The sequence below is a fragment of the Phodopus roborovskii genome, unplaced genomic scaffold (assembly GCF_943737965.1).
Source record: "Phodopus roborovskii unplaced genomic scaffold, PHOROB, whole genome shotgun sequence".
Classification (NCBI taxonomy): domain Eukaryota; kingdom Metazoa; phylum Chordata; class Mammalia; order Rodentia; family Cricetidae; genus Phodopus; species Phodopus roborovskii.
Genome location: NW_026126517.1, coordinates 33,953,630 through 34,024,199, shown reverse-complemented (window position 1 = coordinate 34,024,199; position 70,570 = coordinate 33,953,630). Strand labels below are relative to the sequence as shown.

Genomic DNA, 70,570 nt, shown 5'->3' with positions numbered 1-70,570 from the left:
TATAGCAGACTCCACCAGCTGTTCCCTTTACATTCCCCTCTATTACCTGAGCACACAGGAACATCACATTTGATTACCACTCATAACAATGACTGGCCTTCCTTCCTTCCTCCCTTCCTTCGTTCCAACGTGATTGCACCTGGAGCTCTGTCACTGAGACTCACGCTTAATCCATAAAATCTTTAATATATGTGTATATTGTGTATATACATACGTACATATCATATATACATATATATGTCATGTGGCATGTGCATCTGTGGAGGTCACAGGGGATTTGTAAGAATCAGTTCCCTATTTAAAATGTTTCAATTCTAGGGATTGAACTCAGGTCATTAGATTTGGTGGCAAGCACTCTTTTACCCACTGAGCTATCTCACAGGTCTGTCATAGTTTTTAACTGAGCATTAGTTAGTTTTTTGTTGTTGTTTTATTTATCTCATTTTATTATTTTTTGAGATAAGCTCCTCTCACTCTGTAGCCCTGGCTGGCCTAAAACTTGCAGTGATCCTCCAGCCTGAGCCTCTAAGGGTAGGGATTGTAGGTGTGTACCACCACACCCAGCTATGTGTTTAGTTTGTATGCATATACATATAAATACATAATCTGCTCCATAGATGGAGAAGTTGAGGTCAAGGGTATTCTGGTACTTGCTCAAGATCAGAATAGAAAGGTATGGTGGCTATTCTTGGTTATCAATGGGACGATGTCAGGAGTTAACAAACATAGAGGGCATACCTGTGATGGATTTTGTTTAATCTGAAGTGGGTAGATCCACTTCTAATCTTTTTCCCCCCCAAGACAGGGTTTCTCTGTGTAACAGTCCTGGATGTAGTGGAATTCTTTTGTAGACCAAGCTGGCCTTGAACTCACAGAGAACCACCTGCCTCTGTCTCCAAAGTGCTGAGTGTGTCACCACTGCCCAGCCAGCCTTCCACTCTAATCTTGGCTCTTTGAGGTGGAAAGACATACCTTTAATCTGAACCACATCTTCTTCTGGAAGCCTATATAAGGCTATGGAAGAAGGAAGCTTTTGCTCTTTGCCTGTGTCAAATTGCTAGCAAATCTGTTTCTTCACTGGCATTAGAGCCTGCTTCTTTGGGATTCCGGCATATATAGAAGACCAGCTGAGACATTTAGCTTTGTGGGATGAACAACTAACTACTGGGTTCTTGGATTTTCCGTTCATAGTCAGCCATTGTTGGATTAGCTGGACCACAGTCTCTAAGTCTTTCTAATAAATCCCTATTCATTCTGTAAGTTCTGTTACTCTAGAGAACCCTAATATAAGAGGGTCTGGTTTAGATTTTGCCTATGAGTTGAATATGTATGAGGTTCCCTACTGAAGAACGTGCTAGAGGAGGCCACTGCTCCTTGATCAGCGGGACTTTATATGCTTGCTGTCCTACTGTGTGCAGTTCACCAACACATACTTGTGTTACTTCCTTCCTGGATGTGTGTGTGTGTGTGTGTGTGTGTGTGTGTGTGTGTGTTCATGTGAGTGCTTCCCTGGAATGCTAAGGTCCCTTTGAACCATGGACTGAGGCTGGGATCACAGTACTAGACATATCTCAGAAGTGTGGAGTAGGGACTGGATTTCTATCAAGAGACTGTGAGGTCTTCATGTTCTTTGTGCTTACTCTGCCTGCAGCTGGCTCAGAGAAATGGAACCCATATCAGTCTGGTCTAGGATGAGTCTGATACAAGAGCCCCTTCCAGATTCCTATGAGGAAGTTAATGTCAGGAGCATCTTGGTCATTCTCTAGAGAATCAACAATTACACATGATTAGTGGGCATGTTTTTGAAGTCAAAAGGCCACTGCTCTGAGTTTGCTGAAAGTGGATCAATATTTGGCTTCTATGCCCAGGAGAAATGTCAACATGGAGAAAACTTGTGCAGCATGTGTGCTCTGTAGACAAGTAAATGAGACAAGTTATATGATGTACATCTGGCCACCAGGTAGGGGTTGGAAAATGTTATTTTTTGTTCTTTGAAAACAAGATACTCTTGGAGAAAAACTTTTTCCAAGAGGAAATTGGTTCCGTACAGATATGAAACGGAAGGGTCGGCAGTAGTGGATGCCCAGAATTACAAAGTGGATGAAACTGGGGTTTGGTTTGGTTTTCAGTTTTTAAAAATTAACTAATTTTGCCTGTGTGTGTTATGTGCCATGACAAATGTGTGAGGAGGTCAGAGGAAAACTTGCAGGAGTCCATTCTCTCCTACCACGTGGGTCACAGGGTTCAAACTCAGGTTGTCAGGTTTGGCACCAAGAGCCTCTTCACCTGTTGAGTTTTTTTATTTTTTTTTATTTTGGGACAAAGCCTCACTACATCATCCTAGTTGGCCTGGAGCTTTCTATGTAGACTACACTGCCCTCTTAACTTTTGATGACCTTGCCTCAACTTCTGAGTGCTGGGATTACTGGGATAGGGTTTATGTTTGCATGTGTGTGTGTTGCTGAGGATCAGATCTAGCATCTCACACACACACATGCTAGGCAAGTAGTCTACAACTGAGCCTCAGCACTACATTAATTGTTTTTTAAGTCTAAACAGGGTTTTCATATGTAGCCCAGCAGTGATCCTTCTGCCTCCATTTCCCAAGTAATGGGATTATATGTTTAAAGGCTGTGTGTCTCTAGACCCTCCAACCCAGAGTTTCTTGCTTGCTAGGCAAATGCTCTACCAGTTAGTTAAATCTCAAGTCCAAGGCTGTTTTTATTTGCGTGCCATGCTTTTGTCAAGTTACAATACCTTGCAAATACTTCCTCAAAGTGGTGATTTCTCTCTGAGAAGGGTGGTTTGTGAGTCCCTTGGCCTTTACTCTTCTCAGAACTCAATGATATCTCTGCTATGGGCAGTAAAGTTGCTCAAGGGGAATGCTGAATGCCATCTTTTCACTTGGGATGACTTGCAGAGTCACTTTCATGGATGTGTAACTAATTCAGCCCTAGACAGTGCCCTGCACTCAGAAGGGTCCTCGGCACATCTAATGGATTGGAATGGATGATCAGTTTGGAATTCTCCATAACTTTATATCTGAATATAAAAGATTTATATTTTGTGTCAAGGGGGTCATGGAGCATGTTTGTGTATGTGTATGTGTGTCCTCTGCTCACAGCAAAGTATTCTGTTTCTTCTACATATCTACTTCCCTGGAGTGTTTTTGGCAGCCTGCTTCTTTGTTCTCTGGGTCCTAGTCTGTCAGTGTCCTGCAGCTCTTGGCTCCCAGGGTTGAATGCCTGTATCCCACAGTGCCAGATTGAGATAGGTGGTACCTGGTCTGCTTAGGTTGGCAGCAGAATGGGATGTTCAGTGAGATTAGCTAGGGAGGGCAAACTTTTCCCCAGTGCCCATCCAGGTACCCAATGCATTTGGCTTGAATGTTGGGAATGCAAACTGCTAAGAAGGGAAGATATCCAACTGTTTTCTGGGGCATCTCTGACAGCTACCTGATGTGGCTAATAGGAAGAAACCTGATAATGGTTGGGCCCCACATCTGTGCTCTCCATCTGTGAGAGCCCACATGACATTCCTGTGTTAGGGACGGTAAGACATTAAGTAGAAGTTTAAAAAGTAAAACAACACCAGCCACCACTCCACTCCCCACCCCCACTGCCCCAAGGCCTGTAATTCCAGCATCTGGGAAGCTGAGGCAAAAGAATTGCCGAGAGTTTGATGCCAGCCTGGGCTGCACAGGGAGTTCCAGGACAGTCTGGACTAAGAGATAAATGCTATCATTAAGCAAAACACTGGGGCTGGAGAGATGGCTCAGCAGTTAAGAGCACTGACTGTTCTTCCAGAGGATCTGGGTTCAATTTCCAGCACCCACATGGCAGCTCACACTGTAATTCCAGCTCCAGGGGATCTGATACCTTCACACCAACACACATAAAATAAAGTTAAATAAATTATTTAAAAAAATAAAGCAATACATCACACCATGAGAGATGTCATGGAATAAAGGAAGAGTCCACTTAAACAAAGGGTCCTGTTATTTCATTTTGTGCAGAGCTTTGTAAATTATACAGCCAATCCCACACACAGAGCTGTGCTGGGGTCAGCCAGCTCTCAGTGGCTCCCAAGTCCACATTCAGTGATGTCATGTTAATAGCTTGAAATGGCCATGCTGATCGTATTAACAACACAGATACAGGGCAAACGCTGTAAATTCCTTTTTAGAGCTGGCTGTTAAACATTTACCAGCCCACCGGTGCACAGAGTATTGGAAACTTTACCTTTGTTGTTGTCCAGTTTTCTGGGTTTGTTTGCTTTGTTTTTGCAACAGTCTCTTGATAGCCCAGGCTGGTCTTCAACACCATGCCATGCTCTGGCCTCAGCCTCTCAAGTGCTGAGATGATGGGTAGGCACCATGGCACCTGACTCCCTTTGATGTTTCATTGGTTAAATTGGGCAGTGGAAGAGAAGTAAAAGGAAAACCAAGGAAGAAAACAGTTTCCTAAGCACAGGCGTGCATCCAACCATTTCATCATCGCAGGGGTGAGCAAGCAAGCTGAGAGGCAATGAGGCTCACCCAAGACCACACGCCCACGCCCACTGAGTTGACATTTGGACTTCAGAGTCCCGGCTCTCTGTCAAGAGGAGGGGTTCTTTAGAGCTGCACATCCCTTGTTCCTTGCTTAAAACCCAGCAGAGGGCCCTGAACTTCCAGGCGCATAAGGAGGGAAGGGAAGCTAGGGAGGACCCACAATCCTAGCCTTGTACCTGGGTCTTCTTTAAGACTCTCTGCAGCATGAAGAAGCCTAGCTGAGCACACAGTAGGACAGGACATTGCAGCAGCCACCAAGTAGATCAGAGGCACAAATATTTACTGAGGTGAGGGACTTCTCAGCCATGCTATCAGGACCAGGGGGATGAGTGTACAAGGCCAAGAAATGCAGGGGAGGGAGAAGCCCCCCTTGTGGAGTTTCCCCTGACCAAAGTCTTTCTCTCACACTGGGATATAAATGAGCATCCATGACTCAAGTAGGAGGAAGCAAATCACAAAGTGCCTTCTTTGCCATAGGCCAGACAGGGAAAGGGAACAAGCTCACAGAGGGAACAACACACTCAAAATCCAAGAGCTTAGAAGAAAATCCAAGAACTAAGAGAAGGAAGGAAAGAAAGGTAAAAAGCCCCAAGGCAAAATGTAGATGAAAAAAAAAAAAAACAGGTTAATTTAAGTTAGAAAAGCTGGCTAGAAACAAGCTAAGCTAGGGCCAGGCATTCATAGTAATAAGTCTCTGTATCTTTATTTGGGGAGTAGGTGGTGGGCCAAAGAAAAAGCCAACTACAGCGCTGGCTGGCCTGGAAGAGGTTGCTGCTCCTTGTCCCTAAACCAGCTGTGACCAGTCTTTCCATAGCTTGGTTCTTCTAGTTCCCAGAGCCATTCTTCAAGAAGAGCCTCAGCCTTTCTCAGCTCCCACCTCAGGAAGCCCGTCTGCCCCTGATAGCTCCAAATAGCATCCCGTTGCTTGCTAGGGCCTAGCCTCTCCTGCATAGCTCTCCACCCCCAACCCACAGGCTCTTGTCCTCTGAGGATGTATGAGGAACTAGGAGCAGGGGGCTGTGAGTTCTAATTGCAGCTGTCACCAGACTTGTGAGTCCACTACTCTCTCTGGGCCTCATCTACACTCAGCTGGGAACTGAAGCTCTATAGGAGAGACCTGGCAGCCGGCACAGCACAGCTGCCAGGGCCCACCAGCATTGTTCAAGCTTGAGATCTGTCTAGACTCGCCATCTAGACACACATTGGCTTCACCTTGCTCTCCCCTGGGTAGACACTTGTGTTCAGCTGCGGTGGGTGCAGTGAGCTCAAACACACCTCTCTTCTCCCACATTGGCAGCAGTTATCCAGGCCTGGGCACTGAAGGTAGGGCACATATTGGGAGATCACCTGGAATGAGCTAGCTCCAAGGCAGTTCTGCCTTCCAACCCTGCAGGAGGTTAACTTTTCCCCACCTACAGTAAACTCCATAACTGCAAAATCAAAGGGTCCCTAGGAAATGCTAGTCCCCCACTCCCAACTACCCATCCAAGGGAAATTTCTGGGCACCCAAAGAAGTGTTCCCTACCATGCCTAGAATCTGTGACTGTCTCAGTGATCTGCTGTGCAGAAACATCGCTCCTTACACACACAAGTAAGCAGACCTAGCATGACGTGGGGTCCATGGGGGACTTGCAACTGCTGCAGTAACCCACTGTGAGGTTTGGACAGAGTGCCTTTGTCTTGGCTGCTGGGGATGGAAGCCTCAGATTTTTACTGTTTGAATGTTACTTTGAACTGTTCTGGGGCTCCCACAGAGAACACAGGGCGGGGGGGGGGCGGTGCTCAGGGACTTTGCCGGGTCCATTTTGACACGGTCATTGCGCTGGGGTCATCAGAGGTTGAAACAGCGCTGACTTATAGCTGTGATCACCTAGCCAGCAGCTGTGGCCTCTGGGATGTGTAAGGGCCCAGAGGGTGGACGGTGGCGGTGACTCCACCCACCCGCACTCAAAGCACTCAGGCACCTGGAGTAAACAGCAGCCTGTTGCGCCTGGGGGCTTCTGCAAGCCTAGCACAGAGTTACATCACCGTTCCCTGGGGCTGCCGCCCTGGCAGCTGGTCCCCGGTGACCCGCACCTGTCTATGTCCGAGGGGTAGGCAGCTGGCAAGGTGCCAGGGTGCGAAGCCTTGCAAGTTTTCTCTTGAGGTTTTCAGAGCACTGTTGAAACCCAAGACAGGAGGAGTGTACCGGTGCTCTCCCGTGGGCACGCAGGGACTATGCCTCAGTTTCTCCATGTGTGAGACTAGGTGGCAGTGGTAGGATGCTGGGCCTCCCAGCCAAGGTATAGAGGAAGCAGCCAGGCGAGGAACTAAGATGGGCTGCGATCAGTACCCAGATTTGCCTTGTCCACCGAGTAGTTTAGAGGAGTTCTTGCAAAAGCCACGTGTCCTAGAACACACACCTGCTCTGTCCCTTCATAAGCTCCTTGGATTGTAGAGCTCATCCACTGCAGAGGAAGCTCAGCCTTGTAATACTTCAGCATCCACCTGTCCTCACTTGCTCTGGGCGTTGACCCTTTAGCTAAACCTGCCAGCCACCCTCACAGAGGTTTTGTGCCAACAGTTGGGAAGGTATTAAGTTGCACATCTTGGAGGGAGCTTTCAGATCCACACCAGCAGCTTCTTCAGGACCAGGCTGCTGAGGAGGTGATGGATAGTAGGAGACTGCTGAGCAAGGCATAACACACTACCCCAGGGGAAGCTTGCAGGGCCTGCAGCTACATCTTCCAATGGGGTGGTCACTACTATCCATGTGTAACCACCAGCACTGACCCACTTGGGACCTTAGAGTCAACATACAAAGATGTTATACTGAAGACATTTCAGATTCAATAGATGGGGGGGGGGCATGCTAGATGCTTCCTTTATCTTAATAAAAGCAATTTATGGGAAACAAATATCATAAATTTCCACTCGTCAGAAGTTTTGATTCCAAAAAGGGTTGGAAAGACCACATACCTACACAAATAGATACCCATGAACTTTCTTATCGTGTGCTCTTACATTCTCATTTGTTTTTCCTAAAGAAGATTATTTGTTTTTCCTATTGGTTGCCCTCCCCCCTTTACTTACTAAGAATACAATCCCTTATTATAATAAGCCCTTAACTTTAACCAATTAAAGTTAGTTTCAGTCAGATACAGTGGCACATGCCTGTATCCTAGCACTCAGAATCTGAGGCAGGAAAATTGACATGAGTTTGAAGCCAGTCTGAGCTACAGAATGAGATGATGCATATTTTCCTGTTACTCTGCTTTGCCTACTGAATTTGCAGGTCCTAAAGTGCATAGGAAGAGGAAAGAGAGTACTTCCCTTTCCTACACTAGCTGCTACACATTGCTATGTGAGTTACCTCTGTGATTCAGCATGGGCCAGAATAATGTAAAATGTGTCCTTCATTATTTTGGTATTTTGTATGATTAAAATAGTAATACTCCGATGAATATTGAAATGATAATTTTTGGGTAAATTAGGTTAAGTATATTACTCAGACCAAGTTCATTTAAAAAAATTTTTTTTAAACATTCTTAGTGTCTGCTAGAAAACCTCAAATAACATATGGGTTCACGTTATGTTTCTATTGGCTAGAACTGCTAAGTGTCAAGTGACCTTGAATCTTTGGGCTTGAGTTTGCCAAGCAACATTAGCATGTCTCTACTAACTGAGTGCCCTGTGTCCTGTTCTGAGTAGCTTGGGCAGCAGAAGGTGAAGGAGGGGGAGGCTCAATGCCAGTCCACAGATTGCTGCTAAGCCCATCTTGGCCACCTGTTCAGACTGGATAGATTGTCCTGCTGTCCTGCCTCCTTTCCCCACAGGACAGTAAGGACGGAAGCCGGGCAGAGAACTGTGGAGTCAGTCTGCTAAGGCTCTGGGAGCTGAAGGAAGAAGGTCCGTGTAGGCCAAAGATTCTGAAGCCAGTGTGGCCAAAGGCCAGAAAACCTGTCTGGTCCTCATAGCCATGTCTACAGACGAACCTTTCAACTGCATAGTCCTAAGGCTCCCTGCCCAGCTCCTCCTGGTTGGCTCTCAGTGGCAGCAAAACCCTGGGCTAACCCTGCCAGCAGCACCAGCTGGTTGTCGAAGCAGTGATGGGCTCCCCAGTTCTCCATCCTCTCTATCACCTTATGTTTCCCAGGCCCTGCTTGAGTAAAAGATATTCTAATAACCATCCAGAGATGCAGGATGAGGCCTAGGAAAGAAAGCTATCTCAGTCTCTAGCAAAATAATTAAGACAGCAGTTTATGTGGCTGGTATTTCTGATTCACAGCCCACACCTGGCTTTTAAGAGAGATGGTCCTGGTTGGTATGACCTAGTTTTAACCCATGCAGTTGATAAGAATGTGACAGCTTTACGGTCCGGTAAAGCTAGCCAGACCTGTGCGTATTTAAACAACCTTATCTAACATTCCTTCTTCCTCCCGTATATAAACTTGCTCATAATAAACAGCCTATACTAGTGTGCTTGTTTTGTACCAGGCACTATGCTAGGAGCTCACATGTGTTAAGTCAACAACTACCCCTTGAGGTGTTCACAGAGGGAAAAAATCAAAACAAAACAAGACAAAAACCTGAAACACAGAGAGGCCAGTGGAACTTGCTCAAGATCACACAGCTAGACTGGTAAAATGTATTGAAACCCAAGCAATCTGGAATTAGTGTTTGAGCTCTTGGAGGAATCAGTGTGTTTCATTCCCCTTAACCGTTCCCTTATTAACCAGCTCATGATAAACCTGGACACGTGTCACAATCCAAAAGGTGTCAGAGATTAACCTAAACATGTAAAAAATTATGAGGTTAAAAAAAAATGATCAAACTCATGAGGGAGGAAGTAAAAAAACAACCACCTGGGAATAAAAAACGTTTGCTGTGTCTCTGCATCTACAAAACTAGCTGGATGGTCATAGGCATGGAGCATAGGCACAGCTAGTTAAAAATGGGCCTCAGCAAAAGGTGGCATTGACAGGCATCCTTCATCTAGCACACCACCTAAGTGGGTGCTGAAAGGGAGTCACACCGGGCTTGCAGAGGGAGGAGGGTGTAGGCTGAATTGCCAGGAGTGAGAATGAAAGAACATGCCCTTCACAGAGGAAAGCAGATAAGTGTCAAGGGACAGAGAGACCCAGGAAGATGTCAGCAAGCTGTGACATGTGTAGGGCGCGGCAGGACAGGAAACAGCTGGTGGGTCTTTACACAGGATGGGGCCATAGTCTGAATATGATTAATCTCTCCAAAACTCACATAGAAATGTGCTCCCCATCATAAAGCAAAAAGATGTGGGACCTTTAAGAGCCTCATGAATGTACCGTTTCATTCTTGTGATTACTAGATAGCTGGGTCATGGATTATCTCAAAAAGGTCTGCAAAAGCTATTTTGCTGAGATCTCCCTCTCTGCCCTGTGCTGCCTCAGGACAAGAAGGTCATCACCTTCTTGTGTTAGAACATGAGTGAAAATAAACTTCTCTCTCTAATTTATCCAGTCTAGATATTGTGTTAGCAGAAAAACAAAAATGGCAGAGACAAATAGCTACCCTTCAGTTGCCCCTGTGCAGCAGTGACTAAACCTCATGGGAAGGAGAAAAAAACCTAAATATAAACATTACTCTGCCGCTCTTTGTAGGTCTATGTGGGTAGACAAGGAAGTACTGCCTAAGAAATGAGTATGCCGGCTGAGGACGAAGCTCAGTTGGTAGAGTTTGCTTAGGAGAAGGTGGCACATGCCTGTAATCCCAGCATTAAGGATTCAGAAGGTAGAGACAGGAGGCTCAGAAATTCAATGCTGGGTTCGGGAGATAGCTCAATGGTTAAAGAGCTTTCTGTCAGAGTTCTGACTCCCTAAACCCACATAAATGCCAGATAGGCATGGCAGCCCACCTGAATTCCAGCCTCAGAAAGTAGAGAAAGGGACCCCCCAGAGTAAGCTAGCTAGCAAAACTAGCCATTCAGCAGGCTGTGGGTTTCATTTAGAGACTTAGAGGCTGTAAATAAGGTGGAGGAGCTATTGAGGCTGGCTCCCAGTATCAAGTTACTCATATACACAAGCACCTCCATACATGTGTACCCACACATATACAAAATGTGCACATACACATACATACACACAACGCACACACAAAAGCAAAAATAAAAATCAAGGTCATCTTTGGCCACATAGCAAGTTGGAGGCCAGTTTAGGATAAATGAGACTGGAGAGAGAGAGAGAGAGAGAGAGAGAGAGAGAGAGGGAGGGAGGGAGGGAGGGAGGGAGGGAGGGAGAGAGAGGAGAGAGAGAGAATATTTCCAGGTGTGGTGGCATATATTTATAATCTCAACACTTGGGAAACAAAAGCAGACTAGCTGGGTCTATATAGTGAGACTCCATATTTTAAAATGCACATATTGGGGCTGGAGAGATGGCTCAGCGGTTAATAGCACTGACTGCGCTTCCAGGGGATCCAGGTTCAATTCCCAACACCCACATGGCAGCTCATAACTGACTATAACTCTAGTCCCAGGCCCTCATCTGGCATGCATATGGTGCACACACATGCATGTAGGCAATATACCCATACACATACAATAAATACCTAAAATTTAAAAAAAATTAAAAAGAAATAAAAGAACAGATGTGGCTTATTCAACTATGACCAAAAGAAAGAGCAGAAGGTAGTGTGTGCTGAACATCCTTCTCTACCTGAGAACCTTTGCACTACACAGGTTTGTATGCTAGTCAGTGACCAGGGGCTGAGGTAGGGGGAGATCCATCTGGAAGGAGCAGGTCTGTTGGCCACGGGCTCAGGGCAGTTGTTGGGTGGGAACACTATTTGCAGAAACAACTGAGATCCTGCCATCCCCAGAGTTACTGGGAGAACATGGGCTTCTGCCAGACACAGTCTGGGCAATGCCCAAGTGTGTCCAGCCACAGTGGCATCTAGTCCCCGAAATGCAGTGCAGGCTCTGCTCCCACACCAGGCACCTGGTGTGGGAATCTGTGCCAAGAGCTCTGTGGGCTGGCACAGATCCCTGGTAGAGTCTACTGACAGCTAAGCCCTGGACTCTCAAACAGAAGCCACCAGGATCCTATGCAATGTGTGGTGCCAGCCCTGACACCCACCCTGGAATCAGGGAAACCCATTCCAGACTCTCAAGGCCTCATCCTGACTCAAGCTCAGCCTCTTCCCCTTGGTAGGGACAGCCATACCCACCCTTTCAGGGCAGCCTGTCTCAGCCTATGTATTTAATCCGTGGGGTTTCAGAGGCAGAGATGAACCCATGGCAGGACAGAGACATTCACTCTCCACACAGAACTTGACTTTCTCAATTGGGTTCATTGGGTTTATTATTTTTTAAATTCTACTTTCTATCTTTGAGTTTTGGAGACAGGATCAAACACTGAAGCCTAAGCTTGCCTGGAAATCAATATGTAGCCCAGGTTGGCCTTGAATTTTCAGCAATCCTTCTGCCTGAGCTTCCCAAGTGTGGGGATTACTATTATCTTTTAAGAGAGTAAGGTTTTGAAATCATTTTTTAAAATTTTATGTGCATTGTTGTTTTGCCTGTCTGTGTGTCTGTGTGAGGGTGTCAGATCCCCTGGAACTGGAGGTCCAGATAGTTGTTAGCTGCCAGTTGTGGTGGTTGTGGGTGCTGGGAATTAAACCAGGGTCCTCTGGAAGAGCAGTCAGTGCTCATAACAGCCGAGCCATCTCTCCAGCTCCTACTATTTTTAAGTATGTGTTGTGTGAGAATGTGCATGGAGTTACAGGTGGCTCTGTTGACTCTCTCTCTGGAATTGGAGTTGCAGGTGGTTGTAAGCCACTAGATGTGGGTGCTGGGAACTGAATTTGGGTCCCTCTTCTCCAGCAGTATGCTCTCCTAACCTCTAAGCCATTACTCCAGCCTTCCTGTATTTTTATCTTTTTAGGTTATAAGACAAAAAAGTGAGGTGCAAGGGGTGGCTAGTGTACAAGTCCTGACAGGACTATACCTCTCTCTAGCTTGGAGCTGGGACAAATACTGCCTGCAAGCGGTGAGGAAAGCAGAAGGGCCTGGGGACTGAGGAGCCACTCAGAGGTGGGGGCTGGAGGGAGAGATGCAGGGGGAGCTCAGAACAATGATGGGAAAGGAAGGAGCCAGGATGCCCTTTAGGCTTTGCAGAAGCTGGGGTCTGAGTTGATGTGTGAGGCCAGGAGGGCAGGTGGCTAGCAGTATTACCCCATAGGGAGGTCCCCACAGAAAATGATTGAACTAGCTGGATGGTGAACTGACTTTCTCTACATTTCCTTCTCCTGTGGGTGAGAGAGAGGGAGACACGCATTCGCCCACCCCTAGGGGCTCTCCAGGGGCAGCTGTCCAGAGGGAGGACCAGGTCTGACAAGCAAGCTGGTAAGTCAGTCTTCCCATCTCCCCTTCTCCTCCCTCTGTCATTGAGAAAGGGTCTCGTGTAATCCAGGTTGACCTAAAACTTTATATAGCCAAGGCTAGCCCTGAACTCTTGCTTCAGCCTGCTGAGGGCTTGGATTACAGGTGTATGCTGCCATGTTCACATGTTAGTTGTTTTTCAAGGTCTTTTCCCTCCATCCCTAATAAGCAAGATGAAATGGCCGGTGAGAAGGCTAGGTGGGTAAAGGTACTTGCTATCCAAGCATGCCGGGGAACTCTCAATGGAAAGGGAAGCCAGCCTCTGAAAGCTAGCCCCATCCCCCAAATAACTAAGTAAAATTTGAGAAAAAGAACTTTTTAAAAAAAAAAAAAAGACAAGAAGGGCAAAATAGCACCATTTTAGAGATGAAACTACGGACAGCTGTATCCAGTACTTTCTGAGGTCACAAAACTGGTTGGGGCGCAGGCAGGATGCAAACTAGACAAACTGGCTATAAATATGACCCCTAAAGCAATGGGTGCCAGGAACAGGCTGGGGGACCACTTCTGGGGGTGGGGGTGGGGGTGGGTAGTGGTGATTGGACAGCCACACCCACCACATCTGCTTATGCTGGGTGAGCAAAGGGCTGGGGCTTTTCTAGGGACTCTCTGTCTTGGGCAACTAACATGTCCTGTAGACAAACTACAGAAGTTTCATACACCTGCCTGAGGGAGACATGGCCCAGGCTATGGTGTGGAGGGGAGAAGAAAGAAAGGACAGAAGTGGGGAGGGGGACGAGGGAGGGAGAAGGGAATAGGGAGAGAATGAAGGAAAGAAGGGCCCGGTTTGAGCCTCTGCCCCTCATTGTGACCTGCAGACTTAATTAAACATGTCCACAGAAATGAGAAGGCGGGGGGGGGGGGGGGTAGCAGGAGGACTGGAAAGGCCACACAGGGGCGAGGCTTTGAGAAGGGCAGGGAATTCCCCCAACAGGCGCTCTTGGTTGTCCTGGATCACCTGGTCCCTAACAAGCACATGTCCAGGAGCAGCACAGGCCAGCTGGGTCCCTTCCCTCCCCTCTAAGTTCACTGGCTTCAGGAAGCACCAACCACAGCTGTGCCCGGCTCTGTGCTTTTCATGTGTTCTCACTCGATCCGTTTAGCCATCCCATGATGTGAGCAATAGGTATCTTATTGATTTATTGATTTTTCTTCATGTATTTTTGAGAGACAGGGTTTTATATTGTAATCCAGGTTGATTGGGAACTCAGTATGTAGCCTGGACTAGGCTTGAACTCACACACCCAGCTCTGCCTCCCAAATTGTAAGGTTACAGGTATGATACACTTTTCATTTATTTGTTTATTTTGTATATTTGTTTGGTTTTGAAGGTCAAACCCAGTCTTTCATACACTGAACACACAGGGAGTTCCCCACCTGCTTCATGCTAAGTTCCATACTTGTGTAAATTGAGCCTCGGAATAGTAAAGTGACTTGCCTGGGCAGCACAAATAGCAAGCAGAAGTGGGATTCGAACCCAGGAAGATAGACATTAATATCAGTTCCCAGCCCCTGAACACAGATTTCAAGTGCCCTGGACTCTGCCTGCCTCTCAGCCCAGGGTGTTTTCAAGTTCAGGGAGAGCCTGCCTGCCTCATGAGTCCTGTCTTGACCCTTTCAGGTATGAGGAAGCACACCCCAGGCCAGAGCTCTGGTGGGAGTCAGTAGCATTCTATCTTTACAACCTGAAGCAGGGGGGCAGACAGCAAGGGATCCTTGGAAGTTCACAGGATGGCTGGTCATCAAGGTTTTGTGGGAGTCATTAAAAGGTATGCAGCCCTGAGCAAGACCCTGCTTGAGGAACAGCATGGACCATGTGCCCAGAAGCCTCTGAGACCTCTTTTGTCCAAACCCTTCTGTATTAATCAGCACTTCCTACCGCTGCCCACAGCCCCGCCGCTTGGCTGACAGCACACACATCTCCCAGATACCTCAAATGTTTCCACGGGCCTTTTGCCCTCAAGAGTTTCACACCTACCCTTTCAGGAAGCTAACTGGGATCACAGGTAGGGTCAGGCTGACCAAAGTCTGACACTTCTGCCCTCCATTTGTTGTGGTTAGTCTCTCAGCACACAGGGTCCTTGCCCGCGGGTCACAGGTCTCCTTGGCTTTCTGGGGGAGGTTCATGTAGAAGATAAAGCATGGGCAAAGAGGATCACGATAAGGGACCCCCGTCTGTGGGGTACCCCTCTGACTGCCTAGTGAAAGCAAAGACCTCAAGGCCTTTTTGTACCTGGTATGATGGCCCTGGCATGTGTCCTGGCCACTGCCTTAGAACTGGGACAGGAATGAAGATAGAAATGGAACCCCAAACTGGGATTAAATGAGTGATGGGAGGATGGTGGGCTGGTACAGCTGGTGTGGGGGCAGAGGCTCTGAAGCAGGGGGGCTAGGATGGCTACCCACTGGCCTTGGCTTTGAGCCTCTGGGGAAAAGGCAAAGGCTGGGACTGTGGTTTTGGCTTCCTAGCATTCATGCTGTGTTCAGAGCTCCTCAGAGAGAGGAAAGCAGACTTCAGTTCTCACCTTCTCTGAGCCCAGCCGCCCCAAGCATGCCAGCAGACAGAAGAGGGACACAGACTCCCTTGATCCCTCACAGCCTGCTCTGTTATTCCAGCGAGTCACAATTCTGATCACTGGTCCCCCTCCACACACTTTCTCATGGTCAAGGCTCCATTAGAACCAGGGATGGTGGCACATGCCTATAATCCCAGCACTCTGAAGACACAGTCAGGGGAAGTGCCACAAGTTCAAGGCCAGTCTGGTCTACATAGTGAGCACTAGGCTATCTGATACTACAACAAATCAACAAGCAGATGTCCTGGATTTAAGGGACAAAAAAGGACCCCTCCAAATTTCACAGCTGAGTGGAGCCTGGTTTAGGCTCAGGAGCCTCATTTGTAGCCAAGCATCCCTGAGAAGTTCCCTGCTTCTTTGCTGGGGACACTGGTGGCTTCCAGCCCTGCAGTCACCCCACACTGGGGCTTCTGGCACAGCTTCTCTCCCAGCTATAGAGTTGCCTGGCTCCTGCTGCTGGGGCTCTAATCTCAAGACTGATAGCTCAGGGTCAGCAAGGGCTCGCTTCTCAGTCTGTGGGCCTCAGTTTGGGGTGAGAATAACTTCCTGTCCAGTTGGGCCCCTTGTACGTTTCACCCTTCTGTTCAGAGTGGTCATCCAGTCCTGGCATGTATCATTCTGAGCCTGAACGATACTTTGTGACTCCCCTATTCCATGTGACTTCTCTGCCTGGGATAACTGCCCTGTGTCTGAGGAAGGAAGGGGTTAAGTGCATCTCTCAGATGCTTACATCCTCCCCTTTAGCAGATACATTTTGTCACCCTCTATAGGGCACAGGGATATTGCTTTACTTTTATTCTTTATTTATATTTATTTTTTGACATTTCTGAGACAGAGTTTCTCCATGTAATCCTGGCTGTCCTAGAACTCACATCGAATTCACAGAGATCCACTTGCCTCTGCCTCCTGAGTGCTGGGATTAAAGGCATGCATCACCACTGTCTGGCTTTTTACTTTTTTTAATTAATTAATTAATTAATTAATTTTTTGAGTCAGGGTCTCATGTAGCTCAGGCCAGCCTTGAATTCACTGTGTAGATGAAGAAGATTTAGAATTTCCTTAGTCCACCTGCCTCCACCTCCCAAGTGCCTGTGTTACCACACCTAATTTGTGTGGTACTCAACATAGAAGCCAGGGCTTTGTTCGTGTTAGAATAAGCACTTTACTAAATGAACTACACCCCCAGTCCAAGGCTGTGACTATTAGTATTCGTTTGTTTAAAATGGGAGCATTGAGCTTAGAAAGAGGACATTTGAACCGGCCCTTTAACCCAGAGCCATGCTCTATGCCTTGGTGCCTACACTACCTCTGGCAGAGTCTTTCTGTCTTGGCAGGCCTGGAACTCTCTACCCATCTGCCATAGCTTCCTAAATATGCTGGGATTGCATGTGTATGTGCACCATGCCTCCCCCAATCCCTTGTGTCTGTTCAGCCTGGCTGTGAGGCTAGGGTGGGGGCACTCAGCCCACTCCCTTCAAGAAACTGTGAGGTGAAAGGCTAATTCAAAGGACTGAGGGGTCATGAAAAAGGTGAATGGAACTAGAAGGTCCAGGGCAGATAGAAATGACTCAAGGGGTGTGCTAAACCAAGTTCTAAACCCGGAGCTGTACACAGCCACCTGGGGGACTTTGGAGAGCATCTGCCTACCACTTGGTGACTTGTCCCCACTGTGTTTGGGCTATTCCCTAGCTCTGCCATGTCCTGACACCCCAACTGCCTAGGGGTCACCAGATAAATAAGCAGCAATGACTGAGGGGGTTGTTAGTGGCTGATTCGGGGTCTGAGAGACTGATTAACTGCTTATCTTGCATGGAGATCTTCTCCCTCAGCCCTGTACCCACTTCCCGAGGGAGTTTTCAGTCCCCCTGTTCTACGCTGAGAGGCACCTCAGGAATTGGGGAATCTTACAAGTCTAGACTTGTAAGACTCTGGGTCCTGAGGTCATGGAGACCTTCTGAAACCCCTTCCCAGGGGGGTTGTTCAGAGGCAGACAGGCCTTGATGAGGTGCTAATCGCTGAGCTAATTGGAGCCAGAGTGAGCTACAGATGGCCTGGATGACAGGAGGTCGGGACTGCGCAGGGAGGCAGGATGGGGCTGCTGCAAATAGAGGAAGGCCAAGCCCTGGGCTGGTGCCAATGAGCAGACTGTTTGTTCAGGGAATATTGATTTATTAGAGATGACCAGTCACTTTGAAATTCATCCTTGTCTCCACACCTCTGTCCTGGACCTGGCTTTCTCTCTGTGAAAATATTTGTGTTCTGAGGCCACTGCTTATTGAGCCAGGTTCATGGAGCATCTGGGGGTGCAGTACTCTGTGGGGCAGGGAAGTGACCAAGGAGAAGGGAAGATTCCAGGCCTAGGTAGACACAATGCTGGGTAGGGATTGCAATCTATTCTATTCTATTCTATTCTATTCTATTCTATTCTATTCTATTCTATTCTATTCTATTCTATTCTGCTTTAGAAGGTGGGAAGTTCAAGCTGGTGCTGGCTACTGCTGGGCACTGGATAAAAGGGTCTTTCTGCTGTAACATATCATAAAGAACAACCCATGGTAACACAGGACTCAGCTTTGAGAGCAGTCACTCTACCAAGAGCCATTTGTCTGTGAGTAAGTCAGTCCACTCATAAGGGCAGAGCCTTCCTGACCCAACCATCTCAAACCCAAAGGTCCTGACCCAGCCTGACAACCTGTTGAACGCACCTGAAAAGGGGAGTGAGGATTGAGAAAGAGACAAAAGACAGAAGAGTGGTGAAGACTCTCAGCGAATACAGCTGTAGTCCCACATTTATTTCTCGTAGCCCTTTTATACCCAATGCAAAAGAGAAGGGCAAAAGACTTCCTTACCATGATACAAGGCACAAACAAGTGCAATTACCCCCATTAATTCTCAAAACATCTAGTAACCATGCCTTTAGTCAAACGTCCTGTTATTTGACCTTGAGGAGCAAGAATAAGTTTGAACCCTCTGACCTCAAGTCAAGATGGACTCCCCCAAGGTCCCATCTCCAAATGCCATTAACATATACATGTGGTGATTAAGCCTTCAACATTTGAAGAGAGAACAGATTCACCCAACATCAGTGAGAACCTGCAGGTGACAGATGACTTCCCCAGAACCGGGATGTTTAGGGGAATGGGGTGGGGAGTGAGGGCTGGGAGTGGGGAGACAAATAAAGGGGAACTTTTTGTTTGTTTTTGTTTTTTATTTTATTATTATTTTTTCTTATTTTACTTATCGATCCCAGTTTCCTCTCCCTCCTATCCTCCCATGCTCCCCATCCCCCCTCCCATCCCATCCCCACCCACTCCAGAGGGAGGGTGAGGCCTTCCAGGAGGGATCATCAAAATCTGTCAAGTCATTTGGAGTAGGGTCTAGGCCCTCCCTCCTGCCTCTAAGCTAAAGGAGTATCCTTCCATGGGGAATGTGCTCCCAAAGTCCTTTTGTGCACCAGGGATACATCCTGGTTCCACTGTCAGAGGTCCTAGACTGCCCCTGCCTTCTAATTGAAACCCATGTTCAGGGGATCTGGGTCAGTCCAATGCTGGTTTTCCAGCTATCAGTTTGGGGTCCATATGAGCTCCCAGAGGGGGGACATTGTTAACCTATGTTAACCTTGGCCTTTTCTGGACCTTGGGCTGGACCTTGTCCCTCTAAGACTGCCAGAGAAAGGACTTGGGGGCCTCAGGCTGGGAGGATTCGGTTGTCTGCTCTCTAGATACAGGTGGGGGACTCTGATCTCATCTTGCTACTGCCAGAAAGGATGTGGTAGTACCCTCTTCCCTCCCCCAGATGTCCCATAGCCCACCATTCTGGCACAAGTAATATAAAGTGCTCTAGGCCTAGGGAGGGATTTGGCTACTTGGGGTAGGCCTCAACTCCCAGCAGGGCCACAGGGGCTGTCATTGGCCATGCCCTGCTCTAGTATCCTTGTTGACTCCCCTTGGTGCCTGACAAGATACTCTCTGCACTCTCTGGCCCTTAGCTGCTTCTCTGTCCCCTAGCCCATTTCTGCTAAATTCTTTCCACAGCAGTTCTATAGGTGTATCAGTCTGTTTGGCTATCTGCTTGAGTTCCCACAGTAACACAACCATACTCTGCCATGCTTGATGGCCACAGAGAAACCTGAGAGACTAACCCCTACCCCCACAGCATGCATGTCAACTCCTTTCTCTTTCCTCTGAGGAGGAACTGAGGGCCAATGAGGGTGTGGGTAGAAAAGGGCTTGGATAGCAATCAAGGTTTAGAAGTAACTGTAATGTTGATTGCTCAAGCTTTATGGGTTCCTGATTCTGAAGCCAGACATCATGCTTTGTACTTTCTATGCAGAATTCTTCCTAGCATTTTCTTATCTCCATTTTTTCAGCAAGGGAACAGAGACTCTGAAAGGACAAGCAATGCATCTCCTGTCACACAGCTCAGAAGAGACAGTCTGGGAACTTCAAAGTCACTACTCACAATGGTGCGGGGAGGGGCGGTTATTATTTTTTTGTCAACCTGTTTTCTTCCTCAGCCCCCTCCCTCCCTGCCTGTTATCATCTGCCTGGTGAGTTTGCATCATTTCTAAGACCCAGGGGTCCAATTAGGGCACTCCTCCAAGGAGGCCGACTGAGGCAATCTCTGCCCCCAGGGGGACTTCCTGAGCTAAAATTTTAATTAGCTGTCACTGCTCTTCCTAAAACTCTGACCTGCCTGTGGTTATACCAACCCAGGCTGCTCATGTCAAGTCCAGGGACATAGCTCAAGTGCCAGGTTAGGAGGGTGTTGTGTCCTACCACCCCAAGATTGCTTCATTTAATCCAGCAAATGGATTAATGAAATAAATGAATTAAGTGACTTAATTCATTAAACAGATTAAATATATGGGTAATATCTTTAAAAAATAATAATAATTCCATGCCCCTAACATAGATAATGTGATATCCTTGTTAAATTAGAAAACAACAAAACAAATCAGCAGGGAAGTGGAGAAGCACAAGGCTGGTCCTGGACATGAAGATGACACATTTTTTGGTCACCTGGCACACAGTAGGCGCATGTGGGCTGTGGATATCTGCAGGGCTTACTCCTCCTCTGCTTACGGTGCTGGGAAGCTTGGTGTTGAGCAATGAACAGGGACAGAGTCAGGCTGTGTAACAGTGCTGCCTTGAGCATTTTACATCCTGAAAATGAGATGGGGCTATCAGCTCATGCAGTAGATGGGCCCATGGAGGCTGAGAGGCAGCCAGCATGTCTACGACCAGTCAGGCAAAATAGTGTGTGCCTGTAATCAAAACACTCAGGCTTCGACAAGGAGAACTGCAAGTTCCAGGCCAGACTGGATTATGTAGTGAGAGCCTGTCTCAGAAAAACCAATCAAACGAAAACATGCCAAAGCCCATACAAATGTTAAAATACAAGGTGGACTTTATAGTCAAAGCTTAAGACCTGTATACTGGGGAATGTGACCCTTTGAGGCCACAGGGTTGTGGTCCAGAAAGAGGAAGCAGTGTCTCCTCAAATGCCATTCAGCCTCCCCTCAATCTCTAGGAAGCCTGAGGGCTCGGAGTGTGATTGGGGTTAAGGGATCAGAGACCCTTTTCTTGGGCCAGGACTGTGAGTTTCTAAGTTGACATCATGACAGGGAGTTTTTGAAACCTCACCCTGAGACTTTCTGACCATGACCCTAGTCAATGGCCTGCTGGCCTCTCCCTCAGCAGCCACTCTCTGCTCTGCAGGTCCAGAGACAAGCCCTTCTTGGATCCGGTTGCTTAGTAACCAGCCCTAAGTGACAGAAACCCCAGCAGGCTGCTAATGAGGGGACAGCCACCAACTAACCACCTGGCTAGAGCTTACAGCACCAGTGAGCCTTAGGAAGATTTCAAAGGCAGGTTGCCTGGCCTGCCCATGGTAGGAGGTGAGGTGCCCTAGCACTGGGGGGAGGGGGGGAGATGTATGCCAAGCTAAGAAGAAACTGGGTTGGCAGCCCCCCTCAAACCTTTGCACTGGGGGCTGGAAGGAAGGTGAATCCCTACTGGAAGGAAAGCTGGACATTGAGGCGCAGGCACTGGTTTCAGCCAGAACTGGGGATCTCTTCCCAAACAAAAATAGCTGTGTCCGTCCTTGCCAGGGACACCTGGGCTTAGGGAGGGAATCCCTGGTGAAAGATTTGGGATAGGGGAGAAAGTGATTAAGGTGGTTTGGGGTGGGGTGGGGCAGGGGACAGGTCCTAAAGAGAGAGTGCTCCCACAACACTAATGGGAAAGGGTATAGCTGTGTCCTCATAGCGAGTGGTACCCTCTTCCTAACACACATTCCAGCTCCCAGCTGGTGGCTTCCTGGAGGGTGCATGAGGCAGGTGGAACTCAGCCAGATGGGCTTATGCAGGAAGATGGAGAGAGAGAGAGAGAGAGAGAGAGAGAGAGAGAGAGAGAGAGAGAGAGAGAGAGGAGAGGGAGCACGAGAGAGCCTGCAGTGTAGACAACCAGGAGATCTGGGTTGTAAACCCTGCCTGATATCCTGGGCACAGATTGGGCCTTTAGTTGCTCTATATTGCAGTAAGGGCAGGAGGCAGGCTACTGTTGGCTTGACGCTGTGTTAATATCTTAGAGGGAACACAGATTTTAAAAAAGTGTGGCCAGGGAGGTTTTTCCTGGAGGGGGCTAGAAGGAACCAACAAAGAAAGACTGACCAGAAGCCAAGGCATACAGGATCAAAGTGAACTTCCCTTGGCTCCCGAGGCTGCCGCACCAGGCAGGCTAGAAAAGGGCAATGGAGGGGACAGGTAGATCAGGAGTGGGAGAGCCATGGGAGACTCAGACTGACAAGAAATTGCATCCCAGCTTCCTGCAGAGGGAAGTCTTGGTTTCCCAGCATGCCCTCGGAAAACAGCTTACCTCGCTCAGATGAGACCCATGGCCCTAACCCTCCCAAGTTATACACTACTAGATTCCCTAAGGTGCTCTGAGCTCAGGCTAATGGCCACCAGCACAACACAACTTCAGGCTGTGTTTGTTTAACTGGCAGAGGGTTCCTGGCCACCAGGTGCATCTGAGCCTTGACTCAGGAGGGTTCCGAGTCATGAAGTAATTCCAAGAGAGGAGATCCCACTCCTCTGTTTATTGGCTATGAAGAACAGTACCCCAACCCTCACCACGCCCAGAGCCAGTGGTTTGGGGCTTACTATGAACTAAGCTATGAAGTCATCAGAGCCCTGTGACATGTCATAATTCTGCCCATTGGGCTGATGTGCAAACCAAAGTTAAGGTTGCTTAAGTCACACAGCTCAGAAGGTCACACTCAGTTCACTTGCCTTTTTTTTTTTTTTTTTTTTTTTTTTTTTTTTTTTTTGAGATAGGGTCTTCCTTGAACCCCTGATCCTGCTATCTTAGCCTCCCAAGTGCTGGGATTATAACCATCTGTCATCATGGACAACCACACCTGGTGAGTTTGCTTGCTCTCAAATTCTTCCTCTGGGACTAAGACCTAAGTGAGACCCTATTTAACTAAGTGGCTGGCATAGAACCAGCTTCATGTAGGAGCACCTTGTCCCTCCACCCTCACCCCTGAAATCTTCCTCTGCTGGCATGGGAAGGCTGAGGAATGACAATGCCAGGCTGGTGCTAATAGTCTGGGTGACCTCCCTGGAGGAGGCAATTTCTATAGCTGGATCTCAGAAGATGGAGGGGAGCATTGCATGTGTTTAGATTTCTCTGGCTTTTTGTTTGTAGGGTAGTTTCCATCACTGCCTCTCCTCTGGGGTGAGACAGCTCCTCTGGGGAAGGAAAGACTTTTGTGAATAGTAGGTATGACCTCATTAGTGGGAGGGACATTTTTATTAATAACCATAACATGATGAGCTGCAGTTCAGGAAGCTGACCTTTAATCTTGCCTTTCTATGGAGTGATCTGTGTCAGTGAGGGGGAAGAAAGGGATGAGGGCATGTACCTGTTTCAAGCTTGTGTAGGGCTGCGGTGTCGGGGAATAGAACTCTCTTTGAACTTTTCTGTTCTACTTTGTGTTGTATTTAATTTTGATTTTTGGACAGATGCTCACACTAAAGCTCAGGCTGGCTTGGAACTCACTATATAACTGAGACCTGCCTTGTACTTAGTAGATTCCCATCTCTCAGCTTTCAAGTGCAAGGCTCCTGCTTTTCTAGCACCCCACCCCCACCCTAGCAGCCCCCACCCTAGCAGCCCCCACCCCATGTTAAACTCTTTACTGTTCTGATTCCCTTGTGACTTCACTTTCCAGACAAAACATCACTATCTCTCCAAAGGCTGAAATGTTAACAAAAGCTCGTGGGGCCACTCAAGCCACTTTGAAAGGGTTACCTTTATCTGCTATTGGCTCTGCACATGATCTGTGGGGCAGAAAGGGAAAGGCCAAGGCCAGAGATTTCAGGAGTTCACAGTTGCCCAGCACAGCACTCCAGTCTTCTGTTTATGAGCAGTTTCTCACGGATGTTGCTGGATGCTGACCCTGTAGTCTTTAAGGCAGGTGGCTACCTGGTTGTTTTGTGCTGAGCAAATTAAGGGCCAGGGAATTGCAAGTGGCTCCCAAGTCCTCCAACCTGTGTCCTTTCTTTGTTAATCCAGAGTGTTAAATTGATGTCAAAAAGGAACAGACAGGCTGAGCGTATATTGGCGCACACCTTTATCCCAGCACTTGGGAGGCAGAGGCGGGCTGATCTCTGTGAGTTTGAGACCAGCCTGGTCTACAGAACGAACGAGTTCCAGGACAGCTAGCACTGTTGCACAGAGAAACCCTGTCTTGAAAAACCAAGCTGATTAGTAGGACATCTGTCTTTGAGAGATGTTTCTGAATTAAGACAAAATTATGGGGCTGAAGTCTTAGGTGGGCCCTAGGGCCAAGGGTGCTGTTTTCCTTCCTCTTAATTAACAGCGGGTCAGGAGTGGGAGTAGATGCTATGTAGTAGGGAAGGATGGCAGAGTTAGTGAGGAGTCAGAGCAGGAAACAATAACTGCTTGAGAGAGGGCTCTCAGATTGGGCCTGACCCAGAGCTTCAGGGTACAGAAGCACCTTCCTGCTGTTAAAGTGTGTAAGATAACAGAAACCAGGCAATCTGGGTTGTTGTTCCAACCTGCAGTGTGACTGGGAAAGCCCCAACCCCCCCAACCCCCTCAGAGTCTCCCCTTCCCAGCAGTTATTTGTAAAATATCTTCCAACTATAATCCAAGAGACACCCTCCTGGTCTCCTTGGGTGACCTCACTTCCTCTTCCTAGTCTTACCTGGAGTCCAGCCCCTCCTCCTCAGCTCTAGCTGCACCCACACGGGTGCTCTGCACCCACAGCCCTGCTTTGCTCTGACTCAGGCAGTCCTGACCTGTGTGGTTCAAGTGGTTTTGATCTGTGCTGTCTGTACCCATTCTCCTCCCTCACTGCCTGACTCCGCCTTGGCCTTTGGGTCATCTTAGAACTACAGACATCAGCTTCCTTCCAAGAAAGGAGTAGTGCTGAGGGGCGAAGCTAGAGTCTGGGGGAACAGAGACTGCTGATCTCCCAGCCCTTTTCTTCACCACATCATTTCTGGCCAGGGATGATTTACCCTATCTGCCTTTCAGGCTGTTCTTGCTCTAGCCAGTTCTGGTAAGGGAGATTTGCAAAAAGGTTCAAGGCCCTACCCACCAAGGCCACTTGGCAATACCTCCAGAGCCTCATTTCTGGGCCATTCCCTTAGCTATGGAACCCTAACAGAAGTTGAGATATATCTGTACTTTGCTTCCTTCTAGCTTCCTAATGTAACCAGTATTGGTCAAGGATGTCAGTATTTTTTACAATTTTTATTGTTAAGAGTTTTGTTAGGAGCAGTGTGTGGTAGCCCGTATATTTAATCTCAGCACTTGGAGGGGGGGGGGAGGTAGAGGTAGGTATATCTCTGTGAGTTCGAGGCCAGCCTGGTCTACAGAGTACAGGTCCCAGACAGTCACAGCCATATAGTGAAACCCTGTCTCAAAGCAAAGCAAAACAAGGAATATTGCTGGGTATCCCAGGCTCAGCTCAAATTCACGGCAATTCCCCTGCCTCAGCCTCCCAATGCTAGGATTTAGTTGTACACTCCAATTTGTGTGCCATAGGTCTTTTCGAAGTCTGCCAGCCCTGACATTTCTATGAGACAATAACACTTTTACCAATGAGGAAACTGAAGCACTTGGAGCTTAAGTGGCAGGTCTAAGGTCACATGGCTAGAAAGTGGCAAGGAATGAATGATCTAACGGAATGACTGAATGAGAGCTTATGACCGCCCTCGGGGCAGACGTTCGAGGAGCTCGGCGAGTGAAGACAGTGCACAAAGCCAGAGGCCGGGTCGCGGGAAAGTTGGTTCCACTCAGGCCTTCAGCACGGGAGGGCCCAAGGGAGCGCAGACTCCCAGAGGCACAGCCGGGTTCTGCCCCCACCCAACGGGCCGCCCCGCCCCCGCTCCGCCCCCGGCCCGCCCCGCCCGGGACCACAGACGGCGCCCGGCGGCGGCGCGAACGGCAGCGCGGAGCGTGGCTCTGGGCTGGGTGCCTGCCGCGACTTCCCGCGCAAGGCCGGTGGACAGGGACCCGCATCCTGAGCGGCGCTGGAGGATGCGGCCGTGGCCCCGGGTGGCAGCCGCCAAAAGCTTGGTGCTCTGAAGGTAGGAGCTCGCCTGCCCGGCGGGCGCGGAAACTTGGGCCGAGTTTGCGGGCGGCGCGTGGGCAATGGGCGGGTGGCCCTGCCCCAGGGCGCCCCTACCGGCCGGCCCCGGGACGCTCGGAGCGCAGGGGCCGGGGCCCAGGTGCAGGGGCTTTGGGCGGTCAGGCTGCGGGGCCCGGTCGTGCTGCTGCCCAGACTTTGCCAGGACTTGGATGCTCCCTGGGCCTGGTAGAGCCTCGGAGCCCCAGCAGTGCCCGGGCGTAGGGCTGGCAAAGAGTCAGGCGGGTCCCTCGGGCCTCTCGCGGGGCCGGGCTCACGCGGATTGCCGGGCGCCGATTCGGGGTGGGGGTGGGGCTTGGGATTGGTGGCGGCGGGCGCTGAGGTGCCGCGGGGCCGTGGACGAGCCCTGTTGGAACAGGACCGCCTGCGGTTTCCTCGCCACCGCTTGACTCACTCTCTGGCTGCAGCCCAGGCTGGCGGGATCGCCCCGAAGGAGGTGGCTGCCCGGGCTCTGCGGCTGGACGGCCCCCCCTCCTTCTGGACCTCGCTGCAGTCTTGGGGCGTCGATCCGTGGGGGCTCCGAGCGCGAACCTCCTGGCTTGCACACGTGTGCCTGAGCTAGGGAAGAACACGGTTGGGCAGTGTGTGTGTGTGGGGGGGCATGCGTGCAGATTCGGGCCATGCACGTACGTACAGGAACGGCTTTGCGTGCGTGGTGGCAGGCTGTGTGTCAGCCTGCTGGGGTGCACGTGCGTCGCAGAGCCGCGGAGAGAGAGAGAGGTCTGGGACACCCGGAAGCCTGGCGTGTCGGTGGGGCGCCAGTTCAATAGCGAAGCCCGCTTGTGGGCCGCAGACACGATGGTCATGGGCGGGGCCGGTAGAGAGAAATTCAGTGGTGGCTCATCTAGAGACCCTTTCTCTTAAACTGGGAAGCGTGGGCTGCCCCGTGTTGGGTGTCTGGAAAGCTCAGAGCCTCAGCTGGTAAAGAGTCTCTTAAAGCTGAGAGAATACTGATGCCGTCCTCAACTCGGTTGGGATCGTGCTCTTCCAGAGGCCCCGAGGATGTGACGTGGAAATAAATGGGAATGGACCCACGGAGTTGTTTATCTCCCCCGAGGGAAAGCGTGGGAGTGTGGTAGGCGCTCGACCCTGGCCTGGTTTCTGGCTGCGGTTAGAACTAATGTAAGAACTAGTAGAACTTGACATCTGCATAGAAGGATCACCTGTGGCCCTACCTTCTCCAAGTGCCCGAGGCCACCTCAGTGTTCAGAAACAAGGCACCTTCATTTTGGATGCTGTCTGAATGGGGTGGGGCCTCCTCTGGGGGAGCTTTCCATCCTACTGGCAGGACATAATGTTACTTCCACACCTTTCAGAGCCTTGGGCTGGCTCTTTGGAGCCTTCAGTCCTACAAAGACTCTCGAGGGTCCCAGGTGTCTGGTTCTCAGGAAGTCTCCAGGGCAAAGGACATAGGTTGGGCTGAGCCCAGGAGAGAGGGGCTCTTGAGACTGGTGGTTAGAGCAGGTCCCAAGGAGCATTGGTGGAGGTAAGACCAGAGTCAGCCCTTAATTAACCCAGAGCTCCCCAAGGGTAGAGTGGGCTTGGTACCCTCTGAACCATCCAAGCTTTGTGATAGTGCACATCTTTAATCTCAGCACCAGGGAAGCAGAGGTGGGTGGATCTCTGTTCAAGGCCAGTTTGGTCTGCAGAGTGAGTTCCGGAGAGCTAGAGATAAACAGTGAGACCTAGTCAGAAAAGAAAAAGAAAAAAAAAAAACTAAACAAAACCAACCATAAAAATTTACAGCAATATAGGATGGGAACTTTCCCCTGGGACACAGGTCTCTGTTATCTAAGGGCCTTTGTGCTGCCATCTGCTGGGATGGGAATGGGCCTAGGTCATACTACTACCCTTTACTTCTTTTTGTCCCCTGGCTGGTCTAACTCTGAGCCCTAATAGTCATTGGCTGCTGTCCAGAAAGGAGGAGAAAGAATAGTCCCTGCTTGCTGGTGACAGAAGCCTGTGACCTACTCATAGGAACATTGATACCACTGACCCTTTTCTAAGCCTTTGGGAGTTTATGGGGGTGGGAGTGCTCACTGGAGAAGGGAGGGTAGTGATAACCCTAACAGACAAGTTTTGGATGGAGCCGCCCATAAATCACGGATGCCCGTTGTATTAAGAGGGTGCCTGTGATCACTGTGGACATTGATCCTCATCCTTCTTGGACTTGGCTTTGTGCTGCATTCTTTTCTTTCAAATAGAACCGAGGGTTAAGGAAAAAGGAGGGAAAGAACAGAGTGGGAAGGAAAAGCTCCAAGGGAAGGGTACCCGGGCATTTATTTTCTAGCACTTAGTTTGTCCATCAGTAAAGGGCAGAGGAAGTAGTTACCAGCTAGAACTCTGGGCCCTTGGGGCCTCCCATCTCCCCAGGCACACCCCCCCCCCATGTGTTATGTGCACTGTGTAACACTGACACTCCTCTGAGCCCAGAACCATCCTGTTGGCACCACAGCACCATCTACTGGTCATCTTTGACCCTCCTGCTGAGCTGACCCAGCTTGGGTAGGACTCCAGAGTTACCCAGACACCTCTCTGAAGGGACTGCCCTATCTGTTCAAGACTAGTTGTCAGTACTGGTTCTGGTTCTGGGGACCTGGTTTTGAGGTTTTGGTTTTGGGCAAGACAAGCAGGTCAGTGAAGTGTTAGAAGAAAGTAGACTGTGTAGGCAGTGCAGGGATTCCATGTCTTGGCTGTAAGAGCATTATGAGACTGCTGTGGCATCTTGGGATAGGAAGTAGTAGAGAAGGGTAGCCCACTTCTTATGACACCCCTTCCATCAGTGACTTTGGGATAGCTAGGTCTTACCTGGGAGGCGGAGAAGGGAGCCAAGGCAACTGACCTTCCAGTACTACCCAGAACCCCAAGGGAAGGTTCCTGGCAGTCACATGAACAGAAAAGTGAGCCACCCCTACAATGGAGTATAGACTTCTGTGTAAGGTCACAGTACACGTGCTTGGTCAGAAACAAAAAGTAGAGTCGGAAACCTACATTGTGGCTTCTCAGTTCAGTATGAGCTGAGTGTCGGTCGCTAAGAGCCAGAGTCTTGGGTGGCAACAAGTCAGAAAGGCCCTCTACTTGTTTCCTTGTAGCCTGTGCTCTAACCACTTTGTCTCTCCTCTTCCCCAGGTCAGCAAGTCAAGTGGCAGGGGTTCAGGAGGGCTTGACACTTTCACAGTAATGGCAGAGAAGAGGCCCCTGGGGCCTCTGGGGCCTGTGATGTATGGCAAGCTGCCCCGTCTGGAACCAGACCCAGGGCCTGGACATGGCCTGCCCCTTTCTGTTGGCAACCAGGACTCCTACAATTATAAGGGTACATACTTCTCCTGCCCCATAGGGGGAACTTCCAAGGCAGGATCTGAGCGGTTGGCATCCTGGACCCCATACCCACCCTTGTACCCCAGTGGTGTGGCAGGATCCCCACTCCGGGCTGACAACCTGTTGACAAACTGCCTGCTCTACCGCCCTCCAACAGAAGGCTCTGAAAAGATACAAGACTCCAGTGAGCTCCTGCCTTTCGGTCCCCAGGCTCATGCATACCCAGGCCCACCCCTGGCAGCGCCCAAGCCTGTCTACCGCAGCCCTTTGTGTTATGGACTCTCCACTTGCCTGGGGGATGGGGGAGCAAAGAGACCATTGGATGACTGGACACTGGTAACTGGGCCCCTGTTGCCCTCTGCTGACCCACCTTGTTCTCTAGCCCCAGCTGCAGGCAAGGGCCAGCCCCTGGATGGGACGTTCTTGCGTGGGCTGCCAACTGGGGGACCTGGCAAAGACTCCTCCCAGACTTTTTCCCCATGCCAGGCAATCCTGGAGAAGTATCGAACCATCCATAGCACAGGCTTTCTGGCTTCTAAATACACGGGTCCTTATTCTGGGGATCCCAAGCAAGCAATATCTGAGGGGCCCTCCAGTCCTTGGACCCAGTTTGCCCAGCCCCTAGGACCACCTTGCCAGGATGCAGTGCCAGGCCACTATCCACTGCCCCCACCTCCACAGGCCTTGCCTTGCCCTCCATCTTGTCGTCACCCAGAGAAGCAGGGAAGCTATGGCTCTCTGCTCCCACTGCCACCTTTGGGAGCACACAAGGGGGCCGGGTACCAAGCTGGTGGGCTGGGCAGCCCCTACCTGAGGCAGCAGCAGGCATCCCAGACCCCCTACTTGCCCTCTGTTGGGATAGATACTTATTCCTACCCCTCTGCGCCCCTCCCAGCACCCTCGCCAGGGCTCAAGCTGGAGCCCCCTCTTGCTCCGAGGTGCCCACTGGACTTTGTCCCCCAAACTTTGGGTTTTCCTTATGCCAGGGATGACCTCTCTCTCTATGGGACATCCCCCGGGCTTGGGGGAACACCACCTTCCCATTCTCAGAACAGTGTGCAACCTGTGCCACAGCCCAGTGCCTTCCAGCGAACATGCCAGCCTTTGCCAGCCAGCCAGCCATGCTCTGAGCCTGCGAGACCTGCAGAGAAACCACCAGAAGCTCAAGAGAAGACGTGGCTGCCCAGCTGCAGGAAGGAGCAACTCCAGCCCAGGCCCGATGAGCACCCTGGGGTTCCTATCGTCATCCGAGACAGTCCAGTTCCCCACAATTCACCAGCACTGCATCCCTGTGCCAAGGAGCGCCAGTCTCTTCCACAGAAAGGTGCTAGGCCTCCCAGCTCTCCACCAATGCCTGTGATTGACAATGTTTTTAGTCTGGCCCCCTACCGTGACTACCTGGATGTGCAGACACCCGAGCCCGCAGCTGAGCAGGACTCCGCTTCAACCACAAATAAGAGCCAAGACAAAGATTGCAAGGGGACCCTGCCTGTCCAGGATGGGACCTCTAGGCCTCACTGCTCTCTTCGTGAGGAGGTGGCTCTGGACTTGAGTGTGAAGAAGTCTATGGCAGAGGCTGTCCCTGTCAAGGTTCCTAGTCCTGAGGTACATGATAAGCCCACTGAGTCTGTGGATAGGCCATGTATGGAAAACACAGTGTCAGGTCTACCAGGCCTAAAAAAGATGGTCACAGAAATATCTGAAGTGGCCACAGAAGCCACACCAAGGACCAACTTCCACAGCTCCGTGGCTTTCATGTTTCGAAAATTCAAGATTCTCCGCCCTGCACCCTTGCCTGCAGCTATTGTCCCCTCCCCACCGACCCCAGCTCCTGCTCCTGCTCAGCCTGCGCCCAACCCCCCATCTGTGCCCATGGGCCTGCAGATTCTCACTCAGCCTTTGCCGGTGGCGTGCTTCAACCTGGCCCTACCAAGCCCACCAGCCATAGCCGTGGCCTCTCCAGCCCCAGCCTCTGCTCCAGCTCCATCACCAGCTCCGGCCCCTGCTCCAGCCTCAGGCCCTGCTCCAGTCACTGTTCAAGTTTCCATCACAGCCCCAGCAGACTCCCTAGAACAGCACTTTACAGGGCTGCACACATCACTCTGTGATGCTATCTCAGGCTCTGTGGCCCACTCTCCACCAGAGAAACTGCGTGAGTGGCTTGAGACAACTGGGCCATGGGGCCAGGCTGCATGGCAGGACTGCCAGGGTGTGCAGGGGCTACTAGGCAAGCTGCTCTCCCAGCTGCAGAGGTTTTTGTGCACACAGCAGTGCCCCTTCCCTCATGTGGTACGAGCCGGTGCCATCTTTGTACCCATCCATCTGGTGAAGGAGCGTCTCTTTCCGAAGTTACCACCTGCCTCTGTGGACCACGTACTGCAGGAGCACCGTGTAGAGCTACGGCCCACCACTCTGTCAGAGGAGCGTGCTCTTCGTGAACGTGCCCTACATGGCTGCACCTCACGCATGCTGAAGCTGCTGGCGCTGCGCCAGCTGCCCGATATCTACCCTGACCTGCTGGGCCTGCAGTGGCATGACTGTGTACGCCGCCAGCTGGGTGAGCATGGGGCAGCCATGTAGCCACTGGAGCTGTATGAGCGAGTGACAGGTGTGTGCTCTGCTTGTATGGCCGATGGGCAAGGGTCTGAATGATTCCAGAAACTGACGCTGGGGTAAGGGATGGGATTCCAGGGGCTCTAGGACTTCCCTTGCCCTCTTGACTGACCATCTAGGTATCAGTGAGCTCTATTTACATGGAAATGTTCTTGGTCCCCTTCTAGATGGCCTACTTCTCTATCTGTACCTTCTGTGTCTTAGGAGGGCATCTGGGACTTTGGTCAGGCCATCTTTTTTCTACCTGAAGTTTTCTTTTTCAGTGTCTTCCATCTGAGCACTAAATAATCCACTGCATTCTTGTTCGCCTTCCATACACAGGATCAGGCAGGGTTCCACATAAGCACATACCTTTGAATGTACGTTTTCTCTGGTCTCCTGGCCCTTGCACACACCCATGTTACCCTGAATTGGAGAATTGTTTGTGGTTCTCTTTTCCTCTACAATGATGCATCGTCCTGGTTCTTCAGTTGCTCTCAGAGTACCCTCAAACTCAAAATGCTCCTGTATCTAGTACCATTGCTCAGCTGTGGAACTTGCTTTTTTCTTTTAATTATTAATGTCCTAGAGGATACATGTGCTACAGTGTTGTGCGTTGGGGACACAAGGTAAGGGTGGCATGGCCTTTTCTTGGTCAGTAGATTGATTTCTAGGTTCCGAAGTTTTCCCTGCCTGCTGTCACACATTGTTGCCTCCTAGTCCTTACCCAGCCAATTTCCTGAGCAGTGTATTCTACTTCCTTAATGAGCTGGGCCTTCCTGACCCAGGACAGCACAGGTCAAGGTGGAGAAGGCCCAAGGCAAAGTACTGCCATGGGACGGGATCCCTAGCTGGTCCACATTCCAGATTGTTGCCCTGTCTGGAGCCAGAGAATCAGGTCCCTTTTCTGGTCTGCCTGCTTATTAGAACTCTGATCCTGTTAAAGCTCAGCTGTCTGCCACTGGTTAGGTTTGAAGACCCTTATTCGATATTTTCCTTCCTGAGCTACAACTACCCCTAAAACTCATGGTTCTTATGGCACCTTGGGGGAGTGTCCAGTGACCCTTTCGTACGGGTTGCATATCCGGTTTGCTTGTCTAGGTTACTGGCTCTCCTGGCAGCCTAAGGAGCCTTCCTCCATCTGAACTGTCTTCACAGCAGCCTGGCCTTTGGCTTCTGCCCTGGGGATTAAGTGGCAGAAAGATGGTGGTTCTCATATAGCATAGCCTTCTCTTTCCACGCTGTAATTTATTCAGCTATGTGGGGAGATGCCCAGCCATTGTTTTCTGACCTGCAAGCCTCCTTTCCACATTTTTGCTCCTAAGCAGCCACTTCTGAGCTGTGTCCTTACCAGTGGAGCTCTGGGATCCTTGGGAAGGAGCATGTCTTTTCAGCAAGCTCCCTCTGGTCTGGTCATTGTGAAGAAGGGCTGCTTGTGATGGCTTTGACACTGGGGGTGACTCTGAGACTGGAGGTGGGACCTTGAAGTTTGAATTTTGCAGTCTGACTATGCTTTCCTTTTGTAGGTGGTTTTAACACTGAGGCCAGAGCTTTATCCCCATCACAACCCACAGTGACCAGAGATGAGCCAGAAAGTCAAGCCCTGGCTCGAAAGTCACCAGCCCCCAAGGTTAAGAAGCCAGGGAAGAAGCCACCAACACCTGGCCCTGAGAAAGCAGAGACAACTACCGGGGAAGGGTCATGTGATCCCTCATCTAGCTCTGGTGCCAGCAGTACCAGCCCCAGCCCACCAGGGCCCACTCTGAGGGCACGCTTCCGTAGCCTGTTGGAAACCGCCTGGCTCAATGGTGTGGCACTGCCTACTTGGGGCCACAAGGCTTCAGGACCAGACCGGCCTTCACCTCACCCCCAGCTCCTGGGCAGCCAGAGCCATCACCTTTAGCATCAGTACCTAATGTTGTTGGGACAATCATCTGGGGACCATCTGGGACCTGTGTTGACATCCAGCTGCCCAAAGCTAATAGTGAATAATAGGTCTGGGCCCACCTAAGTGGGCAGAGACTTTGGACCTTTGAACTTGAGGGTCTGTGTTACAAGGGATTCCTTCCCTTGAGAAAACCTGTGGGCATTGGAGCCAACCTGACCTGACCTTGAATCCTGGCTGCTGTGTTCCTTGTTGCGTGTCCTGGGCAAACACTTCACCTCGCATGAGCCCTTGTTCCCTATTTGTAGAATAAGACAACACAGCCTACCTCACAAGGGTTGTTGTGAGGATCATGTCTGATATACACCTATTATGATTTGGTCTGCTTGCCCAGGACAGGGCTTTGACTTCAGTCAGGCTGTGGGATAACCAGATGGAGTCTGGTAAGTCTCCATGTGTCTTGGAGCTGGTTACCTTAGAGTAGTACGTTGTACAATGTATATAGCTCATACACTTCCCGAGTCCACTGCTGGTGCAGGGACCTGGCCTGGGGCTGGTCTGAAGACCCTAGGTCTGCTTTGATTCTTATCAGCGACCCTCCTGGGCTGCATCTCACACCCTAATAAAGTTGTACCAAGCAGCTTCAGGGACCTGACAAGCGGTATCAGCTCAATGCCAGGAGGTCTCTGAAGATCTGGACTGGGGCCTCCGGTATTTCCCAAGGCCACCTCCCTGTAGTGGGCTGACCTCAGCTGATGGGTTCGCAAGCTGTGGCTCCTGCCTTATTTAAGGGGTTTGATGAGACTGGGCCCTGGGGGCTAGCTATTAAAGCATTTGGCTTGTTTTTAGAACTGGGACCTAGCTTGTATTTGAGGGATTATGAGTTGATGTTGCATATCACCCTTCACCAATAGACTTACCTCTTCTGCCCAGAATGTACTAGAGATTTCTGGTACTCTGGTGTGGATCACTTCTGTCTCTCCTCTCACACCTAGTAGCTAGCCACTCCAACCTTGGAAAGGCCTTCCCACAATTATGGAGAATCTTAGAGACTGGTGGTCTTGTAACTACTGGTTATCACGTCCTTGCGCCTGTCTCCTACAATTGTGCCCACTAGAGTCTGGAACTATCACCTCTTCCTGTGCAACCCATCAACTTTCCCTGTTGAGAGTGTTCTTAGACCCCACCCTCAACACTCCCACCCTGCCCATGGCTCAGTCCACCAGTGCTCGCCAGGACTGTGTACAGCTAGCCTGTGCCCAGCTACACTGGCCACCTGAATCCACCTGGCCTTGAGCAGGTTTGAGGGGTTTGAAGTGGCAACTGCCATTTTCCTTGTGCAGGCCCAAGAAGGCCCCTTGGGTGGGAATGCCCTTTTTCTCACCAGAGACTCCACAGGCAGAAGTTCTAGTGAGTTTTCCTGCCCCAGCTTCTCTACTTCTGGGTGTGTGTGTGTGTGTGTGTGTGTGTGTGTGAGAGAGAGAGAGAGAGAGAGAGAGAGAGAGAGAGAGAGAGAGATCCTTGGGTGGTGGTTGAAGAGGTCCAAGTTGAGCAGCCATATTTGGTGATGGCCTTGGCAGAATCCTGAGGTGGCTCAGGGCACCACATGGTTAGAACATGTGCATGTGTGTCTTCTGGGTGGTCTATAGAGGCTCCCTGCACCTCAAACATACCACCTCTAAGCACAATAGCTGGGTTAAATTCTCACCCTCTCACCTCACAATGGGGATTAAATCTCAGTGTGAACACTTGGGGGTCATGTTGAAACTACATCTAGATCCAGCACCTGGCCATCATATTTGGTGGGTGTGGTCATTGCAGGAACCACTAGGAGGGGATGTCAACCTTCTTCCACCCCCACTCTCTTGTTAGATAATAGTGGCGCTTCAGGATAACATATTTCTACCCAGGGCCAGAGAGACTTGAGTCCTGTACTTTGCATCAACAACTTACAGGTCCTTCACTTGAAACTAGTTTCACAAGCTCCTGATTTTGAGTTCATCCCCAGCGCCCTTTACAGCCCATTCACACATCACTACGCAGCCTAGGCTGGCCTCAAACATTTATCCTGCCTCAGCCTCCTGTAGCAGGGAAGTAGATATGAGGTTTAACCAAATTTGCAAGCTGACCCAGCAAGCACTGGGTTCCAGAGTAACAACACCAACATGTTCCTTTAAGTTATAGAGAAACCTGGGGACGGGATTTGCTGCAGGGTTACATGAAGTTAGTGACTGAAGATTTAGCTCAGGACTTGCGATTTGCAGGTGGGACCCTCTGCATCCCCAAGGCCTATCTTGGACCTGCCTGAGCAAATGTGCCTGGGGGTGGGGGGATTGTCACGATGGCTAGACCCACAGGCCACATGAATGGGTTAATGCCAGGAGGCTCCAGCATGGGGAACCCTGGCATTAAAGCCCAAGACAAGAGGCTGAGGGCCTCAGTAGCCAGTTTTGCTGACAAGCAGGGTCTGCAAGGTGAATGGAGGAACAGTTTTCTCCTAAGTTGTCTTGGGAAAGACAGGGTAGTGGCGAAGACTACCTATGCACCTTCCTTGGTTTGCTAAGGGGGGCTGGGCTGACTCATGTCCACTCCCCAAAGCAGCTGGGAACATGGCCTGTGTGCTGCTTTGGTTCCCTCTGCTGGAGGTGGCAAGGTGCTTCTAGCTCCACCTGTCACCTCATCTAAGGTCCACTACTGAGGGCAGCCAGCCAGGAGATACTGGTTTGTTTCTTTTTTCTTTTTGCCAGCTGTTGTCTTACTTGCTTTCTGGGCCTCCTCCCTGGATGCCACCTCCAGACTCTTGACAGTGCAGCCTTTTAGGTCCCTTGCTTATTCAGCAGGAAGGGCTATGGAGTCTCTTCTTTCTGGCTGGCCAGGGTGGCTGTGCTATGCTCAGGTTGCCAGGCAGGTGGGACACCTTGTGTAGCCTGGAAACAAATCCTTGGGCAAAGTTGTGATGTCCACCCTGGCGGTTCAGTGTACATGAGCATCCTGGACACTTGCCCTGGCTTTAGCCCAGTATGCTCTGTGTATACACACTGGCTCCTGGTCTCTCAGCTTCCTAAGTGTGGTTCTCATTCCATGGGTAGTGTGTGGTGGCCAGCAGGGCTTGACAGAACATTCTATGGGACCTAACTTTTGTCCTGACTCACCTGTGCATGCTTTGGGGATCCTTTGGGCATGGCCTTAGTATGTGAAAGAAACCACTACCCACCTCCTGGAGAGGTGGAACCTAGGGGGATATGAAGCCCCAAGTGGACTGGCTTTGCAACTGGACACAGGAGCCAATGTTTTCCCCAATTTTATGCAGTGTGGAGGTGGGGTGAGGCAGGAGATTGAAGAAAGAAAGTCCCAGGCTTGCACTTTCTGCTCTAGCAGCTTTAGTCTTCAGGGTTGAGGTACTGTCTGGCAGTCCCAGATGAGGTGAAATGAGATGAGGTGACCTAGGAAAGGTATGGGGTTTCCTTCTTGGTGAAATGGGGAGCAGCATCAAGGGCCACCTGGGGGTATAGAAAGGAGACAAAAGCCAGTAATCAAAACTAAAGTCTGGAAACAAATCGGAACATGGCAGCCAATGTCCTACCTCTTGGAGGATTAGGCAGGAGGACCAATGCAAATTTGAGGCCAGCTTGGGCTGTGCAGTGAGTTAAAGGCCAGTCTGGGCTACATGGTGAGGAAACTGTCATAATTGCTGACTGGTGCTGCCCTCCCCAATCTACCCGGTCAAGGTGGAGTGCAGGCAGGAATTGAGTTGGCATCATCTGGGGCCTTGTCAAGGGCCTGGAGTGGTCATTGACAGTCTCCTTACGTAGTGGGAGTTGAGACCCCTCTGCACATCTCCATTCTCTGCCCCAGTTCTCCCCTTGTGGCCAAAAGTCTGATTTTGTCACCCTAGCCCATGTTGAGAGCTCAAGTGGCTTCTGGGAGGGGTCAGCCTGACCACCCCTTGGCTTTTGCCCGAGGCAGAGTAGATCCCTATTATATGGATGGTACCAGCCAGCACTGTGGCAGCAACTTAGCAGAAGGTTAGGTACATCACACAGAGATATCTCTTCTGTACCACTTCCCCAGGACAACCAGAGTGCTTAGCCTCTGCTTGCCTGGCAGAAGAAGGGCCTCCACACCTTGTGTGGTGCAGCTACTGCTGTGGTGGGGTCTTCAGCCCTCCGGCCTGAACTATGGAGATGCAGTCACATGCCGCTCTAGCTGGCATGTGAAGGGAACTCAGTTGCAGGTGCATTAGCGGGCTGCTTGTTTCTTAGGGAGAAGCTCTGGCCTGGCCAAACTCACCAGGACAAGGAGAGAAGTGATGAGCTGGAGGTTCAATGTGAATCCGTGGCTGGGGCCTCTAGAGGCTCTGGAGCTGGGGGTGCCTGGAGGAGAATGGAAAGGCGGAGTGGATTTTCCATCTTCAAAGTCCTCAGGGACTTGTAAGCCTGGTGGCTGTTCCCAGGATATTTGGAGCCAGTATAGCCTGTGGGCTCACAGGAAGGGTAAGAGCAAACATGGCCATGCAATGCTGTGTGCAGGAGGGAAGGCCAAATTGGCAGAAACAGCAAGGCTGGAGACGGCGGAGGGAGGGAGGATGTGAACAGGGGGAGAGGCACTGACCAAGGACTGGGATGAGCATCTCTAACTGGAGACCCTCAGTTTCCTGCAGGAAGTGCAGGGCTTGGTGCATGCAGTCTTGAATGATGGCCTGGGCTGGTGCAGCCCCAAAGAAGGCAGCTTGCACTTTGGCAATCAGTGGCTCCTGCCTGGGAGGATCATTACAGGCTTCAGGGGGCTGGAGAGATGCGGAGAGACCCTCTCATCCAGCCCCGGGACCCGCCCTCCGAACTGAAGACTCACTGGAATTCCTCCACCACCACCTGACCAAAGTTGTGCAGAGGCTTGAGGGCTGAGGTTATCTGAGGTCACAAGACAACAAAGTGTCACAAGGTTACACAGCCTACGACAGCCATACTCCCTTTCTCCATGCCTCTGTCCCCTCATGTCACCCATTTTGTCAGCAGTCCACGAAGCTCCTGGGACTCAGAACTAGTCTTGTTCTCCAAGGACTCGCTGTAGGGGTGACCCAGGATCAGAAGCCATGTCTCATAAAGTGCCAGCTCTGCTTTCTCCCCTAAAGCAATGGGGCAGGGTGGTGATAGCAGTCAGGACTCCTGTCTTCTGATGGATGCTCTGGGGTAGGACCACACTCTGACCCAGGGTTGTTTGCCCAAACACACTGCTTCTGTCCAGTGATCATCACAGTTGGTCTGAGGCCCGTTTTTGCTGCTTGCTTTTGTTAGACTAATGAGGTAAAATGGACTTACATTTTTAAGTGAATGAAAAGTGTCAACAGTAGGAAATTGTATAGTATGAAAAGAATACAATACACAATTTCCATGTTTGTGTATGAAATTGTACTGGAACACAGCCAGCTCATTTGCAGTGATATACCTTGGAGGGCTTGGCTGTGTTCTCCCTGTATAGGAGGAGCTAGGAGCCACAAACTCTCTTTGTGGTTATCTGCCAGCCCATGCTCTAATGTGTCTAATGGAGGGGTGCTGGCTGGCCTGCTCACACAGACAGCAAGAGATCTTTCTGGCCACTGTGTTCTTTACAATCTCTGATCTCCTGGGAGGGGCTCCATAATGACTTGCAGAAATAGATAGCACAGTCCTACTTGAAGAGGAGTGGGTGGTCCCACTGTCTGCTGAGGGGATGATGGGTCCTTTGAGGGTCACCACTGATGGAGCAGGCAGGCCATATGTTGAAAGTAAGCTTCAGGTTGTGGCTTCAGGAGATTGAGAGACCTTGGATCTCTCCGATGGGAATGCTCAACTCTTTCTTTCAGGGGCCGCATGGGAAAATCATGCCATTCTGACCTTGGTGATAGAGTTGACCCATTGCTGTCTCTTCTCTTGGGACATTAAGGATTAAGGTGAGGATTGAGAGCTGACTGGACCATCTTCTCTCTCTGAGCCAAGTTTCCCACAGAGCTTTGAACTCATTTTTGCCTAATGGGCTGGCGCACAAGCTTTGCTGTTGAGAGTTCTGCCCCTGGCAGGTGGGTGTGCAGTGAGACCTAGAGGGATAGACTGACCCAGAGCCATATGTGGGGCCCAAGATCACTCACCATTGGCCACCATGCTGGATTTCTGGAGGGTAGGGTCTGTTATGTGATGGGCCAAGTAACTGGCCAGGCCTCGGAGGTGGGTGGGGATGGGGCTTTTGAACTTGTATTCCATGTAAATGCTCACCCACTCGTTCACGTTGCTAGGGAAGGATGGGAGAGTGCAGTGTCATGGGCTCTTGGTCAATGCATGCTTCTAGAAGCAAGTATTGAACACCTAAATATATGCCCTATATTCCTACTTCCAAAAGCAGAGCTCTGTGAGGCAGATTCAAGCCCGCTTAGACAAAGTCCTTGTTGGTGGTCTCCTGGCTTTGGGTTAGGGGTGTAGTTGCCTTAGTGCTATACCTCCAAGAGAGTAACCAAGTAGGCTGGGGAGGCGAGGATGGGGCAGCAGGGGACTGGGATACTCAACCTACCTGAATAGGAGCAGGGGCTGGTCCTGGAGATTAGTCTTGTAGAATCTTGACACCTCATGGGTGACCTATAGGAAGTCCTGGAGGTCAGGTTGCCTGGGAAATGCCTGTCCTGAGGCCCAGTATGGGGTGGGGTTAGGCTTTAGATAGGTAAGGTAGGACCCGAGAGCTTTCTCTAGTCTAGTGTGGTCTCCTGGGCAGGGATATCTGGTGACAGCCAAGCCACTGACTTCCCTTAGAACTTTCTCCTCCTTAACCAGCTTCCCTTTAGGGCAGGGCTGCCCCTCCTCCATTGCTTGCCTTCCCACATACACCAAGCTGGTGGGCATCATTGCACCCACCACTAAAAGCTGTACAGGCCTGCTGCCAAGGGAGGCAGGGAGAACATCCCAGTACCAGATGCAGGGGAGAGGACACCTCACCAGCTGGAGGATCTGCTTCTCCAACAGGATAAAAGGTTGGGAACCAGGCAGAAGCAGCTGAGGCAGGAAGGGCCTCATGAGTGTGAAGGTAATGTTGATGGTTTCCCTGGTAAGGTCTTCCATGTTGTACTCTGCAGAGCCACATATAGCCACCTTTCCCACCGTGGCCCACTTAGGGCTTGGGTACATTGAACGGGATCCCTCCAAGGAGACCAGCCAGCCTCCTCCATGGGCGGCTGAGGAGGCATAGGACAGACATTGCTCTAGACTCACCATCAGAGGAGAGGCTGTTGTCAGCCAGGGACAGGTGCCCAAGCAACCATCTGGAGGCCTTCACTTTGCGATACAAAGCCCAGAGGATTTCTAGGGCTGAGGGATCCGGCTGATCAAATACGAGTGAGGCTGTCACTTCTGTAGAACCAGGCCTGCAGGAGGGGGGCAGTGGGGGCAAGATAGGCCTGGCTGGTGCAGAAGACAGTGTGCTGAAAGAGAGAGACCCACCAGGCAGCTAGGAGCGGCAGAGAAGAGCCCTGCAGTATGACTGGAGCGATCGTGTGACCCCTTTGGTGCTGGCTGGGGTCCTTGGTAAAAGGGGCTAAAATCCCCTTCATAGAGGGCTGCTGTAAGGCATGAAGGATGCAGGCGGGCGTGCACACAACAGGTGCTCAGTTAAAGTAAGTTCTCTTGGACTCTTCAACGAGCTGGTTCTCACAGGGGCACTGGGAATCTTGACCAGGGAAAGACTGGGGTAAGGTGTTACTCAAACAAACGCCTCAGAATCTAAAATAACACTTGCTTTTTCCTGTGGGCACCTGTGCCATCCCAGGGCTGGGAGACAAATTGGGCTCAGGCTCAGCAGGGAACCAACAGAAGTGGACTTCAGTTTATTAAAAGGGATTTTTTTTTTTCAAGACTGGATTTCTCTGTGTAACCCTGGCTGTCCTGGAACTCACTCTGTGGACCAGGCCGAACTCAAACTCACAGAGATCTGCCTGCCTGTGCCTCCTGAGTACTGGGATTAAAGCTGTGTGCCACCACCACCTGGCAAAAGGGAAAAATTTTGAAGCAGTTGGGATCATGGCCTGGATACTCCTTCCCCCAACTCTGGAGGTAGTCCACTTTCCTAGCAGCTTGGAATGAGAGAGTTCCACCCAATGATTTACATTTATTTACATAACATTTACATGGCCCTGTCCCCAGAATAAGTAGCAGGATGTGCTCTTTGGCTGCCTTCTCACTGTACACAATCCTGATGTCATCATCCAAACCCAACAGCTGGAATTAGGAAATAGCAGGAAGGCCAATTGAGGTCATTTAGCACAGCTGGTGGCAGCAACAAGTGTGGGCCTCTTACCCACCCATCTGGGCCAAGGTGTTCCTGGACACTCAGGCAGGGTTGAGCATCCTGGGCTAGGTCAGTCCAGAACTACACTTACCGAAATAGCAGGGCACTGACGTTCTTGAAGCTGGAGAAGGCCTCATGGTAGATGAGCTGGAGCTGAGGCAGAGGCATGAGGGTCAGCATGCCCACTGATGCCTTGTGTCCCTCCATCTTCCCTGGCCTCTATTTGTCTCATCCTTGATCCTGTTCCAGCTGGACTTTTCCCAGGCTGTTCCCCTCTGGTAGCCTGAGGCTTGTGATTGCTTTGTACTGAGATCCTAACTGGGATCCATCTGTCCAGAGTCTGCACATGTTTTACCTAGGCAGTCCAGTTACCTCTGGGCTTTGCATCCAGCCAACCACCAGCCTGGGCTGCCACTCCCATCCTCATTTACCATAAGTCCTTTGCCAGTCCCTGTCAACAGTGTTCTTTCTGCCCTGAAGCTTGAGAAGCCCTTCAGTGTTCAATGTGGCTACCCTCTCTCCACTCCAGTTAAAATGCTCCCCACTGCCCAGTGCGGTAGTGCATGCCTTTGATCCCTGCACTTAGGAAGATAAGGCAGGTTCACTGTCAGCCTGGGCTACACAGTGGGGACCTGCTCAAACAGATACAAGCAACAAACAAACCAAAAAAAAAAAAAAAAAAAAAAAAAAAAAAAAAACTCAACCAACCAAATAGACATAAAATCCACAACCAGGCCAGATGTGGTTAACACATTGAGCTTTACAGCACTTCGGAGAGGCATGCCCAAGGACCAATTCAAAGCCAGGTTAACCCTGTTTCAAAACAAAAAGTAAAACAAAACAAACAAACAAACAAAAAAACCAAACCAAAAAGAGGACTGGGCCTGGTGGCACATGACTTTAATCCTAGTATTTGGGAGGCAGAGGCAGGTGGATTTTTGGAAGCCTGGTCTACATGGTGAGTTCTAGGCCACCCATGTTGCACAGTGAGAACTTGTCTCAAAACAACTAACTAAATAAATAAATAAACAACAACAACAACAAAAGGAGGACCCATTGCTGGGGTGGAGTGGTCACCCAGTGTGTGCAAGGCTTCCTAAATTCCTTCCTACAGCTTGTCTGTCATGATTGTAATCTGGTTTCCATCAGACCCAAGGACTGTAGGTCCTATGGTAGGAGCAGTCCTTTGTGCCTGTTATTTCCTGATTACATACAGAAATGAACCATTCAACAGGAGAAATGGCAGCTCCTGTCCAGGATACCTGCCCTGCTCCTGGTTCCAGAATTAAGGCAGGAACTGTGCCTCACTCTGCCAGGGCATCAGGATCCTGAATAAGGCAATATACTGATAAAAAGCTAGCAGCTGCACAGTGAGGACCTGTTCTATTTCTGGTAGGTGAGGCCTCCCGACTGTGAGATTTTCCCTCTGTAATGACTTCTAAGAAGTATTTCTGCCTAGCCTTTCCTCAGACTTCTCCTGGGAGCACAGCATGGCATCCATTAGATTTTATTATTTTGTATCTAGCTGCTCTTAGGAGCCAAGATCTGTGTAACTAGTGTTGTGGCTGTGCCTGGCATACTCAGAAGAGAAGCAGAACAGAAAAGAGTGTCTTCATCCATATCCCTCTACCCGGGGAACAGGTGCCACACCTGGTAGCAGATAAGCCTATTACTCAGCAGTCTTCGATTCAGGGGTATCAGGTTCCAGAAAGCTGTGGTGAAGCATTTACTGTTGATCCTGAAGGTCACAGAGTGGGTCACATGACTAGGTCCTGGCGTGGAGGAACTCAGGTCCTGCAAAAACACTTCTTGACCAGAGTGAGGCAGGGTAGAGGACTGGGTAGAGACAGTACCCCCAGATAACTCTGTGAAGCCAGAGCTACGTGGGGCAGAGGGAGGGTTGGAAAAATGTTGGAGGGAGAGATTGGGCAGGTAGATCAGGCTGTTAGGAATCCGTGGCCCAGGATGACTGGGTCGTTGGGCCATTGGGGGTGCAAGGTTCGAGGTTTGAATGGGAGGGTCTGCAGTTGAGAGTGCAGTCACAGACACAGAAGGTTTAGGAGGGTCCCTGGCCCCTGTGGTGATAGAGGAAACTGGGGCTGGGATTGAAGGTGGTGATGGAAAGAGTAACAAAGATGCAGGTGGTAGGGATGAAGACAGGAGCAAAGCTGATGAAGAGGGTGGAGAGCAGGGGGAGGATGGATGTGAAGGTGATGTTGCCGAGGACAGCAGCAACACAGGAGCACCACTGCATACTGAGCCTGTGCCCAAAGCTGCAGTGTTTTCAGATGACCCAGAGTCCACTGTAAAGGCTTGGGAGGTCAGGTCTGATCCTGATCTCCCTGAAGATGCAGATAACAGAAGCTCTGTAGTTTTCGGTATGTTAGGCATCCATGGAAAGATAGGCAATCCTAAGGGGCTCCTTGGAGCCGGTGCTACAGGTGGGGATGCCTCTGGTCTGGAGTGGCCGTCCCTCCACGCAGGGGGACAAGAGGTGTTCAGTAACAGGCATGGAGCTCTAGGGACTATGGGGAAAAGGGAAGCCCTGATTGGATGCCATGTTGGTTTAGACGCAACAATTGTCTCCAATGATGCAGAGGCAGGGATGGTCCAATACAACTTGGGGACCTTGCTGAACATCTGCTCAGATCCATGTGTGGGAGAAGGCTGTGGCAATGACATAGCAATTGTTTCTAGAGTTCCAGAGGCCAAGTTTTCCTCTACAGGGTCAACCCCAGAGGATACTGGCTGAGAGTCAACAGTCATGTGGGCTACAGATGCTTTCAGGACTGAGGGGATTGGTCCATGTATGTCCCTGCCTGAGGGCCTAATATTTCTTAAGGGGCCAGGCATTGAGGGGGACTTCTGGCCCCCCACTGCCTCCGAAGAAAGGGCTCCTGCCCTCCTCTCCAGGGCCTCCGATTCCTTCTCAGCTGAGTTGATGCCACCAACAGTTTCTGTCAGGATGCCCAAAATGCCGCTGCTTTGCCGAACAGATGTGTCAGAGGCTGAAGGAACCTGGTTAAGGTCTTCATGTGTAGAGAGAAGGGTCAGGGTAGAAGCTGAGACTATCAGGAGGCCTGCAAAGCAAGGCAGGCCTGGTTCTCCAGTGTCTGGTGGGCAGGATTGACCTAGCCTCTCAGACCTCACCCTGTCACATCTGGCTCACTGAGAGCAACACCCAGGCCAGGTTAGGCCCCAAACCATGAAGCTAGTCACTCAAGTTACCTCTCCTCCCCAATTCTAGCCTGGCCGATACCAGGGATGCCTTTACCTCCACCCAGGAATAGACACTCTGAGGACAATGTGACATGCCTTCAGGGTTTGTCATCTGTCACCTTGCCTCCATGTCAAGGACCTTCCCAAGGAGAAGTCTCTCGGGTATAAGTGGTCACTAGGAGTTGAGTCTTGCATACTCTATTCAAACCATGTCTGAAGCCTAGACTAGCTTGATGGGGCTGAAAATACTGTCTGATTCTCTACTGTGGGTGAGGCTGTGACCTGACCACATTCCCTGCACACAGGGCTCTTCTTAGGGGCTGACTGGGTGGTGGAGCACGTACATAGGGAATGTTTGAAGGCTCCAGGGTTAATGCTAAACCTCCCTACACATATATACAGCTCCAAGCAGGTGACCGTGAGTGTTCTCAAGGAGCCTGAGGTCTCCAATCTTTCCCTAGCGTCCCTCAGGCTGGTCAAGGCGGGGAAGGTGTAGACAATGAAGGGAAGCCCTGAGGTGGGAATCATGGAGTTTGCTGAGGATTCTGCCCTTCCTTACCAAGTAAACAGGTGATGGGGAGAGGGAAGCCAGCTCACCTACCCCTTCCCTACTCACCAGCCAGAATTCCAGCTGCAGGAAACCATCGTTTGTCCATGCCTCAGGCTCCTGCTAAGACTTCCAAGGATGCAGTGCCAAGTGACAGACAATGATGACCTTTGCAAGTCCCCTTCAGGAAAGGACTCATCAGGTTGGGGTAGAACTTAATGTAGAGCTCTTGCCTAAAATGCTGGATGCCCCGAGTCCCACCCCCATCACTCAGCTATCCACTTCTGCCAGTGGTTGTTCAGAGTTAAATGTCATTTTGGGCATGGAGGAAGCCCTGAGTGAGTGAAGTCCTGAGTGGATGTGTGCTGTTGACATGGGCTTGGCCCTGTGACAGATGCCAATGCCTCAGTCCCATGGGAAATGGCAAAACCTTTCCTAGGCAAGGCTCCCCTACCGACTGCTTGTATTGAAATATGTTAAACCTGCCTCCTTCCTTGTTCAGCAATATATAAACCTCGACTCCTTGTTTATCTGTGTGCATTAACCCCACCTCCTTGATTTAGCAGTAAACAATGACCCCACCTCCCTGGTCAACTGTATATGATAAACATGCTGTGGTCTATTAGAGAGCCTAGGCCACCCAGTCCCAGATTTTCTGTGCATGTGACCATGTCTGTCATTTCTTTATTCCTTCACCACCCCAGTCAGGTCAATTCCTGGAGCTATGATGGATGAGGAAAACCTGTCTTCAGGAGAGGAGGGAGTTCCAGTGGCATTTTGGTGGTAGGGGATATAATGACCATGGTAATCAGAGATGCGTTATAAGGGTAACAAGGTGCTGTGATGTGGGAGTGTGTGTGTGTGTGTGTGTGTGTGTGTGTGTGTGTGTGTGTGTGTGTGTGTGTGAGACAGAGAGAGAGAAGATCTTCTACTCAAAGCCCCTGCCCTGCCTCTGTCCTATTCCATCAGACAGGGAGGGCCTGGATTATGGCAGATCTGGAGAGAGCCCCATTCATGTTAGTGGTCCTTCCTAAAGTTCTGGTCAGAGCCATGAACTAGGTATGTGGGGATGGCAGGGGCTTTGGGTAGAAGGGTCCTTTACAGACCTTTATCAAGCTGCAGTTTTGTGTCTGCCCTGCCCATGTTGGTTAGGGTTTTGATTGTTTGTTTGTTTGTTTTTCATCTTAACTCAAGCTAGAGTCATCTTCTGAGGAAATGCCTCCATAATATTGGTCTGTAGCAAGTCTATGGGAGCATTTTCTTGATTAATGATTGATGTGGGTGGCATGCCACGCCTGAGCAGGTGGTCCTGGGGTATATTAGAAAGCCAGCTGAGCAAGCTGTGGAGAACAAGCCAGTGCAACACAGCCTTCCTCCATGACCTCTACTTCAGTTCCTGTCTCTATGTTCTTGCCCTGAGTTCAGCTTTCTCTTTGCCTGGTGATGGACTGTAAACTATAGGCCAAACAAACCCTTCCCTCCCTACGTTGCTTTTGGTCATAGTCTTTATCACAGCAATAGAAAGCTAAGACATGCTCACCCACACTGCTGGAGCCTGGCATAGGCAGCCTTGAACTCCTTAGCACCCTTGGCTCAGGGATAAACAGGGAGCAGGCTCATGCCTCAACCCTCTAACTCTTGCTTGCAGCCGTTCTGATCATGTCTCCTGGCCTCTATGGACCAACCCTGTTTCCGGGTCAATACTTTCTTGGTCACCAAAGCCTTGATAAGGAGAAAATAACTAGAACCCTGAAGGAGGGAATTCTCCATTAGCAACTGGGCCTGGGGAGTCCCAGCCAGGATCCTACCAACCTGCAGCTCCTTCTACTTGGGCACATCCCTCCCACCTGAAGGTGTCTGTCTGTCTTTTTAGTTATATTGCTTAACTGACTGTTGAAGCAGGACTTTACCATGTTGCACAAAGGTTCTACCTGTTATATTCCCAGTCCTTTAATTTTTCTTTTTTTAAATCTTGAGACATTGTCTCACTAAATGGCTCAGGTTGGTCTTGAAATCACTCTGTAGCCTAGACAGTTCTTGAATTGCAAGCTTCCTGCTGCAGCCTTCCTAGTAGCTGGGGTTAGATTCCTGTATCAATAGGCACAGTTGCTAGAAATATTTTCTAAGAGGTAAAACTGTCGCCTATGGCACAATTCTACCCCAGGTCACAGATCCACAGTTCTACAGGCCTTCCCGTCCAACTCACTCTCTTGGCTTCTCTGACATTTGCTATGTGTAGGCCGGTGCACTACTGTATCTCCGAGGCTGCTGCCTCTTCCCTACTATCCTTGGAGAGACATTTCAATGCTGGGCTGAGAAATGCTATGGGAGAGATGCCTCCCAGGAACATGAGACAGCTTTGGCTTTGACATCTCCCACCTGCAATCCTGGTTCCGCTATGCCCATTCTCCCCGAAGCGGCCCCTTCCCAGTCCCCAAGCCTGTAAACACACTTCTGTGTGTCTCCTTCCCTCGCTTGTGTTCCCTGGGTGCCCAGGTCTTACCTGGTATCCCTGGTGCTGCCAAAAAGCCTCTGCCCTTGAGGAGGAGACTAGAGCTTGGTGTGATCACCCTCTGCTCCACCCCTGTCAGGTGGGCAGGACTACTGCTTTCCCAATAGCCTAAGGTTAAGGAAGATCCTGATGGCTCTATTATAAAGAGTGAGGCTTACTCATAAGACTCTCTGCCCCTCTGCCCTCCTGCAGGCCAGACTGGGCTCAAACTGTCAAACTGGAGAAGTTCATTTGTTGAGGCCACAGTGGAAAAAGCTGTAGCTGCCTAGGGAGCCAGCCTTGTGGTATGTACTTTAATCCTAGTACTTAGAAGTCAGAGGCAGGGGGATTATCACAAGTTTGAGGGCAGCCAGCTTGGTCTACATAGTGAATTACTGTCTAAAACTTAAATAAGTAAGTGAGTAAGTAAATAAATGAGACCAAACCAGTCCGGACCTCCAGGCTCAGAAGCCTGGCTCTCAGGAGGCTAAGGCAAGAAGATTGTAAATTCAAGGCCTGCCTAGGCAACTTATCAATATCTTGTCTCAAAAATAAGAGAGGACTAGAGGTATACTTCAAGCCATAGAATTCTTTTCTAGGAGTAACTTTGCAAAGATTCTTGGTTCCAGCCCTAATAGGAAGAGAGTGAAACCAGGGTTCAGTGTGTATGAGAGATGAAAGCTAATTTATAGTTAGAATTAGTACTCAGTCTGTGACAAGTGTCTGGGCTCACTGTGGACTAGGGCTAGGCAAGTTTAAGACTGGCAGGGGGTTGTTCTCCCTGCTGACTCTGGGTCCCCAGCCAGATACAATGCCACCTATACATGGAGTAAGTTAAATGGATTCTGGCCCCACACCAATGTCTCAAAATGTCAACAAAATTAGAAGATCTGTAAGTGCTAGGCTGTACCAAGGTCTGGCCCAAGGGTTTGATAACATTTTTTCTTGTGGGCCAATTTTGATCCTCTGGTCAGGACTCTCTTGGCTCTCTAGCAGGGTTCTCTTCCTCTTAAAGCTCTATGGCCCTGGCAGCCACACTCCAGCCCTATCACGCTCTGGTCCCTAATACAGCTAAGTGTTCGGGAGACCTCTTACCCTAATGACTAAGTCACGGATTCCCACAGGCTGTATCTTACCTGGTACCCTCTGCAGGAGGAGATGTTATTCACTGTTTTCCTGTGTCCCTGGCTCAAAGACGGAGTGTGCACATACTCAAAGGGTCTTGAGAGGGGTTAGTAGGTAGGATGGAACCTTCTGGGGTTGGGTTCTGAGCCAGATAGACATTTACCTAGACACACAGACAGATGGACCAGCAGATGCTCAGCTTTGCTTAAACAGCTTCCAACAGGAACTTTCCTCATTGCAGGAATGGGGCACCAAGATGGGCTCTCCTTCCTGATACCCTCTTCCTGGATCCCATCCCACACTCTGTTTGAGGAAGAGTAGCATGGAATCTTTCACTACTCAGGAGACCTCCAGTCCCTGGATGTCATCTTAGTCATCAGAGAGGATACTCTGACAGCCTGAGGCTCAACCCAGCAGGACAGGACTAGCAGCTCCTCTGGAGACCAGGCAGAAAAGAGTGAGATGCCTAAGAACCTGCCTAGTTGTCTGGAGCGGTCTTTGTGGGGCTGCAATCGGAGCCAGCTGAGCGGCCCCAGGTCCATACCTGAGTGGGGGAGTGTGGATGAGGGAAAGGCTAACTACAGACGATAAAGTCAGAGAGACAGAATAAAGGTCAGGAGGGCAGATCAGTCAATACTGAAATGCCACAAGTTTATTTTTTACCACTCTTTTATACCTTGTCCAACAAGGGGAACACAGTATCATGCATAAGGAACAACCAGACTTTTCTTCCTCACTTATTCTAAGGGTTCAGTAACCACACCTTAGCTCCAACTTCTCTTTCTCTAGCCTTGAGGTCAGGAGTAGCCACACCTCAGATTCAGGTCTGTTGTTATTTAGACTAAGATAGCCAAAACATCCTTCTGTAGCTACACCTTTGACCTTTAGGTCTTATGACTTGCTGACAGCTTTGAACTCTGTCCTTGTGCCAAGATGGAGTGCAGCCATCTCTAAGGGCACCCACACCTGGTTTCTTTCCAATTCTGGATTCTGCATGTGGCACTAGAGGCTTCAGTACTGGGTCAATCCCATCCAGAATCAGCCAGACTCCTCCATGCACTGGCCATGTTCTTGCTATGGGGGGGGGGGGGAGGAAGGGAGAGGGAGAGAGAATTTGTCTACACTCTGTGCTGCCAGGATAAGAGTTCCAGGCAGGAGGAACAGCAAGAATTTGGCCCCACAGGTAAAGAGGTGAATGGGTCTCTCTCTCCTCTCTCTCTCTTTCTCTCTCTCTGTATGTGTGTGTGTGTGTGTGTGTACAGACAAATGAGGGAAGCTACAATCCCAGGATTCCCCAGTCTTTGATTCCCTGCTGATCTTAAATTTCAAGTCATGGATCCTCCAGGGTCTTGGAAGGGTTTTGGTTAACGTCCTGCTATCTTCTTCTCATCTAACTTTCTGGTTCATCCTCCTATCTTCTAAGCTGGTTGTGTGAGCTAGAAGCATCCCCTGAGCCTGCCAGCAGCTAGGTCAAGCAGACAGGATGCTTGGCTATCATCAGGATGTCCTGGCCCATCTTTACCCCATTGGCTACTATACTGCTTCACTGAGGGATAATGGTGTTCTGCTGGTGCTCCAACCCGAGACTTGCTCCTTGCCTCCAAAGGTGCTTCTGCTTCCCCTTCCTGCTCTTTCCTGCCAGGCTGGCACCTGGCCTGCCAACTTGCCCGTACTGCCTGGGTATGTGTGGTATTAGAAGAGAGTGAAATCATTTGGACACGGTGATGAAAGACTTAAACTAGCAAAGAAATGAAATGGAGCCCAAATAATTGAAATGAAGGGCAATCTGACCCAGAAAGCTGACCAAGGCCACTGTGACTTAGCTCCTGGAATTTGCTAACCACCAGCCTTGAGATAGCAGAATACCAAGAATTCACACTGCCCCTCCTTTCAGCAAGTCAGCAGGTGGTAAATGGGGTCCTTAAGAAATAAAGAGATAGCTGCAACTCCGGTTTGCCCAGACAAGATTAATTAGCACACCCAGAGGCCCTAAGGTCTGCTGACCCTAACTAACAGCGAGACCATCCACCCTCAAAGGGTCAATGGACAAAAGGATCACATCCTCTCCCTAAGCTTGTGGGTTTTGCCTTTAAAAAAACGACTGTGCCTGGAGAATGACACTTCTCTCTAGCCTGCGTGCCGAAGGGTCCCGTTTACACAAACGTTTCTTGTTCATAAAACCTCTTGCGTGTTACATCAACTGGACTGGCCATTGAGTTCTTGGGGGTACCGACCGAAACTGGGAGACTCCTCATTCTGAGGGTCTTACATTTTTGGAGGTCCCACCGAGATCTGGTCGACCTCCAGACTCCATTCCATTGCCAGTTGGAGGTAAGATAGGCTCGCAACATATATGTTTGATGTATGTCTGATGTGTCTGATGTTATGTGTTTTTGACTTGAGTTTGATTTGAATCTGTGCCTGCACAGGAATGACTGCCCCAGCTACAAAGGGATTTCAACTTACCTGACAACCTATGCCAAAATTAAGGTTTGTTTTTGTTGGGATAGTTCCTCATGTAATCCAGGCTGGCCTTGAACTCAGTATGTTGCTAAAGATAGCCTTGCACTCCTGATCCTCATGCCTTCATCTTCCAAGTTCTGGGATTTCAGCTGTGAGATGCCATACCCAGGTTACTTTCTTATTTTTGAAGCAGGTTCTCCTTGAGTTGCCCAGGCTGGCCTTGAACTCACTATACAACTTAGGTTGAGTCTGTACTTTCAATTTCCCCCTTTACTTCCCTTTGTAGTAGAGATTACAAAACAGACTGGTTGTGCTGGGGTGTTTGTTTTGTTTTGAGACAGGGTCTTGTGTATCTGAGATTAGACTTGGATTTGCTATGTACTGAGAGTGACCTCAGCAAATAGCTTCTGCCCCAACTCTCAAGTACTGGGATTACAAGCTTGTACTGCTTTCCCTCGCCTTGATTTTGAGGAGCCTTTAATACTATCCTTGCCTTCCGCTAAGTGCAAATATTCCTGAACAGCTAGCTACTTAGAAACTCCTTTTGCTAAATGATGTGATGGCTCTTGGGCCTGCAGGTAACAAAAATCAGGTGGGACCAGGACCTATGCCTTTGTTTCATGCATCTCCTTTGCTTTGTGTCACTTGTTTGCCTGTGCATGTATACAGATTAATAACTCAGTGACGAGTGTCTGAAGACTCTTCCTACTAAAGCCTAAAGGCAGAGCAAGAAGAGGAACTGAGAAACCTCAGCATTGGCTTTTACAGTGTCTTGCTCCAGACTCCTCCTAAAGTGTGCCTGAAGCTGTCTAGTCATTGTCCTAAGCTTGCAGTTACCTTGGATTCCAAAACATTGAGGCTTGAAAGGCATGTCACTCTATGATGACTCCAGAGCAGGACTGATTCTCTCCTTGTGTCTCTCTGCTTCTCTGTCTCCATCATGCTGGGGTCAAAGGCGAACATCACAATGCTCAGTTCCTTTTGTTTTTTTGATATCATGTCTAGTCTGGACTAGAACTTTTTATGTAGACCAGGCTTTTGTCAAACTCATGGCAGTCTTCCTGCTTTGGTCTCCTGAGTGCTGGAGTTACAGGCATAAGACACCATACTAGGCAGAAGTGAGTAATCTCATGGGAACCAAATTATACTCCTCACACGATGACAGTGGTAACTTCCTCCAACTACCATGAGAAGCAGATCTGATAGTAATCTACCACACAACATGTTGACCAAGACTCTTAGTTATGTTCTTCCCACACCCTGCCATATTTTTCAAACTTAAAACTCACTGGGAGTGGTGGCTCAAGCCTCTAATCCCAGAAGATGGGAGGCAGAGGTGTAGTGAGATAGTCCTTCTGTGGCACTGACCACGCCCATTGGGGGGGTGGAGCCATGGGCGGAAGTGACCTGTGGAAGGAGGTCGGAGGAAGAGCCGGGAAAAGCTCTCTTGCTGGCGTGACTTGGACAGGAGAGCATCCGGTGGAAATTGCTGGTGTTCATCTGTCTAGGCTGTAAGTTATTTCTCCCTGAATAAACATCTATTCGGCCTATTTGTTTATCCTGATCCTTATTTAACCGCAATACAGAGGCAGGAGGATAGCTGTAGGTTCAAAGCCAGCCTGGTCTACATAAGAAGTTTCAGGCTATCCAAGCTCTACATAGCAAGAACTTGTTTCAACAAAACCTCAAGCTTATATGTTAGTACCTCAAAGACAGACCTGGAGGGTTAGAGATGTTACTCAGTTGGTAGTATGCTTACCCAGAATGCACAAGACTTTGGTTCCACCCCCAACATAACATAAACTGGGCATAGTGGCACATGCCTATAATCTCAGCATTTCAGTGGTGGAGGCAGGAGGATCAGAAGCCCAAGTCATCCTAAGAGACATAACAAGGTCAAGGTCAATCTGGGCTAAATGAGACTGTTAAAAGAAGTGGGGGGGGCTTTGCTTAGGGTCATTGGAATCCTTATCTGTATTTCCCAACATGGCCCCATTGATGTAAATATATTTTTTTCCACTTTTCTACTGTTCTCTTCTTTAATTGGCACATTGGGTCAGGTGGTGTGGCCTAACCTGCTTAGAGCTGATGGAGTTGGCACTTTGCTCTGAAACTCCAAAATCAATTAAATATTTATCATGTGTATGCTACCCTGGACATTTAAAGACCATTTGTGTCAGGGTGGTGGTGGTGGCAAAGTCAGTGTATGCCTTTAATCCCAGTACTTAGGGAGGAAAACACAGATCTCTGTGAGTTTGAGGCCAGCCTAGTCTACGGAGCTAGTTCTGGGACAGACAAGACTACACAAAGAAACCCTGTCTCTAAAAAACCAAACTAATCAACTAACTAACTAACCAACCCAACGAACAATATAAATAAACATGGCAGTTGCCACGGTCTCAGAACTGGGAATGTTAGAGCTACCTTTTCCCTCTCTTCCCGTCTCTATCCCTCCCCCCTTCACCATCACCACCTCTTCCTTCCTTTAGACATGGTCTTGCTATATATACCTGGTCTGCATTCCTTCTGCCTCAGCTTTCCAAATACTGAGATTACAGGCATATATCACAAGCCTAGAAAAAAGGCATATTTTATGTTTAAGTTTTAAACAATTATTTATTTTTGAGACAGGGTCTTACTGTGTAGAGCAGGCTAGTCATAAACTCACAGAGATCCATTTGCCTTTATCTCCCCAAATGCTAGGATCAAACAGGTGTATGAACATCTCTGGCAAGCTTTCTTTTAAATCAAACACTTCTGATTTAAATCTGTGTGTTTTTGTTTGGGACAGGAAATCTGGTCTCCTATTGACAGTATGGACTGTGTTTGCTCATGCAAAGCACGGCTGTGGTGGTTGCTAACTCTGTTCACCCGATGGTTTTCTTTGGTCTACAGCTATCACAATCTTCCTTGGGGTTGGGTGCAAGGCTGGAAAAGTATATTCAATCTGAAAACTGGTGTGCCCTATGAATTTCAGTGGAGGAGTGAGTATGTGGAGGCGGCCTGGCGAGTCAGTCATTCTTGTGTGTAACTCAGAGTCAGCGGAGGCCAGGAAGCACTGCTAAGTGCTTAGAGAGGCATTCTGAAGAGGGTCCGAACAGACAGGCATCATGGTACAGGACTAGCTTCAGTACACTTGTGCTTTACTTTCTTGATGCCTCTGACTTTCTCTTCATCACTGAGTCTGGGTAACTCAGTGCAACCCTTTTTATTTTTTTTCCAAACCTGAAAAAAGGGCCAAGGTTAGCGGAGTATTATTGTGTTGGAGGCCCTTGATTCAGTCCCTAGTACCATATCGCCACTTCACCTGAGAACCCACAAGCTTTAGCTCAGGCTTCTCTATGGAGGAATCCAAACCCAGATAACATAGACGTGGCTCTAGAGGGGAGATTTTTAGAACACGGAAGTGTGCGGAGCATGGATACTCACTTGCTGTGGGCAGGGGTGAGGTACTGGGGTGTGGCAGAGGCAAGGCTGACTGACACAGCAGCTTCGGACCACAGGTTCTTCAAGTCAGCCTCCTGGGCCAACCGCATTAGCAGCACGTATCAGCTTAGCAGAGGTCCAGACTTGATTGCTCCCTCAAACACCTGAATTAGAGCATGGGGTGAAGCCAGCCCCTGTGCTGACCCAGCCCTGTGTCTGAGTCTCAGTTGGATAACATCTGAAAATGCTATCAATGTCTGGGTTGAGCTCTTCTGATCCGTATTGGCTTCTGCTTTTCCAGACAAAGCATTGTTTCTGTTTCTTCTGGAACCATTTTGAAATAAATCAACTGCAGCTTTCAATATTCCTTCAACCATTACAAATACACCCTTACAGAGAATGTTACATAATATAGCTTGACAGCTTTCTGCAGCTGACTGAAATTGTTCTGAGTACACAGAATCATAATGGCCATTATTTGAGTGTCAGAGAAGGATCTTGTCTTCATAGTCATTATCTGAGACATGAGTTGGTGGCTTTCCAGGATAGTAATAAAGAATGAAGCCTCATCAGAGAAAGGACTCTCGGTTCCAGCTGGCCAGCATTCTCCTTGGGATCTCCCAGCTGTCCCAGCTATTTCTTAAAAGATCCCTCCACTTAAGTTTGTTGATTTTCCTTCATATGTGAGACAAACGTGACTGGTATGTAAACGATATGGCTATCAGAAATAGCTCAAAAGAGGCAAGGGACAATCATTTTCAAAATAACTCTAAAGTGCCTAAACTCTAAAGTGCTCAGTTGATGCCTCATTCAAGACCTCTGTCCAAAATACTTTTTCCATTCTTTATGCATTGTGCATGGTGTTAGATTATTTTAGGGCAGTTGTAGAGAGGAATATTGTCTTTTTATGTGACCTGATACTTTTTTAAGGGATTTTTTTATTTATTACATATACACTGTTCCTCCTGCATGTACACCTGCCTGCCAGAGGAGGACACCAGATCTCATAGCAGATGGTTGTGAGCCACCACATGGTTGCTGGGAATTGAACTCAGGTCCTCTGGAAGAGCAGACAGTGTTCTTAACCTCCAAGCAATTTCTCCAGCCCCCCCCCTTTTTTTTTTAATCTTGTAATTTTTATTTATTTAATTTAAATTTTAGTCTTTTTTTTTTTTAAATGAAAACAAACATTTATACACAATATTTGGGAATTTGGGCGTCGTTCTTTCCAAACTACTTCCTGCTGGTAAGGGGCGCTGTCTTGGGGGATTTGAAGAAGATTCAGATATCCTAGCTGTAGTCTGTAGGGCTGTTTTGTCCAGCTGTTTGGAATGTAGGCTCAGCTTGTACTCTGTTTCAGGCGGTCTGGTGTGATCAAACCACATTAGTCTGGAAGGAATCCACATCTTTTCATTTTCTGTGGAAACAAAAATAGAAATACTTTTCCCCAGTAACTTGTTCTTCAACTTAAATTTTGGAGTCAAAGCGTTTTTTTTTTTTTTTTTTTTTTTTTTTTATTATTATTATTTTACATGTCGATCCCAGTTCCCTCTCCCTCCCTCCCTCCCTCCCCCCAAGCCCTCCCTCCCTCCTTCCCTCCCTTTTGCCCTCTCTACCCTCTCCCATGCACTCTAAACACCCTCCCCTCCCAACCCCCCACCACAATACAATATGTAGGGGAATGCCATCCAGTTGGGGTCATGTAGATCTGACAGGTCCTGTGAAGTAGGGACTAGGGCTTCTCTCCTATCTCTAGAATAAGGCAGTTATCCCTCCATGGGGGATATGTTTGCAAAGTCCTTTTGTGCACCAGGGATACATCCTGGCTCCACTGTCTGAGGTCTCTTAGAACTGCTCAGACCTTCTGGCTGAGACCCATATTCAGGGGGGTCCGAGTCAGACCCCTGTTCAGCCCCCCTTTTTTTGAGACATGATTTCTCTGTAGCTTTGGAGCCTGTTTTGGAACTTGCTGTGTAGACCAAGCTGGCCTTGAACTCACAGAGATTCACCTGTCTCTGCCTCCCAAGGCTGGGATTAGAGGCATGCACTACCACTGATATTCACTATATAATATTGGCTGATGATCTAGGTTCACCTTGAAGTAAATCAAAGAAGCACCCATAAAATGACTGGACCAAGTGAGCCCTCTGCTAATCATTATATCTCCCGAAGGAGGCAAAGCCAGGTCATCAAGATGGCTTGTTTTATTTTATTTTCCCTGTATTAAGGAGGCAATAGCAAGTCTCCAAAATATTTTGAATTAGGATGGATATTTTTTTTGTGTATGATTAATTTTGTTCTAAAAATGAAAAATAACAGATGAGGGTAAAACCATGAACAATATCTATGTAATATATGTTTGATGATTAAGTCCTATAAATTCCTAAAGTTATAATTATCTATTCAAGTTAACAAAACCTGACTTAAAGAGGTATGTCTAGTCACTTACGCCTTTGCTAATTTTGTTAAACTTTAGCTATCTGATGAAACAAGTCATATTTTAAAAACTGACATTTTATAAAGATACACTATAAAATGATCAGGAAGCTAAGGTTCCCCATCTCTCTCTGGGCTATATTTATAGTTTAAAGTTTATATTTGATGTAGTGCCCGCGCTACAATCTGTTCCACTAATCAGGTGAAGGCCTAGAGATGTAAATAAGAGACAAGGTAGTGGGTATTCATTCAAGAGCAATGTCAAATGCTGAATGCCGAATGCCGACTGCTGTTTATTAAGGGGATGGGGTGGGCTTATATACTGACTCACAGCACAGTGGAAAATAACCCAGGATCAAGAGTTCGAGTTTTCAGGCTTAGCTCCTCAGCAGCAGATACGTGTTAGTGAAACAGGAAGAGTACCAATAACAACTGGGGATGGGAAGGGTGTGTGAGTGGGGGTGGGGGCAAGGAGTTCCAGCCAACGGCTTCAGGCTTGCTCAAGGTGCCTCGGGGGTCCATGCAGGGCCCTACAATTTGATACTAGAGGATCTTTAATTCAAGAATTATAATTTTTAAGACTCAAACTTAATAGGAATAAAATTGTAAAATCCTAATCTTATAAAAGGTACCAACTTGAGCTGACCAGTGGTGACGGGGTAGCCTTTAATCCTAGCACTTGGGAGGCAGAGGCAGATGGATATCTGAGTTTGAGGACAGCCTGGTCCACAGAATGAGTTACAGGACAGTTAAGGCTATACAGAGAAACCCTGTCTTGAAAAAGAAAAGCAAACAAACAAATAAAAAAGTACCAACTTGTTGTAAACTGTTAAAGAGAATTAAGACATGCAAGTTAATGATCACCTTGATAAGTGATGGAAGTATTTAATGTGCTCAGAACTATGTAGTCATACTAAGTCAAATGTAATTCGTTTACAGAGACAAGCTTGGAGGGAGAGGCCAGTTTTTATTTCCCATAATATAGTATTCCATGTCTGTTGGCAAAATTAAGCCTAAAGCAAGTAAAGCAAAACAAGTTTAAAGTAACTGTTAAAATCAAAAGGTTAAAGTTAATGTTAAATAATATTCAAAATCCGGTATATAAAAATTGGTTATAAGAATTAAATGCTCGAGTAAGATGGGTTAAATTTACAATAAATTTACATGGCAGGGAGTCCTTAGGCTCAAGTAGTTCCACTGGATGGAGCACCATTCCACCAGAGTAGGTTTTGAGCTAGCCACATTACAGGACAAGGATACATGGGGAAGAAGACCTGCCAGAAGTCTGTTGCTTTCACCTCCAGCTGTGTAGACCTCCCAGCTCTGGCTGTGTAGGCCTGATCAGCTCTGGCCATTTTTGGCCAAACCAGGAAAGACCATCCTTATCTAAAGATGAATTATTCTTCACATCTCACCTGACAGGGGAAATGGATTCTTTTACCCAGTAGGGGTTCTCAGAGTTCATACCCATGTCCTAAATGTCTCAAACAACAGAGAGGCAAATAACAATCACTCTGCCCTCAATGTCTCCCAAATTGGCATATGAGGATGCTATGACCATGGCAGCCTTTGTGCAAGCCTACCACCCAACTGGTATGGGACATGCATACTTGTTCAACTGACCATGCCCTTTATCCAGTTTTTTATCTTAGCAAAAGCTAATTTCAGTCTATACCCTAATCTGCCATAGTCCATGATGAAAGGAAGATGCCAGATACTGTCTTCAACCACACACCTTTGGAGACTTTTAGAGTATCCAAACAGTGTCTTAGACAGTTGGTTTTATATCTGTGGAGTAAGCAAACCCTCAGATTCTTCAGGAGGAGATAACTTCAATAAAGGAGGTTCTCTTCAACTTGGGCTCACTCGTGGTGCCTTGACAATACAATCTTGTCTCTACCTAGATAGGGAGCTCCAGGACCTGCACCTTCACTCTCTAAATCATAAAGTCTAGAAGGCAATGAGCTTGTGTATATTTCCTAAGAAATTCCAATTCCAAAAGCTAAAAGCTCATTTAATTTGGTTATTGGGGTTTCTATTGCTGTGAAGAGACACCATGACCATGGCAACTCTTATAAAGGAAACATTTAATTGGGGTGGCTCCTTACAGTTTCAGAAGTTCAATCTGTTATCATCATGAGAGGGAGCATGGCAGTGTACTGGCAGACATGGTGCTGGAGTAGTAGCTGAGAGTCCTACACCTTGTGGGCAACAGGAAGTCGACTGAGACACTGGGAAGTATCTTGAGCATAGGAAACCTCAAAGCCCACCCTACAGTGACACATTACCTCCATCAAGGACATACTACAACAAAGCCACAACTCCTAATAGTGCCACTCCCTATGAGATTATGGGGACCAATTACATTGAAACTACTACATCTTGCTCTACTAACTGTGCCTCTAAATGAATAGGATGATGTGAAGAAAGCATACTGATAAGCTTATTGTTATCAGTATGTGGTGATCTAGAGATTTGTAGAGAACTGGCTTTTCCTTCTTTAATCCAGTCCATGTTATATGCCAGTTATTACAGATGTAACAACTGACTGCTTTCATCTGTTGGTTTAGTGTATGGATTGAAAATACGATTTTTTTAAAAAGGTTCATTTAATAGGGTTAATTTTAGGGAAACATTCTGATTTTTCACAGTAACCTTTGTAAAGTGAATCATTTACTGACTTGGGTCACTGACTGAGGTGGCAATTTTGGATGTTCTAAAGTGTTCCATAGAAGTGCCCAGTGAGGAGGAAGTAGTCACTATCTCTGGGAGTTCTTTGGGAGGTATTTTTTTTTTTTTTGAGACAGTGTTTCTCTGTAGCTTTGGAGGCTGTCCTGGAACTCACTCTGTAGGCCAGGCTGGCCTCAAACTCACAGAGATCTGCCTGCCTCTGCCTCCACTGACCCACTCTGGGGGTATTTTTAAATTGAAAATTAAAAATATTTTTTGGGAAATACAATTTAGAATTAAATTGTCTCTTGGGATATAGATAAAACAATTTGATTTTAAGTAAAATGTGTATTGTCGTGTTTTAAAATACTAGGTATGGCCATTTAAGGTAATAGTCCTAATTTTAAAAAATAGCTTATTGAATAATTTCTAACCAAAAATTATGTTTTACTTGAAATACTCTGTTTTTGTTTATCATTGTTAATATTTGAAACAAATGTACCCAGTTCGTCATATCACTTAGACACTCTCTGTTGAGGTTCAGTCCTTGGATGCTTCTGTTACACAGCTTCCAAGTGCTTGTTGGTTACGCAGGAGTCTAGTGTAAGCAAACAGCTAACTACAGTTATCCTTCTGCAGAGCTCTGGTACATGGTCCAGTTGTACAGTTTCATCTAACTCAGTCTTTATGTAAAAGTTGTCCTCATGCAACTTTATCTCTTAATTGCCCCCCCCCCGAGTTGTACAGTTATCTCCTGACTGATGTTCTGGATCTCTGCTGACTGGTGAGTTCTATCATGGCCCCTTAGACAGACTTCCTTCTGAGGCACTCTAGCTGCTGATCCCCTCATTGCTCTTCTGTCGGCCTTGAAGAGATCAACACCCTCAAGTGGCCTCAGTGGACTAAGAGCTACAGGCCATCCTACTCATCTCTCTTCTTGCAACCCTGGACATTGTTTTGGGAACTCAGAAAGGAAACAGCTGGACTAAAGCCTCCTCTGCTTTATTAGCACCTCTGCCTCACCAGTCCTGATAACTTAACATCCTTCAGGACCAGCTCGACTCAACTGCTGCAGTATTCCACAACTAAAAAGGGCCAGCTCTGACTGCTGCTAAGGATGGGATCTGTGCCCTGCTCTGAGAATGATGCTGCTTCCATGGCAACAAATCCTAACTGGTTTGAAATGAGGCCTAAAGTTGTAGGGACCAGACAAAAATTCCTCCACTCTGGCTCTTCCCCTTGCTCACTCTTGCCTCCTTATCCTCATACCTATGTTTTTACTCTGTCTTTTAAATGTTATACTTACTTAACTTTACCCTGCAAAATATTCCACACAATGTCTCCCAAGAACTCTCACCCTATCACAGCTTGTTCCTGATACAACTGCCAAAAAAGACCTTTTAAATGCTGTGGAAAAACTAAGATAGGCCTTCATCCCTTTCACCACAGGCCAAATACAATTCTTTACATTAGTCCTCTGTTCTCCCCTGCTCCCCTCCTTTGATGCTCTGTAGCTCCCTGCTACTTCTGCCGGGTCATTTTGGTGCAACAGTGTAAATGAGTTATTTGTTGTTGTTTAAGGAGCAAGCAAAAGCCACTTTTACCTCATTAGCTTCCTAGTGAAAAAGAGAGTTGCTGTTTCTTCCAGCTTATCTCTTCTCTGCCCAGCCATCTCACTGCCTGCCTGTCTGTACAGACCTCCAGATCTCCATGGTTATCCTCTGATCTTCAGACAAGCTTTATTTATACAAGCAAGATATCACCACAGAGCAGTCCTGGCAATGTCAGCCTGAGTCAGCTGTATGCACATTCCCTCTTACCGGCTCACTGCACCTCTTCTGCTCCTTAACCCTCAGTCTTCCTGCAGAGTCTCTCAATTTTTATTCTGTAACCAAAGCATCTGCTTACAGCCCTCTAATGAAGATTTTCCAAGTCTTCAGAAATACAGGATGACCATCACCTGATCCATCGCAGTCATTTAAGACTTTCCCCTTGCTGTGTGTCCCCTCTTCAATGGGCCTAGAACTACTCCCTCTGATAAAGCTTTCCTCATAGCAAACAGCTACAATGCCCCTGATCTGCATTTTTATAGCCTCTCTGAGTTAGGAATGATGGTATCCAGCTGAAAGACTACACTTCCCATCTTCCCTTGTGGACTACTGAAGGAAGTCATTTTGTATTTATGCCCCTAGAAGGTTCCGTATTCCATCTTTCCCTGTAGGCATTTTTTCCATCTGCACACAGGTGATGAAACACTTCTTCACTGTAAATAAACATGGTCCTACATGGGATGTCCAACAAAGCAGACTGCTGGGACATAAGTTTAAGCCAATAGAATGTCTTTACTAGCCAGCTGATGACTATACTGGGTGTTTGGGATCCTAGTGTATCCCTGAGTCTTTCTCAGGGTGAGCTTTTAAGCATAAAAACCATGCTTTGGGTTGACACACTTCAGTTAACAAGAACAGTTAGCAAGAAACAGATCTGCAGAAGCAAAAAAGCAAGGCTAGTACTTTCCCAGAACTATGAACTTTGATGGATTAGGTCTTTGTTTTCATTTTGGCTGGCTGGTGATGTCTGTGAACTGAGTTTTACAGCCTGAATGGAACTTCCATCATGGGGTTGAAAGGATGGAAAATACAGCCTAACTCTCCAATAACCCCAAAAGCTAAAAGTTTAGAAATACTATCTAAAAAGCCCTAAAAACCTCAAATTCCAGACCCTGTCCTCTGCCAGTAAATAGGCAAAAGGTCACACTCCTTGCCACTTATCTGACTTCGTTAACTGCTTGTGAAACCCCCACCCCAGTGACCTAATCTAACTGCCATTTGTCACCCCACCTAGGAGCCTGTGCAAATGAAGGCCTCCGTGGCTATAGAAAACTGATTGACCTATAAAGCGCGGGCTTGGATGGTTTAAAATGATTGGTCTAAAAACTATAAAATGGTTTAAATTGATTGGTCTGCCCCACTAGGACTCTTGATGCTATGAGGTAATTGGTTTACTATGCACAGGCTTTGTTCTAAACCCTATAAAAGCTGTCTCAATTCTGCACTCAGGGTCCTCAGTTCTCTACCCCTGCGTAGTGTATGACTGTGGACTCCAGTGCACTTGGAATAAAAAAAAAAAAAATCCTCATGCAGTTCGCATCAAGACTGCTTTTCGTGAGTGATTTGGGGTGTCACCTTTCCTGAGTCTGAGCATGAGGGTCCACGCTCTGCGGGTCTTTCATTTGGTGCATTGCCGGGAATCCGCGGCCACCTATTGCGGTTAAATAAGGATCAGGATAAACAAATAGGCCAAAGAGATATTTATTCAGGGAGAAATAACTTACAACCTAGACAGATGAAGACCAGGAAATTCCACCCGATGCTCTCCTGTCTGAGTCACACCAGCAAGAGAGCTTTTCCCGGCTCTTCCTCCGACCTTCTTCCACAGGTCACTTCCACCCATGGCTCCACCCCCAATGGGCGTGGTCAGTGCCACCGAAGGACTATCTCACTACAATTCCCCTTTTAGTCTAAAGAAAAGATTTAGGCTTAATACAAAACTATATACAAAACAGTGAATAACAAGTGTGCTCTAAGAAAAGGAAAATCGAGAACAAAATGACCTACATATCTAGTCCTAGGGTGAAGGCATAAGGAGTTTACAATAGAGTTGTCCTAAGCTGGAAAACTTAAGTCTAGTACCTAATATATCTAACTAGGAAGAGAGAATAATAGTTGTGATAGTTTAATCTTCAACCTCATCAAGACCTGAGAAGGAAAATAATGATACTAGAGCAGACAGGAAGTGCGGATGGACAACTTCCAAAAGGTGAAGCAAGGACAGAAACAGCAAGCCACCTGGACAGTCACCCTAGTTCTCACAGCAACGTTGGTACACCCAGTTTTGGCTAAGGCCAAGAGAACTTGACAGACCACAACAACAGCAGGGAGGTAGAATGGCTGTCTTACCCTGACTTGGCAAGGTCCAGCAGTCTTCTATATTTGTCTCCTGCAAGCACATAGGACTGCATATCCAAATCAGTGGTCAAGGTGGGGGCAGTTCTTTGCCCAACTGGCCATTAGCTGAGGCGAGAATGAACTCCAGCAGGAGCAACAACAGTGTCCAACATATTTTCAGGAAAGTGCACGGTGCTATCAGGAGCAACACTGTCTCATGTCAATGGAGTACTAATATTAAAACATTTAAATGCCATGTTCTGCATGTCTATGAAGTGATTGAAGATTAAGCATCTATATCTGACTAAGCTCATAGGTACAGGAAACATGAGTGAAGATAATCTGTAATACTCGGGAACTTAGCTAAAAAACTGATTAAAACTTCCCTGAGTAAAGCAGGAACAAATACTTAAACAATGTAACTATATACATATACATACATATAAATCCCTAAAATAGAAGTAGAGTAGAAATGTCAAGACAAGAGGTAGAACTATAAAGGGCAGCATGATAAATATCCCAAATTGTATCAATATACAAATGTCTTGAATACAAGAAAAGTATACATACATAGAATATGGTAAAAAATAATGTTCATAAAACATCGTAAGTGGAAAGATTTCACACAATATAACAAAATATAAACTTAATTTTACATAGCTTACCACATATAAGAATACATAACAATGTAAGCTGTAAAATACTATCTCGTTCTTACTCAAATTCACAAGAAAATAGGCTAATCTACCTATATCCCATCTAAACCATACCTTTCCCAACCATTCCCTATTCCTGTCTAAAAGATAAACCTGAGTGTAAGTACCACCTTCCATACCCAACCCTAAATAACTAAAACCAACCCAAAGACGATGACTATTACCCCAAAATTCCAAGGGTAGGGAAAGGGGGCGTCGTTACCTTAAGGTTACTTCCTGTTGAAATGGGATGATGATTGCTCCAATGGATCCTGTAGGAAGAAAATTTTTAGCAACCAAAATTCTCAACAGAACTGGCTATAACATATGTAGCTAGTCACTATGTGGAAGAAAATGCTTGACTGTAGTTCTATTTGAAACTCTGGCCAGGGTGTAATAACAAGGTACACCATTACAGCTAGCTAGTCATGAGTTGTCTCGAGCAAAACAGTCTCAAACCAGTTTTAGGGTGATGTTTGTAGTTCCGATGCATCAGGTTGAGTCAAGTGGAAACGATGATGTGGGGCCCCATCTTCTTTCCGGAGAGTTCAAAGACTGCTGTTAGGAATCGTTATTATTCCTTGTGGAAAAGTTACACATCAATATTAAAGTAAAATTTTCAAGTTTTAAGGTATGCATTAGGAAAAGACAACAATAAGCATTAAAAAGTATGTGAGAAAATTAGGATTTCAGAGAGAAAATTGCATATAAGAAATGAGTCCCCAGATTTTGTTTTCTTCTGCCTTACCCCAATTGGCTTTTTTATTTAAGGCAGAAACCATGAATTTAATCTTAACAACATGCTTGAATTTAGAGAAGGAAAGCCAAGTCCAACTCCAAAGCCAGTATTGGCTTACATAAATTGGGACTTCAGGAATACTAGATAGTAGAGAGAAATAGATTTCTGTATAGAAATAGTTTACTACAATTAAATATATATATATATATATATATATATATATATATATATAACCATATATCCGATTCTGCTTCCTTAAGTGATTGTTTCTGAAGAGCTGTCTTCTCTTCTGTAGTTACCTACATGTTCAGTGTCTTTTGGCTGTTTGATGATAGGTTTTCTCTGTTTTCCTGTAAGAACAAGAACAGAACACTTCCCCTACCTTTGAGAGGCCTCCGCATACCTCATGGGACCTAATTTGTTGGATGACTTGTCATTTCTCTTCATTAAGATGTTTCTCTTGTTCAACTCGGATCTTGATTAACTTACATGGTATCCATAGTTTTTCTTCTCCTGTAGATACAAATGCAAAACCCCTACCCCAACGTAACACATATCCTGCTTTCCATTCTGAGGTCAATACATCCTTGAAGTACACTGGCTGATTTAGTTCAGAAGTTTTTTCTATTGTCCAGTGTCTTTCTGCAGCTGTGTTTCCTTTTTCATCAGCATTAAGAAAGTTTAATGTTAATAAAGCATTATGTAATCTGTGTTTGGGTATCTTGGTTCCTCCTGCCTGTTTATGGAGCATTTCTTTTAAAGTACGATTGGATCTCTCAACCACTGCTTGTCCTGTAGGGTTGTGTGGTATACCAGTTATGTGCTTTATGTTATAATACTCAAAAAAACTGTTTCAATTTGCTGGAGACATATGCTGGAGCATTGTCAGTTTTTATTTGTGCAGGTATGCCCATAATGGCCATTACCTCTAATAGGTGTGTGATAACAGAATCAACCTTTTCAGAGCTCAGAGCAGTAGCCCACTGAAACCCTGAAAATGTATCTATAGTGTGATGTACATATTTTAATTTTCCAAATTCTATAAAATGAAACACATCCATTTGCCATATTTCATTCCTATTTATACCTTTAGGGTTACTGCCTGGTGGTAAAGGAGTTTGGTTATTGAATGAGCAAGTAGGACATTTCCTTACTATTTCCTTGGCTTGTTCCCAAGTGATAGAAAAATCCTTTTTTTAAACCTTTGCTGTTCACGTGGTGTTTCTTATGAAACTCTGAGGCTTCTAGCACACTTCCTATCAATAAACGATCAATTTCATCATTGCCTTGTGCTAGAGGACCTGGCAGACCCGTATGGGATCTGATGTGTGTTATATATATATAGGATGAATCCTCTTTCTGATAGTATCTTGTAACTGTATAAACAATGAAGTTAATTCTGTATTGTCAGGCATAAATTCTGCAGTCTCAATGTGTAAAACAACTCTCTCTCCGTATTGAGAGTCAGTAACTATATTGAGGGGTTCTTTAAAATCCATAAATACCATGAGAATGGCATACAATTCTGCCTTTTGTACAGAATTGTAAGGGTTTTGAACCACTTTGCTAATTTTTCCTGATTTATATCCTGCCTTACCTGATTTGTTTGCATCAGTGTAGAATGTATGAACTCCAGAAATAGGTGTTTTTCTTACAATGCGTGGAAGGATCCAAATCGTTTTCTTTATGAATTTGATTCTCTCTGTTTTGGGATAGTTGTTGCTAATCATTCCCAAAAACTTACTGCAAGCTCTCTGCCAATATTCGTTATCTTTCCATAAGGAGGAAATTTCCTCATTAGTTAAAGGTACTATAATTTCTGCTGGGTCCCTTCCTATTAGCTGACAAAGTCTTAATTTACCTTTTATAATCAAGTCAGAGATCTTTTCTATATATGTTTTTAGGTTTTTATTCTGTTTATGTGGTAGGAATATCCATTCTAATATGATATCTTCTCTCTGCATCAAAATCCCTGAAGGATATTCTCTAGATGGTAATATAACCAGAGTACAGCCTAGGTTTGGATCCACACGGTCCACATGTGTTTCTAGTATCCTCTTTTCTACCCATTCTAATTCCTTCTCAGCTTCAGCTGATAGTATTCGTGGACTATTCAAGTCCTTATCTCCTTTTAGGGCCATTTTCAAGTTTTTCAAATCATGCCCTTCTACTCCAATAATGGTTTGCAGTTGAGAAATCTCTCCTAGTAATTTTTGAAGATCATTAAGAGTCTGGTAGCGATCTCTTCTGATCTGTACTTTTTGTGGTCTAATTTTCTGTAGACCTATTTTATATCCTAAGTAGTTGATAGACTCTCCTTTTTGTATTTTTTTCAGGTGCAATTGGTAATCCCCAGCGAGGTAAAACTTCCTTTACTTTCTCAAACATTTTTTCTAATATTTCTCCTTTAGAGTCAGCTAACAATATATCATCCATGTAATGATAGATTATGGATTGTGGAAACTGTTTACGAATTATTTCTAACGGTTTTTGTACGAAATATTGGCACAGGGTGGGGCTATTTAACATTCCCTGTGGCAAAACCTTCCATTGATATCTCTTCACCAGTTGAGAATTATTGTAATTAGGTACCGTGAAGGCAAATTTCTCTTTATCTTGTTCTTGTAAAGGTATAGTGAAGAAGCAATCCTTTAAATCAATAACTATAATAGGCCATTCTTTGGGTATCAAAGAAGGCAAGGGCATTCCAGGCTGTAGAGAGCCCATTGGCTGGATAACTTTATTGATGGCTCTCAGGTCTGTAAGCATTCTCCATTTACCAGATTTCTTTTTGATCACAAATACAAGAGAATTCCAAGGGCTGGTTGATTCCTCAATATGTCCAGCATTTAGCTGTTCCTGAACCAGGCTTTCTAAAGCTTCTAACTTCTCAGACGTCATAGGCCATTGTCCTACCCAGACAGGTTCTTCTGTTAACCATTTTAAAGATAGGGCTTTTGGTTCCTCTGTTTGTTCAGCACTTGTATTCTGTTTTTGTACCGCCTGGATATTTGGTATCTGTCTTGTATAGTACTTAATAATATTTTTTTCCACAATCATGAGGTCGTTTATGGTTCCTATCTAATACTGGAGGAATGTTAATCTGTGTATTCCATTGCTGTAATAGATCACGACCCCATAAATTTATCACTACATCAGCCACATATGGTCTCAACCTTCCTCTCTGTCCTTCTGGTCCTATACATTCAATCCATCTCATGCTTTGTTTTACCTGAGACAGGGTTCCAATCCCTAAGAATTGAACATTTACTTCATGCAGGGGCCATCTTCAAGGCCAAGATTTATTAGATATGATAGTTACATCCGCCCCTGTGTCCAGTAGCCCATCAAACAGTCTGTTATTCATCTTAACTATCGATCTAGGCCTATGACTATTTATAGCGGTTTGCCAAAATAAACGTTTTTTATTTCCTTCTGTCATGTTTGATTCAATTTCTGTCACTAGTTTGTCATCCAGAGTGGTATGAGTTTTTATAATAGGCACAGAATTTTCTAATTGTCCTGTGGGAGATTGTCTTCCACTGTGACTGGGAATGTTGGGACCACCTGTGACGTGGGGGCCTTCGAGAGGCCCCCCCAAGGAGTTTCCCAATGGTAAAGGGTTTCCTTGCTTGTCTCTGGTCGATCTACACACATTTGTCCAGTGTCTGCCTTTGCCACACCTTCTACATAACCCAGGAGGCTGAGGCCTTCTGTTTGATTCATTCCTGGGAGTGTTATTTCTAGGGAAGCTTTGCCTACAATTTCTTTTTAGATGTCCTATCTTACCACAGTTATAACATCTGACATGTTTATATCTCTTCAAACCTTTGGAGATGGCTTCTCCTACCCAAGCTTCTAAGTCACCATAGTAAGGAACTCTGTTATCTTGATGTCTTCTCTGACCTTTAGATATGGCTTCTCCTACCCATGCTTCAGTTTTATTGTCATTATACTCAATGTTGCCTGTATATAGGACCCATTCATCTAAGGGTGCTGATTGCATTTTTAAAGGACAAAGCACCTGTTTGCATTGAGGACTCACATTCTCATAAGCTAAAGATTCTATGAGTATTCGCTTAGCATCTATGTCTGCTACCTCTAATTGTACTGCCCTAGATAATCTTTCTAGAAAGACACTAAAGCATTCTCTAGGTCCTTGCCTTATCTTGGTATAGGGTTCTATCCTCTCTCCTAATTCATGAACCTTATCCCAAGCATTCAAAGCTGCTGTACTGCGTAGAGACAAGATATGTTCATCATTGGCAGCTTGGGTTTCTGGGTCAGCATAGAGATCCTCACCAAGAATTTTATCTTGGGGAGCTTTATAACCTTTCTTTAAGCCCTTAAGTTCAAGAGCTTTTGCTTCCTCTCTCCAAAAAGCCCTCCATTCTAATTGAGAGGCGTTTTCAAGGACAGCTGATATTAATTGATCCCAATCCTTAGGGGTTACCTTGTTATTCCTTGCCCATGATTCTACTAATTGCTTCACATAAGGTGAGTG

At 47.7% G+C, this 70,570-nt stretch overlaps 2 protein-coding genes across 5 annotated transcripts; one reads left to right on the top strand and one right to left on the bottom strand.

Moving 5' to 3' along the window:
• Positions 1-25,986: 25,986 nt before the first annotated feature.
• On the top strand, positions 25,987-34,855 carry CUNH15orf39 (chromosome unknown C15orf39 homolog). 4 transcript variants are annotated; one of them, XM_051197544.1, is made up of 4 exons: positions 25,987-26,150; positions 29,339-29,522; positions 29,685-32,084; positions 33,646-34,855. In XM_051197544.1, exons 2-4 carry the CDS (start codon positions 29,390-29,392, stop codon positions 34,020-34,022), a joined length of 2,910 nt encoding a protein of 969 aa, XP_051053501.1. In that variant the 5' UTR covers positions 25,987-26,150; positions 29,339-29,389; the 3' UTR covers positions 34,023-34,855. The 4 variants fall into 4 exon arrangements, with proteins under 4 accessions (XP_051053501.1, XP_051053499.1, XP_051053502.1 ...); XM_051197542.1 differs by having other exon boundaries at positions 25,988-26,150; positions 29,339-32,084; XM_051197545.1 differs by having other exon boundaries at positions 25,988-26,150; positions 29,339-32,135; positions 33,646-33,785.
• A 2,592-nt stretch (positions 34,856-37,447) lies between these two features.
• On the bottom strand, positions 37,448-55,689 carry LOC127231685 (taste receptor cell protein 1). Its single transcript, XM_051197400.1, has 12 exons — positions 55,583-55,689; positions 43,959-45,468; positions 42,400-42,461; positions 41,237-41,445; positions 40,964-41,094; positions 40,545-40,609; positions 40,129-40,268; positions 39,005-39,129; positions 38,856-38,914; positions 38,616-38,761; positions 38,295-38,377; positions 37,448-37,504 (listed from the first exon to the last, which is right to left on the bottom strand). Exons 1-12 carry the CDS (start codon positions 55,687-55,689, stop codon positions 37,448-37,450), a joined length of 2,694 nt encoding a protein of 897 aa, XP_051053357.1.
• Between the last annotated feature and the right edge of the window lie 14,881 nt (positions 55,690-70,570).

Bases quoted from the DNA above. Each gene is read 5' to 3' on its own strand.
- CUNH15orf39 (XM_051197542.1), top strand. From the start codon at position 29,390: ATGGCAGAGAAGAGGCCCCTGGGGCCTCTGGGGCCTGTGATGTATGGC. The intron at 32,085-33,645 runs GTGAGCATGGGG...TTCCTTTTGTAG, and splicing joins CTGTGTACGCCGCCAGCTGG to GTGGTTTTAACACTGAGGCC.
- LOC127231685 (XM_051197400.1), bottom strand. From the start codon at position 55,689: ATGCGGTTGGCCCAGGAGGCTGACTTGAAGAACCTGTGGTCCGAAGCT. The intron at 45,469-55,582 runs GTGAGTATCCAT...TCAGTGAGCCAG, and splicing joins CTCACCCCTGCCCACAGCAA to ATGTGACAGGGTGAGGTCTG. The intron at 40,610-40,963 runs GTGAGGTGTCCT...GACTTCCTATAG, and splicing joins AGAAGCAGATCCTCCAGCTG to GTCACCCATGAGGTGTCAAG.